The sequence below is a fragment of the Gossypium hirsutum genome, chromosome A10 (genome assembly GCF_007990345.1).
Source record: "Gossypium hirsutum isolate 1008001.06 chromosome A10, Gossypium_hirsutum_v2.1, whole genome shotgun sequence".
Classification (NCBI taxonomy): domain Eukaryota; kingdom Viridiplantae; phylum Streptophyta; class Magnoliopsida; order Malvales; family Malvaceae; genus Gossypium; species Gossypium hirsutum.
In genome coordinates, this window is record NC_053433.1 from 80383260 (window position 1) to 80455348 (window position 72089).

At 34.7% G+C, this 72089-nt stretch overlaps 1 non-coding gene and 1 pseudogene across 1 annotated transcript; both read left to right on the plus strand.

Annotated features, from left to right (window-relative positions):
- Positions 1-29452: 29452 nt before the first annotated feature.
- LOC107896011 (uncharacterized) lies at positions 29453-45896 on the plus strand (annotated as a pseudogene).
- Positions 45897-55966: 10070 nt separating this feature from the next.
- LOC121208637 (small nucleolar RNA R71) lies at positions 55967-56073 on the plus strand. The gene has a single exon (XR_005903769.1). It is a non-coding gene; the product is annotated as a small nucleolar RNA R71 (small nucleolar RNA).
- Positions 56074-72089: the final 16016 nt, after the last annotated feature.

Consider the following 72089-nt stretch of genomic DNA (forward strand, 5'->3'; position numbering starts at 1 on the left):
CTGTGTAGCTACGTCTTGACTGACAGCTTGTGTGAGCAGGCCCGTGGATAGCTCGAGAGCAAGCCTATATGTGTTATGAGATTTGTGGTAGCATTGGCTACATATTTGGCACTTATGTGCAAATTTTTCCATGTATCTGATAGTATTCCAAGTGGTTTAACGGGTATGTCAAAGATTAGAAAGTATGTGAATATGTTACAAGTTGGTACAGGTATGTACGAAAAACTCAAAGGAAATGGATTCGGTATATGATGAACTATTGGTAAGAATGTGATTGAGTAAGTTATGCTCATGAAGTTTTAATGAAATTTATGTTGATATATGTTATGTTATTCATATGACAAATGTATAATTAGTGTTGTTTATTATTTGCATATGAACTTCCTAAACTATATATCTTACTCACCTTTCTTTTTCTTGTCTTATAGTGTCACAAAGCTAGCTCGAGATCGGAGGTCGTTGGAGATCCATTCACACTAGCAACCATTATTTTGAGTACCATTGAAAGTTAATATTTTGATTTATGGCATGTATAGGGACTTGGTAATTTTGTTATATGTGTCATTATGATTTGGCCAAAAGTATTGGTTTGTAATTGATAAGTGTTTTATTTTGTACAAGGCCTTGAAATATGGCCTATCTTTGTTAAATTGGATGTGCTTGTGGTATGTTTGTGTTTGGTAAATTATGATGTTAAAGCGTGTTAGGTTAGTATGTGGATGTGACGTTAATACCTTGGTTGTGATTGTTTTGGTTGCTTGTATATGTTTGAATTGGTGTTATATAAAGTTGTGTAGGTATGTGCATGGAATGGTGGCAAATGGCTTGGTAAATAGCCTTATTTTTTTCAACACGGGTAGACACATTGGCCTGTGTCTAGCCCGTGTGTGACACGTGGCTTGCCCCATGGGCGTGTGTGATGGCCATGTGTCCCCTGCACCTTAATTTTGAGAAACAGAATGTCCAGAATATAACACACGGGCGTGTGTCTCATCCGTGTGTGCTACACGGCCAAGAACACAGGCGTGTGTCTTGGTCGTGTAAAACCTATTCAAATTAAATTAATTAACCACACGGCCTAGCACATGGGTGTGTGGCACGGCCGTGTGGCACAAGTCAGATAGCACCCTAAATTGAACACGGCCTGTAGCACGGGCGTGTGAGCCCTACTTTTGGAAAAAAAATTCTAAGTTTTATAAAAACTCATTGAGTTCTCAGTTTAGTCTCGAACCACTTCCAAAGTATGTTTTGGGCCTCGCAGGCTCGTATTACGGACTTTATGATTAAATAAAAATCGTTTTAATTTGGACGCAAATTTATGACTAGGAATTGTATGAGTGGTTGTGTTATAAGTCCGGTAATGCCTCGTACCCTGTTCCGGTGTTGAATACGGGTAAGGGTGTTACACTTCAAGCCTTATTCTAATTAAAAATGTATAGTGATTAAATTTTACAATTCAGTTCCTAGACTTTAATTAGTCACATTTTCAGCTAAATCACTTAACAATATTTCAATTCAACAATATACTAACTCCGTAAATATCCCTATTTAATATTTATGGGCTTGATCTATAGAAAAGAGGTCCCAAAACTATATTTTTTGGCACCACTAAAAATCGGGTCATTACATAAATAATTCTATAAGTTTCTATATATATTTTTATTACTTTTTAAAATTTTAAAAAATTGATGATGGTGTAACGGGGTTTTTGTGCAAGTGTACACCATCGTTCAAGTAATAAGTAAGTAAAATGAGTTATCGTCTCCACAGGGACTGTGTAGGTTAATCAGTTATTTGCAAAATTATAGTTAATAATTTGATCTAAAAAACACAATAAATTGAATGGTGATGATTAAATTATCTAGATGCAAAATTGATCCCTAATGCAATAAAAACAATCAACATAAAATAGGCTAGAGTAATTATATTAATCAACTTATTTCATTTTCATCATGTTTAATAGTGTTTAGGAAACATTCTATGGCAACTCGATCTTTCATGAGTTTGGAAACCAAATTAAGTCCTCTCAAATCTTTTACTTAGTGAAATATGCATTTTACTGATCATATTAAACTATCTTCTTAGTATTTATGCGAGGTCACAGGGACATTTACGTTTGCAACAATTTAATCACATGAACCTAAAAACTATGCAAGATAATAGAGCTAACTAAAGATATTATGAACCTCTAATTTAGTCGGGTTTAATGATCTAAACTGAGCACTGCACTTTTCAATTATGCATCTACTAGCCATCGCTCTTTAGGAGTGCTCAACTAATCTGAATGCACTCAATCACGTATGAGTTAAATACATCTTGATTTTAATTGAAAACATAATCGAATGAGGCACAAGCATGTTAAACATGAATCAATGAATATTATTGAATTAGCATAATCATCCCAGCAAATGGAGTAAAACTAACATTGTTGATGTCAAGAAAAATAAATAGATAGAAAACGTAATTAAATTAAATAACAAGAAGGAAAGTGTAAACTCTAATTCAATTCAATATCCTTTCGGATCTTTCTAATTGATGTGTTCCTTCGTTCTGTTCGTTGCTCCTCTGCTAAAGGTTCCTCAAGCTGGCCAGCTAAGAGATGATCTTGACAAGAGTTTTGTTGGCTAAAATGGAAAGGGAGATGGACGACTGTGCAAGGAAAAAGAAAACAAGAGAAGAAGTGAGAGAATGTTAGTGAATGAATGAATTAAGGGATGATTTGAAATGTGAAAGGTGTGTGGTATTTATAAGTGAAGTTGGTGGCTGATTTTGCCAAAAATATCATCACATCTCCCTTGATTCTCTCCCTTCTATGGCCGACCATGATGTGTGGAAAGGTGGGTGATTTAGTTGCTTGATTTGAGCATAAGATCATGCTATATTTAGCCAGGGTTGGACGGTTTCAAAGGTAAAACTTGTGTGTTGATTTCTGATATTTTTCCAACTGTAGGGACCTCCAAGAAAATATCCCAAAACTGATTTTTGGGCAGCCATTTACTTATGCCGAAATTGGGCTTGACTCCTCCTTGTTGGATAGTTTCTTAGTCCAATAGTTAATCAGACATGTCCATCATGTAGTGACACTTTTACTGGGTCAAATTAATATCCTTATGACCCAGTTTTGTATGGTCTTGCCATCCAAATAGATTGGATGTGTACATGCCTAGGCAACATTTATATTAATCTCATGTTCCATGGTCCCACTGCATAGTGAAAATCAACATATTAATAATTAACATGAAAATAATATAAATTATGCATAAAAATAATGTAATAAAGCATAATTTCACATACTTTATAAATTCACGTCTAATATCAATATTTAAGTAAAATTTACTTAATTCAATAACAAATACTCAAGATTAACATATTTATTAAGTAAAAAGGTGGTAAATATATATATATAAATCCTATATAATTTCGAGTTTACAGATGTCCATTTCAGTAAAATTTGTTAACTTTTCCATCCATTTTGGGATGCTTTGACAAATGACGTTAGTTCAAGAGCTAAAAGAGAAGAAAATTTATCATTTTGTAAATGTTAAGCGTTAAATTTTTTTTTTATTTTTTTAGATTTTTAACTAAATGACAATTTTTGTAAATATTGAAGGCTAAATTTGTTATTGAACCAATAAAAAATCTCTCATAAGCACTTTCGTGAATATTCAGGCAACTCATAACGTTTGATGACAGAAATATTTGATTTTCTATAGTTTAGTGAAAAAAAAAATAGAAAAATTAAATGTTCAACGACCAAAATAGAACACAAGTAATACTTTAGTGACCTTTTCTATACTTTATCTTAAAATTTATATGGAATTTCAAAGTAAAACTTAAAAAAAATTCAAATTCTTCCTTAAAATTCAAAGTAACTTTTTTAAAATTTATCAAAGTCTTCTTTATTTAGTTTTCATGTTCTACCTATAAGAAAAACTTTGTGGGAGAATGTCTCTTATTTTGACCAAAATTTATTTTGGCTTTTCCTCTCCTAGTTAAACTCTATTTTTAGTTTCCCACTTAAAATTTAACTAACCTAGAGTTGTTGTAGTCATATATGCTACGAGTTTTAACCTATAAATGGCCTTAGTTACTCTAGGTTTTACACAACAAAAAAAATATTTAGTTTGAGCGAATTTTATTCTTTATTTCGAAGGGTTTTTTCTTGTCGGGCTTTGTGGTTTTCTTTTAATTCTCTCAATCTTTTATACTCTCCTTTATTATAGTGAAATCCCATTTTGCCCATAGTTTTTTATCTTCTTTTGAGGAGTTTTTTCACGTAAAATTTGCATGTTCGATCTTTTATATTCTTATTTTCTTTACTTTGTTCATTGTTTAATCGGGTTTATCCCCTACAAACTAGTATCAAATATAATTTAATTTTCGCAGTCAACCTGTTTAGAGATGACTGCGTCAAGGTTCGATATTGAAAATTTTGACAAAATTGTAAATTTTAGTTTGTTGCAAGTTTGGATGACGACAATACTGGTTCAGACCGGTCTAAAAAAGGTCGTTACAGGAAAGAAGCCCGCAAATATAAATCAGTCAGAATAGGAAGAGCTCGATGAAAAGGCTCTATCCACTATTACATTATGCCTCACGAATAATGTGTTATAGGAGGTTTTCAAAGAGAAAACATCATATGCATTATGGAAGAAACTAGAAGCCTCATATATGAAAAAATCTCTGGCCAACAGTTTAGTATTAAAACATCTCTACATATTCAAAATGTTTGAATGTGAGTCTATGAGAACTCTTATTAGCGAGTTTGTTACCCTACTTAATGACTTAAAGAACCTCAAAGTAGAGATTACTAACGAGGATCAAGCTATGTTGTTGTTATGCTATTTGCCCTCATCTTGTAAAGCTTTCAGGGAAACTCTGATTTATGGGAGAGAGATCATCTCATGTTTGAGGATGTGAAGGGGAATCTGTTGAGCAAGGATAAACTTGACAATGAGTTAGACCCAAACAAAACTTCAGACGAGCAAGTTTCAGTTCTAGTTGCAAGAGGATGACTACAAAACAAAAAGACAAATCAAAACAGGTCTAAAGCAAGGTCCAAATACAGAATCGTGAAAAATATTGTGGCTATTGTAAAAAGGTGGTTCATGTTAAGGTAGAATGTTGGAAACTTCAAAATAAAATCCAAAAGGATGCCGAAAACAACGAGAAAGATAAGCAGAAAGCCGAAGTTGCTTATGCTAGTGTAGCCGAGGACAGAGGAGAAGATTTCTTGTTGGTGTCAACGAGCGAAAGCTCTCATCTTACTTCCAAATGGATCTTAGATTCAAGGTGCTCCTATCACATTTGTCCTAATAGGGACTAGTTCTCTACGTACATTTCAGTTGAAGGTGGAGTTGTGTTGATGGGGAATAACTCTCCATGTAAAATATTCGGAATCATAACAATACAAATTAGGATGCACGAAGAAATTATTCAGACACTATCAGATGTCAGGTATGTTCCTAATTTAAAGAAAAATCTTATGTCAGGTATGCATGATAGTCATTAAGTTAAATGGCTTAAAAGTTTCTCGCGGGGCTCCTGTTATGATGAGAGGACAAAAAAAGGGCAACCTATACGTTCTACAAGGTTCAATGGTTACTGGTGTGACTGAGATTACCAAAGAAAAGCTGAAATCACCACCACGTTGCGACGAGAATCAACCTGACATCACAACAACATAACGTGACTCTTTCTCCACCAATTCCGTTTCAACCAAACTTTGGCACATGCGACTGGGTCATATGAGTGAGAAAGGTATGATAGTCTTGTGCAATGAAGATCTTCTCAAAGGCACTGGAGTTGGCAAGTTAGGTTTCTGCGAGCATTACGTTTTCAATAAACAAATTCAAGTTAGTTTCGATGTAGTAGTGCACAAAAAAAAGGGATGTCACATCCCGAAAACTGGGTTAGGAGAATCGGGTAAGTTAATCGGGGGTTAGTGAATTGAAAATTGTAATTAGATTATATAATTAGATAATTTGTAATTAATTAAATAAAATATTATAATAATTAGAATTAATAATTTTAGGTTAGGAAATTAAAATTAGGTGTCCAAGAATTAATTTGATGAAAAATTATTTATAAAAACGAGGTTTGATTTGAAAATAATTTTGAAATTGGTTTTAATTGAAAAGTAAAGACCTATTTGAAAAAGCGAAGAAATTGAAGGTGGTTAAATGGGCAATGGCCCAATTTTTAAAAATGGGTTGCCTATTTAACAACCCTCACGTCTACTTCCCTCCCATTCTTCACCTTCTTCAAAATTTTTCCAAACACCAAATCAAAGATTTTCTCCCGAAATTAGTTCATCCTTTTTTATTCCTAAGCTCTCTAAACACAAAATCCCTTTTCAATTTTGAAGAACACTCATGTTTTCATCTTTAAAATCATCAAGAGATCTTCATACATTTTAGCTCGAATTAGCTTCATATCTCATCGATTTTGCAAAATTTAGGTAAGAGTCTAACTTTTTATGATTAAACTAAGTGAGTTGTTATTTCAATTTGAGATTTAAATGATTAATTCAAGATCTCAATATATCACTTGATTTTAAGTTGATTTTTGGCTTGAAAATGATAGATTTCGAATTTCTTGGCTGAGATTTGGTTTTAAAGTGATTTATAACTCATTTTGATTTAATTAAAAGGTATTTGATCTTAATTTAACAAATCCTTAATGAATTTAAGCAAATTAAATGTTGTCCCCTTTTTAAAAGATTGCATAACCTTGATTTTTCTAGACAAATTAAATCGGTGAAATTGGGTAAAATTGATGGTTTAGATTTGTATTTAGATGATATTTAGGATGTATGAAGTTGAAATCTAAGCTTAGAAGTGAGATTTGAGTGGTTAAACACCTATTTCAACAAAACTAGTTAAGTTTTCGGTATAAAGGTTAATAGGCTTTGATCTATGATTTTGGAATGATTTAAGGGTGTTTGTTGATTTTATTAATGTCTTTGCAATGTGTTTGATGTGTATGAAAAATTTCAATTCATTTGGGAGTATCTACAACCATGGACAAAGGCAAATAGAAGTTTACTTGAACATGGTAGTTGAGGTGATGGTTGCTAAGGTGAGTGGTTTGATATACTACATTTAAACTCCAGTACATAGGCTAAGGCAACATATGCGAACCCCCACTAATGGTATGCGAACCTTGACTTCTTCATTGTGCAAATCCTTACAATTTTAGTTTAATCATTAAGTATATGCACTGTGTGATTTTAATGGTGAAAAAAAATGCATGAACTTATTATATATAAAAATGAGTTTTTATTTTATATATAGTATATATATTAATGGGTTTTGGTAATAGATACATATATAAGTGTGTGAGGTTGTATATATATTATTTGCATGGGTTTTATTATATAATACATATAGGGTTATAGGTTTTGTTTTATCTAGTATATATAAATGTATATGAGACTTTTAATGTATGCTAAAATTTGACGTGACAATGGTCACTAAATAGGCATGTATATGTAATATATATTCGTTTATGGTTATATAATGCTTGTGAACGAATATAAAAATAAATATTATAATATGGATTTTTATAACATATGAATTTTATTGATAATGCACATTTATGCATGCACGAAACCGTAAGTGAATTATGAGTTTTACGATATTGCAAGCTTTAATTAGTGCAAAATTATATTATTGTGAAATGCTAAATGCGAGCTCAACTGTAGTGCGAGCCAATTATATTTGTGTACTGTGTTATATTGTGAACCATGTTAACTTGGTGAATTATATTATTATAGCGAACTGTGTTAATTTGCTGATCTGTATTAATATGGCGAACTGTATTAATTTGCCAAACTGTATATTGTGAGATTTTCAGTTGTATTTACGTAAGCTAAGTTATTGCGTGCCGTATGCTAAATAAAATATGTGAACAATGATTTATGTGAGCTATGGTCATTAATGATATGTGAACTCTAATTATGAGTGCAATATATGTTACATAGAAGTGATATTATTTACAAACCATACTTTATTGCAAATTGAGAATTGCGAACTATGTTATAATGTGTGAGCTCTGCTTAATTACGAGCCCTATTATACTGAATATTATGAATGTGTTAAAGAGATATTTTGGCATTGTGGCCTTATGGAACCACTAGATATAGTTGGCATGCCATAAGATTGTGAGTGCTCACCATTTTTATTGCAATGGGTATTGTGGCCCGGAGATACGTTGGAAAGACAAGGGAATGTTGAACATAGCTCCATTCACTGTAGATAGCGTGGTGTGTTTGGAGAGTGTAGGCATACGTACTATACTTATATGGAGATAGCGTACGACTTTATGAGTCATGTGGTGTGTTTTGGAGATCCATTTATCCAATGTGTGGTGATAAAGTCCCCTATATGTTTCATAATCACAAAAATGTCAATTTATCATTATTTGAAATATATGAGTTATGATGGAGTATGAACTATTATTTTGCATGAACTGTTATACGTTATGAACTGTGAATTGGAATGAACTGTCATTTCGTATGTATTGTTATTTCATACGAACATCTATTTTATGCAAATTAATAATTTATGTGATCCACTTATTTTATGCGAATTACTTATTATATGTGCACTGCTTATTTTATGAGAACTGCTATGTCGTGTGAGTTGCTATTTTGTGTAGATTGCAATAATATGTGAACCGTTATTGTTTGTCACCTTTTAACCTAACTGATTTGTTTATTTGTAGTATGTTTGATCACTCACTGAGCTTTCATAATCTCACACACTCTTTTATAATATTACAATGAGTTAGCTTGTGAAGAGGTGTGAGAGTGAGTCATCCAAGTGATCCAAATCGAGGCTATACCTGGGAATGTTGTTGTGTTCCCAAACTCAGTGAGGAAGGCAATGTGGGACCAAATTATGGGATTTAGTATTAGACTTATATTTTTTGGGTTATAATTGGACACTATGGATTATTTAATTGTTTGGTTTAAAACTTTTATTATTGCTTTAGATAGATGTTTGAATGATTCATTATGATTGTTTGACAATTGGTTTGAATAATTATTTGACTAACTTATAACTGTAGGTTGAAGAGTCACTGGTTATCGAGGTAAACCTTAAATATTTTATGTGTGATTTGGATACAAACATGTGCTTCGTATGCATGAGATGTAACACAGAATTTGGTCAAGTCATGTAAACTGTTAAATGTTTGGTAACTAATTAATTAATAATGTTATGAGGTTGTGTGAGATACTTTATTAAATTTTCCAAAATTAGGCTTATACATTAAATCCTACAATACTATTGTTAAACTTTATGAAATGGAGTTTTTCCCAATATATTACTATATATTACATTTTAAATCTAATTATATGTTTTTAGACTAAACGATTTTCCAAGTCTTTACAAATATAGCCTTTAAAAAATACCCTACTACAAGCATGTATGTTTAACTAAAGTTTTCAAGGTAATTATTGTTAAATATTAAACTGTGAATTAGTCTTGTTGTTGATTTTTTATCAGATTAGTGCAACAAAAGCATGATATTGAGTTTTTATTAAATATTCTATGATTAATTGTATGGTGTGATTTGTCGGTTGGTGTGTTCTGTGCCGGACCGTCCCGGCCGAGAACGGGGTGCCACAAGGGACTCTAGATTTCATTGATTCCGATTTATGGAGTTCATCTTCTGACATCTCAAAAGGAGGTAATAAATATTTCCTAACTTTTATTGATGGTCACCCTAGAAAAGTTTAGGTTTATTTCTTGAAATAGAAAAGTGAATTCTTTGGAATTTTTAAACAGTGGAAGACACTGTTAGAAAAACAAACCAGAAAATCCGTAAATCGGTTGAGAATAGATAATTGTCTTGAGTTCTGTTCGTCAAATTTTAATGATTTTTCCAAATAAGAAAGAATTGAAAGACATCAAATTATTGTTGGAACTCCGCAACAGAATGGAGTTGCAGAAAGAATAAAAAGAACCTTGCTAGAAAAGGCTTGATGCATGCTTTCTGATGTAGGCTTAGGGAAGGAATTTTGGGCTGAAGCCATAAACCTAACAAGTTATTTGGTAATTCGATCTCTTCATCAAGCATTGAACGATAAAGTTCTAGAGGAGATATGGTCAAGTAATTTTTTCGATTATTCTAATCTTAGAATTTTCTTAGCTAGGGAAAGCTTGAACCAAAGGCATTTGAATGCATCTTTTTGGGATACTCTACCGGTACGAAAGATTTTAAGTTATGGTGTTCGAAATCTGACAAAATAATTGTTAGCAGAGATGTTACGTTTAATGAAGCAGCCATGTTTCGATAAAAAAAAGGGGACTTTTACTTTCAAAGACACAACAAATCAAAGTGTCCCGAGTAAGGTAGAGTCAAAAGCCAAAACAAGTCCAATGTTGCAACGATGCGTCAAAAAGAGGTCTCATCCAGAAGAAGAGTCATACGACATCACTACAACAAGAAAAAATTTTAATTCTTGCAAGTTTGAAGCAATTTTGGATCTATTTGGGGATCCATCCGACCCTTAGATACCCTCACCATCTCAGTTAACTAATTATAAGTTGGCTCGTGATAGGAAAATGCGAGAAATTCGACCACCACATAAATATTGTCAAGGAAACCTAGTGGCTTATGCTCTAAGTCTTGCCAAGAGTATTAATTCAGCTGATCCTTCATGTTATTATGAGGTAGTTCAACTCTCTGATTCTAGCAAACGGCAATGTTGCAATGGAAGAAGAGATGGAATCGCTTCAAAAGAATGAGACTTGGAGGCTAGTTAAACCCCCTATCGATAAAAGAATCATTGGTTGCAAAGTGGGTGTCTAAAAAGAAGGAAGGTTTGGGTCTTAACGACACTAGGTACAATACAAGACTGGTTGCAAAGGGCTATAGTCAAGTGGAGGGAGTTGATTTTCATGATGTTTTCTCTCCCATTGTGAAACATACGTCCATTCGGGCATTTTTTGCCCCTATTATATCAAATAATCTTGAGTTGGAGTAGTTAAATGTAAAGACTCATTTCCTTCATGGTGACCTTGATGAGGACATCTACATACAACAACTAAGGCTTCAAATTCGAAGGCAAAGAAGATTATGTTTGTCTCTTACAAAAGTCCTTTTACGGTTTGAAGTAGTCTCCTCGGTAATGGTATAAAAAGTTTTACTTATTCATGTTGAGTATTGGTTTTTCTCGAAGTAAGTATGATAGTTGTGCTTATATAGAATATCTTAATGATGGTTCTTTTATATATTTGCTTCTTTATGTTGATGATATGTTAATTGTGGCTAAGAATCCATCTAAAGTTGATCACCTTAAAACCATGCTTAACTCTAAGTTTGAGATGAAAGATTTAGGTGCAGCAAAGAAAATTTTGAGGATGGAAAATTTGACAGATAGACATTCTGGGAAATTTTTTTTATCGCAACAAAGGTACATCAAGAAGATTCTTAAGCTATTTGAGCTATAAGATGCAAAATTGGTAAGTACTCCTTTAGCTGTACACTTTAAATTCTCAATTTTAGATTCACCACAGAATGAAGAAGATTAAAGGTATATGTCAAAAGTACCTTATTCAAGCATAGTTGGAAGGTTGATGTATACAATGGTATGCATTTGTCTCGATATTTCACATGTTGTTAGTGTTGTTAGCTGATACATAACAAATCCTAGTAAGTTACACTAGCATGCAATTAAGTGGATTTTCATATATTTATGGGGTACTTCTAACGTGTGCTTAGAGTTTGGAAGAACTCAATAGGGTCTAGTTGGATATGTTGGTTCTGATTATGCATGAGACTTAGATCGAAGAAGGTCTCTCACAGGTTACTTATTTTCTTTCGGGAATTGTGCCATTAGTTGGAAAGACACACTTCAAGCTACAGTGACTTTGTCGACTACTGAAGCAAAATACATGGCAATTAAAAAAGCAGTAAAAGAAGCAATTTGGTTAAGGGGCCTATTCAGTGAACTAGTAAGTGAAAAGAGGGCAAATGTTGTATATTGTGATAGTCAAAGAGCTATATATCTCACCAAAGATCAAATGCATTATAAGAGAACGAAGCACATAGACATTCATTATCATTTTGTTTGAAAGGTGATCATTCAAGGGGATATTCAGATTTTTAAAATTGGCACAAAACACAATCCGACCGACATGTTGACAAAGAGCCTTCTAGTTTCAAAGTTTGAGCATTGCTTGGACTTGGTTAGTATCTGATGAAGAATCAGTTAAGCCCATAACAGGGCTCCACAAGGGAGTTGGTACAAATATGAGTCAAGGTGGAGATTTGTAGGAGAATGCCTCTTATTTTGACCAAAATTTATTTTGGTTTTTCTTCTCCTAATTAAACTCTATTTTTTGTTTTCCACTTAAACTTTAATTAACCTAAAGTTGTTGTAGTCGTATATGCTATGAATTTCAGCCTTTAAATGGGCCCTAATTACTCTAGGTTTTACACACCAAAAAATATTTAGATTGAGAGAATTTTATTCTTTGTTTCAAAGGGATTTTTCTTGTGGGGCTTCGGGTTTTTCTTTTAATTATCTCCATCTTTTGTACTTTCCTTTATTATAGTGAAACCTCCTTCCGCCCGTGGTTTTTATCCCCTTTTGAGGAGTTTTTCCACGTAAAATTTGTATGTTCGATCTTTTCGATTCTTATTTTCTTCACTTTATTTGTTGTTTAATCGAGTTTTTCCCCTACAAACTTAAACCACTTATTATCATTTTATTTAACTTTAATGTACATTATATGTATATTAATATTATATTTTTTTATAAATCTAACCACACCCATATTTCATATTCTTCAAACATATATTTATTTATTTTCTTTTTAATATAATTATTTTAGTTCATAATAAATTTTATTTCATGAAATAATTTCAATAATTTAAATGTTTCTTAAAAATATTTATCTAAACAAAGTTACTAAAAGTAACATTAATGATGCAATTTAAAATACTCCATTTCAAATTTCTTCAAAATTTTAAAATTCTCCTACGGTATCTTTGGACATATCAATTTTATGGCGGCATGATTATGCACTAAGATTAGTATTTGTATCTATATATTTCAGTGTACTATTTCAAATATCTAATACGTATATGAAAAATATTTATTATTATCAAATTAATGAAATTAAATCTAGTTTAAATATAAAATGCTTATAAATTATATACAAGACTCATATATAAACTTTACAAATACAATCTATTATTCAAAAAATTCAAAAATAAATAATAATAAAATTATGACATACTTTAAACAATAAAATTGTCTCATTTTCTTTTTCATTTTTTTCTCTAAACAAAGACCTTTAAGAATGAAGATCGTCTCATGCTAAGCATATACATTTGTGACATTTTGGTTTTTTTCTTAAGATAGTTCTTTACATTTATTATTATTTTACTTTTCCTATGTAAATTTTAGAGTTAGAATTTTACCTTTTTAATTATTTAGTCTTATTCAAATTTCTTTAGATATGTATCGACCAGTATAGGTAGAATGGGATGAAATACACCGGTACGATTGATGCAAGAAGAAATTTTCACCAAAAAGAAAAAAAAAATTAGTTTGGGGTTTCAGTATGAAATTTACTACATTGATCCAAATTCTCTGTAAGGATACGTTTGAATAAGAGATTTTATATCAAGTAAAATTCTAAAAATAAATTTTTTTGTTTGTGTAAAAATGGTGAAGAGTTTTAAAAGTCCTACGGAATTTCAAAAAGAAATTTGATCAACTCAAATTCTTCATTTACATTTCCACCTAAAGTATAATTTCTCAAAATCTTATTTATTTAATGTGCATGGTCTCACTACATCATAGAAACTTTAACAACAAATATCATTGTATTCAACTTTACTATGTATTTTTATATATTTTATATTTGTTATACCATCATTGGGATCAGACACGTGGCATGCTCAGAGAGTTCCAAGTGGATACTTGAAGACAATCCCTCACCTCCATCTATTGTGTCATCCTCAGCTGATCCGGATCGACTAGTCATTGTAAGCTACTCGTTTATAGAAAAGACATCTCCAATTACCTTGCCAGGTCATCAGGGGTGAAACCAAAAAAAAATTTTAGGGAATAAAATTAAATTGTAATTTTTACGATAGTAAAAATGTAATTTCACTATTTTAATAAACTATATATTTATAACTTTTAAAGGATTAAATCAAAATTTTATATTTTTAGGGGGGCCAAATTGTAATTTTACTTTTAATAATTTAAAATTTTAAAAATTTTAAAGGGCCTCAATGAAAAAAAATTCATTTTAGGGGAGAGACAAGGCCCTTGCCAGCCCCCCTCGTTTTGCCCCTGTTGGTCACCCACTTTTCAATGTAGACACTCCTTCAAGTGTAAACTCTCTTTTCAGCGACCACTAAGACCCACTTGAGCATAACAACCTTATAATTCCAAAATAAATAATAAAATGGGTCTCATTGTGCATGCCCGTCATGTACTCCATGATGATAAATGTCTTGCCATATCATACAAACAGATAAGAGGATCTCTCCTTTAAATGCCCTCCCAAACGATGAGAATGGGATGTTTTTTTTCTCTTGAGCAATCCTTAAGTCTTTACTCTCTGCAAACCAGCCTCCTTAGCTCTCATAATCTTTTCCCTATTCTCTTGTCTTACTCCGACTCTCCATCAATTTAGGTGAACCGGCTTCCTTTAGACCATCGAATCCTCTTCCTTATATTCTCCTTCTTGTACTATGCATCAACAATATTATTAATAACGTTGATATATTTTACAAATCTAATGATATAAATATTGTATACTTTTCATAATATACATGGATTTTTTTCTTTCTTTTATGTTTTTACTTTTGTAAACGCTTAATTTTGTCTAGGTCTTTTTTAATTCGGGATAATGCAATATTTAATCCTTAACTTGATAGCTTTTCTTAACTTGATCTTTGAATTATTTTCTTGTCTATATTAGTTTTGAAAGTTGACAACTTTTCTCAATTTTAGCCCATATAATAATGTGACATTCTTAGATTTAGCCACATCATCACCTATTTTTTTATAAATTATAAAATTTATGTGATTACATGACATAATATTAGAGTGTCAAATCAATTAGATGGATCAAAACTAGAGAAGTTGCCAAGTTCCGGGACTAGTGTGAACAAAAATAATTCAAAGACTAAGTTGGAAAAAGTTATTAAGTTCAAGGACTAAATATTGTTTTATCCTTTTTAGTTATGATTTTATAGTTATTGGACTTGGATTCACTAAAAATGGATTTTGGTACAAGATTTTTGACCAAATTGATTTTTCAATTACATTATAAAGTTGGATAGAATTTTTGTTGAGTTTTAAGGAGTAAATTGAATTTCATTTTAATTGAGTGACCAAATAGAATTGTTGAAATTTGAACTAAGTTAATTTCCATTTAATTGTTTGTTTTTACAAAAATCTGGTATGAGGGGTGAGCATTTGAACACCCACGACTTTTTTACTCATATAATATCAAATAAATAAATAAAAATATCTAGAATGGTATCCCACCACCATTAATTATCGAAATGGTATGTTCAAGGTGGTGGAGAGGCGGCACCACCCCTCTTTTTCGACACATGTTAGTAAGTTGTTAACAATTTTTTAATTTTTTAATGGTGGAGGTTGGGTGATAGGCGGCACCAAAATATACATCACATACAGGTTAAAATACGGGTGTAGGTAAAAAATGCAAAACAGTTACGGGTGTAGGTCAAAAAATGCAAAACAGCAAGGTGGTGTCTTCCTAACAGACGGCACTGGTGGACAACACGTTAGAGGCAACACCAGTGGTGGGTTTCTTAGTGGCGGCACTAGTGGTGGGTACGTCCTAGACGGCACCTAGTGTATTTAACCAGTGTTTTAAGTGGTTTAGAAGATAAAGAAAAGAAGAACAAAAAAAAATTATAGAAGAAGAGAGAAAACAGAGAAGAAATCACGAGGTTAGTAGATATGAATTGTATTTTTTTACAATATATTTTTTTTGACATTGTATTGAGAATTTTAAATTTTTTAAAGAAATTTTTAGTATTGAAGATGGAAAATCAATTTTTCGTATGCGTTTATTTCGATGGAGTAATTTTGACAACAACAATTGAATGTAAATTTAGATGTTGCCAACAAATAGCAATGATATTTAATAGAAATGTCTCGATTGATGATATGAAGGAAATGATTAGTGCAAAAATTGTTAGATGTTGTAGGAGAAAGGATCTCGAAACTATTCTATAAATTTCCAATTTCAATAGATCTCATCAAATTCACTGAGATAGAACTTGTAGACAATGAAGATATAAAGACAATGGTCGCTCTTTATTGCAATAATTAGAGTGACCAAATTGTACTGATTCAGTTGTTTGTTGAGGTAACTGATGTGAAGTCAGCTGAAGATTCCACTCCATTAGGTGAAGAATATAGAGTTCAAGATCCATGTACAGTGGTTCCGATAGCTTACATTGATAGTCAATCAACTGTACGTGGGATCGACATCGATCTTAATGTTACAGTTGCCTCTGAGAACCTTAACCCGGGCCCTCATTTACAACTACATTCGGTGGTGTTTGAGACTGATGTGAATGATGATGATAAATATGATAATAATGATCCTTTTGATCATGAGGTCGAAGATTATAGTTATTTCGATTTAGATGAATTCTTGGATGATATTGATGACAAAGACGCGAATAACGATGAAATGTTAACGCGTCTTTAGTCGTGGACCCAATTCGAGGCATTGTGATACGTAATGATCCTGGTGTACATATGTCACTTATAGATCCCGATCCGGTGCATGCAACCGAGTTTTCAGAGTACCCTGATATGCTATCTGCTCACTGGCTGGCCACAGATTCCGAACTTGAGGAGTTGTTCGTGGGCCAAAAATTCACAACCAATGAAGAGTGCATATTTTCCAATAAGTGGTATAGCATGAATGTGTCAATAGACTAGAAAGTCGTCGTGTCTAAACTGACATTGTATATTAGGGAGTATTGGAGGTCTACAGAAAGCTACAATTGGCGGCTACGAGCTACATTTATCCAGAAGTCACAAACGTGATAGATCCAAAAATTTGTTGAGCCTCATACATGCACTTCAACACATATGACGCAAGATCATCGGAAACTTGATTTCAAAACTATTTGCACCTGCACCATGCCAATGGTGAAGGACATGCCAAGTATTCCTATTCCAGTACTGATTATTGAAATGCAAGCATGATTCTAGTATCGAGTATCATATTAGAAAGCATAGATAGCTAAACAGATGTCAATAGAGCAATTTTTTGGAGATTGAGATACATCGTACAATGAGTTATAGGAGTGGATAGCCGTTATGCAGGGGTATGTGCCAGGGACTATCATTGAGTTGGAGACACGATCGTATTACGGCCAAACGACCAATTATAATCGGGAAAAAGAATCTTCCACAAGATGTTTTGGATGTTTGATCCATGCGTGTGGAAATTTCCCCACTACAAGCTACTTATGCAGGTTGATAATACCTGGTTATACGGAAAATATACACAAATCCTACTTATTACAGTTGCTCAAGATGAGAACCAGAACTTACTCTTGATAGCATTTGCCATTGTGGACAAGGAGAACATGGAATCATGAGAATTCTTCCTCATGAACCTGTGCACGCATGTTGTTAGGGACAATAATATTTTCATCATATCCGATAGTAGGAAGGGAATAATTCCTGCCATTAAGCATTTCGATGTTCTGTGGAGATCTATTTATTGCATCTGACACATTGCTACTAACTTACACTGAGATTACAAGAATGCAGACTGGCGGAGATAAATTATGAAAATGGGTAAACTTTAGTTCCAACATATATTTTAATGTTCTTAATACTAGAACAAATTAATTTGAGAGTGTAAGTTGTCTTTTCTTAATACATATACAGCGTATGAGCTAGAGTTATACCTTTTCCTAAAAAGGATGATCAGACTTGAGGTTGACATGCAAGGTGAAATAAATACTCCTTCCTGAGAGTGGTTGGGTACCATTGAGCCGTGGCAATGGGCTCAAAGTTTCAATAACAGGTATCGATATGTCATATGACCACCAACCTCGTAGAGGTGGTTAACTCTATGTTGAGGCGAATACGACATCTTCCGATTTCATTTATTTACTCAACTACATTCTATAGGTTAGCTATCTTGATGCCAAGAATGGGGCTAAAACAAGTCAACCACATGGAGGCGAGACACGTATTTTTCGAACATGTTAGCTAGGCAATGGTTGCGAACCGTCGGATAGCGAGGTCGATGAATGTAGAAATATATTCTCGACAGTTAGAAACTTTGTCAAGTTACAGAGTTTATTGGTTGTCAACCTAATATCCCACATAGGTCCTACGAAGTTGATTTTTGAAATAGACGGTGCAATTACGAGAGGTTCCAATCACTTCATTATCCCTATGGTATGTCGTTGCAGCTTGTGCTCCTGCCTCGACCAATGCTGAAAAATTTATCACTAAGGTGTACACTCTCGAGCATACGTTGCATGTATGGGGAAATGAGTTCCCTATCCTAAGTGATTTGTCTACATGGGATGTGCCTTCACCAAATTTCAAGCCTATCCTGGACAAGGGGTTACATAATAATTCGAAAGGTTTCTTGCAAGTCACCAAGATCCGTAATGAAATGGACATAAGGGAGAAAATGGATGGCAAGCTTTATGACATGTGCAGAGTAACTGGTCATAACCAGAGTAAATGCTCGCATCGAACCTACAATATTGAACAATCATTGCAATTGAGTGGGAATTGAGCTAATGTACTCCATGTTGAAGCTTCCAATAAAAATTTTATTATGGAATTTTCATTATCGAACCCACCATGATGGAATTTTCATAGTTATATTTTGACATGTATATGGTTCTCAACAAAAGCAAAAGTTCACTAAAAAATTAACACTATTTTAAACTAATTCCTTTGGAGGGTCTAGAACTACAAATCAATAACAACAAAATTTGGGAGACACTAATGTAAGTTGATAATTTATATTTTAGAAACCATCTCATTTAAATTTATAAGCAAAATATCTAAACTTAACGTGAAGAGAATTAAGTAAGATATAAACTTGAAAGTTAAGTAAATAAAAATTGAGTTAAAATGCACAAATTTTACTATAATTAAATAAATACAAACTTGACCATTTAAATTAAAAAAACCCGTAAAATTGATAGCTCGATGGTGTGGTCTTAGGGGTATATTGTTGTTTTGTCCAACATTGATGTTGCGGGTGCTTATAACGGTCATATTTATCCTCATCTGGAACATCGTTCACTACATCCATCGCAGGATTTGGGGGTGTGCTAAACATAGTAAAAAATCGTATGCCCTAAATGTTTGCCTGGGAGGAATGAAATACTATGGTGGTAATCGGCTAAAGATATCAAACATCATCGATGATCTTAGATCCGATTGATCAGAACTGTATCTGGGATTCTCCGACTAATATCCATGGCTTGGTGAGCCCAGGAAATAATTATCAACCCCAATTTTAGATGATAAGAACTACCCCTAGATTGTGTATAAGACCACTCAGGGTCGAGTGTTGCTTGGGTTTAAGCGAGGGCTCCAACTCGGGTGCTAGAGGAGAATGTGAAAGAGGATAAGCATGTTGTTCAATTCGTGGCATGTGCAGAGGGACTAACTTCGATTTCCCACCAAATAAATAATGCTTCCCCTTCTTGAAGCATCATCGTAGGTACTCTAATGAGGGCTACAAATCGAAAGAACAATCCATATGAGGTCTCTGCCTCATCTGTTTGTTCCACATTACAACATATTGTTAATGCTCTATTGTCTAGTTCCTTCCTTATTTCCCTCTCTTGTTAATTTCGTGGACCTCCCCCAATTCCACTGGCGGTGTCGAAATGTATTGTATACACCCGAACTGTCACAGTACTCAATCCCCTTTATACCACTCCATTGTCTAGAAATTTAGTAAGGATCCGTTAATGCACCATAGGTGTGAGTGGATGTGAGTAGAAGTGGGAATAATAATGGTAATGTCCGAGAAGGAATAGGACATCTAGATGAACTATAAAATTAGTAATATGGTTATACTACCACGAGTCAAATAAGATAAATAAAGTAATTACATGTCACGAATATTAGAATAACTTACCCCCTTCCAAGCGTGTGTCTCAATCATCTGAAAGTATATCCAAATCGTGTATGACCTCCCGATACTCAGAGAAATACTCCATCTACGATAAAATAAAACTTGTTAGAACAAATTTACACAAAAAATGTCAAATAATTGCTATAATGCATAAATTGTATCACCTATTCACAAGTGGGAATACATATGCTTGGTGACTAACTGATGCCAAGAATGGGATCCAGTAAAGGGCCTAGGACTGCAGCAATATGAGACACCCGCCTGTGTCCACGGCATAACGCTTTGTCGTTCGACAAAGCTCGCGATACAACATAGCTAGTACTATTGAACCCCAACTATACGAACTGATGGTATGCAAATCAAATAACAGGGGCAGGTACATCAAGTGCACCTTGTTGTTGTTTGCATTTGGCATGAGTACACCCCCTATAATGTGCATAATGTATGCTCGAATGGCACAAGTAACCTCCCGCTCAATGGCAATACTCGGTAAATGCTCGATATTAGCCTTCAGCCATGAAAATCTTAAACCCGTAAAATTCTCCTCAGCATCACCTGGCGAGCGTCCCAATAAGTCATAGTAAAGTGTCGCCGACTCAAAGATCGTATTTACACTTGTGATCGAACTCCTGTTGATTGGGAGCCCGAGTTGCAGTGCAATATCCTCCAAAGTGATTGTGCACTCCCCACATAACAAATGAAAAGTGTGAGTCTCTGGGCACCACCGTTCAACCAAAGCAGATATTAAGTCGTACCACAGATGAAACATACGGATCAATGTCGTTGATCCGAACCGATTGCCTCTAAGCATGGCATAAGGTGTGGATCTAGGTGATAGCCTACACCATTCACATGACCCTTCAATATGCGGTACGGGTCCTTACAATATTAAATTACCAAAATAGTTAATATAACTCAATTTAATTTCGTAAATGACGTGGAATTCTTTCTAAGAGGACTCGTGAGTAACAAATAACTATTTTATTACCAACAAATTAACCGTTTTTTATATGTGAATATCATTGTTAATCAACGAAGCCATTTAGATATCTACAATATTTTTTTAAAAAAGTTGAGTTTAATTAGTTTGTTGCAAAAAACACATTTCAGTAATTAATTTGTATTTGGGCCTTTTTATCCCAATAATAGAAGAAGCATTATTAAAATACAGAAATGGAACACCCTAACAATGTGTTGCGAATAACATATTTCGGTAATTAATTTTTAAGGTGGTCCATTTTAAATAATTATCAAAACACATAAATATAATACAATAAATATAGTACAATAATATCATTACAAAAATACTAAATAGTTTCGTCCACATCATATTTTTTGTCATATTATTTCAATAAATAATAAACTTATTTATACTGGTTTAGTAAAAAGTAAAAAAATATCTCATAAATCCCAACTCAAATGTTTCATCTTTTACCTTCTCTTCTCTATTTTGCCTTCTTTTTTTCACAATGGGGAACTATGATTATAAGGTCCCCTAAACCCCAAATTCACAAGAACTTTAAGGGTCAAGTCCCATCACCCAGCAACGTCCCATCATCCAACAACATCAGGAGTTGACACTGGTATTGCCTGTCAGGCAAGCACCATCCCTTTTTGCGTTTTTGTATTCAAGTCTGTATTTAAACCCGTATTTAAGATCAGTGTTGCCTATCACCCAACCTTCACCATTAAAAGTTCATTTTTTTACTAGCTTATTGGCATGTGTCAGAAAAGAGAGGTGATGCTATCTCTCCATCACCTTAAACATACCATTTCGATAATTAATGGTGGTGGGATACCATTCTGAATATTTTTTATTTATTTTATATTATATGAGTAAAAAAGCCTCCAAAATTGATAAACATATTAATTTGCATATTTTTGGTGTTTAATTTGGCTGAATTAATCCCTGCTTAATTGGTGTTTTTATGAATTAATCTTGTCAGGAATGCAATTGGTCAAAAACGAGCAAAAAAGGGGGGTCAAATTGAAAGACAAATCGTTGAGTTGGGGCCAAATCATAAAGATGGGAATGCCAAGGATTTAACATCAATTTTGACTTTGTAAAAATCTAAAAATAGAAGATATTATTTTATTTTATTTAGTTTTATTATTTATTTTTATTATTTATTTTATTAATTTAGCTTTGGCCTATTTTTAGTAAACCCTATGAATATAAATAGGGGCTTTTAGTTCTTAGGAAAATCATCTCTTAATTTGTATTCCTTCTTCTACTTGGAATAGAATTACTCTCTCTTGTATTTTCTTTTTCAATTTGGAGTTGGAATACCATTTCTTTTCTCTTCAATTTGATGTTGCATTTTGTAGCTTTGTTTCCAATTTTTGTTTCTTTTCCAAAATTGGTTCAATTGCTATCCAAATCCCCTTTCCTTTCAAAAATTCCATCATCCTTCACACAAAGCCAAAACACAGTCCACAACCTTCAAGCATGATTAAATTCATGCCACACTAAACCCCTTTCAATTTTAAGCCGGTATTAACCCCGTCAAAAACCCGTGAGTTACGAACCCTAGCTGTTTAACTCCCAACTTTCGTTATTTATTATTTCTCCAGATTAAGAGTATGACTTCGTCAACTCACAAATTCAAGTCAATACTAAGTCAAAAAAAGACGTCGTTTGAGTTAGTGTGGCTAGACGTACAGTTGGAATTCCGAAAGGATCGATTGTCTAATTGGTCTTCCGTGAACACATTGGCGTGCCAAGTGGGGATTGCTGTTTGGTTCCGTCAAGGGAAGTAGTAACCGAATTTAAATGTCCCAACGTTTGGGGGCATTGGTTCGAGCTAGGCTCTTCTAGAACGCAAAGCTGCCGAAGTTCTAAATCACGAACGTTTCGTAGGTTGTTCGATCAGTAAGGGTTAGTTATAGGACATTCCATAACTAATTTACACAAGGAAGGGTTGGTGTCCGAGGCGTCCTTGGTAGCTATAACTAGCTTATTGGAAAAGAGGAGTTCACCTAATTTCGAGGATCGGGTCAAAGACAGAAAAACCCGTGCTTAAGGCTGAGCTAAGTTTAATTGATTTTTCTTCATATTACTTTGTTGTTTTTTTTCTTATTTCATCTTTTACTTTTTACGTTTTTTTTGTGTTTATTTCAGGTTTCATATTTTATCCCCCCTAAACATCATGGGCACGACAACTGCCCAGACATAAATCTGGTCGAGAGATAAATAATTTTCAGTAAACAAGTCTCTGTGGGATCGACCCTACTCCCTATACTACTTTAATTTGCAAATTAGGTGTAGGTTTATATTGGTGGAATTGACAGCCATCAGTTTTGATAATCCCCCTTACTTAGTTCATGCTTGCCCTCAAGCATGTTGTTCTTTCAAACATTAGAATCCACTCTATAATTTATTAAGAATCGAGCCTCTTTTCCTCATACAAAATCAATGCAAACAACATGACAAAGATAAAGTAATAAATGCCAAGCATGAGCTAAGTAGGGGGGATTTGATAAACATGTTAATTTGCATATTTTTGGTGTTTAATTTGGCTTATTTCTAAATTAATCCCTGCTTAATTGGTGTTTTTATGATTTAATCTTGTCAGGGATGCAATTGGTTAAAACGAGTAAAAATGGGGCCAAATTGAAAGACAAATCGTTGAGTTGGGGCCAAATCATAAAGATGGGAAAGCCAAGGATTTAACATCAATTTTGACTTTGTAAAAATATAAAAATAGAAGATATTATTTTATTTTATTTAGTTTTATTATTTATTTTTATTTTTATTTTTATTTTATTAATTTAGCTTTAGCCTATTTTTAGTAAACCCTATGAATATAAATAGGGGCTTTTAGTTCTTAGGAAAATCATCTCTTAATTTGTATTCCTTCTTCTACTTGGAATAGAATTACTCTCTCTCTTGTATTTCCTTTTTCAATTTGGAGTTGGAATACCATTTCTTTTCTCTTCAATTTGACGTTGCATTTTGTAGCTTTGTTTTCAATTTTTGTTTCTTTTCCAAAATTGGTTCAATTGCTATCCAAGTCCCCTTTCCTTTCAAAAATTCCATCATCCTTCGTACAAAGCCAAAACACAGTCCACAACCTTCAAGCATGATTAAATTCATGCCACACTAAACCCCTTTCAGTTTTAAGCCGGTGTTAACCTCGTCAAAAACCCGTGAGTTACGAACCCGAGCTGTTTAACTCTCAACTTTCGATATTTATTATTTCTCCGGATTAAGAGTATGACTTCGTCGACTCACAAAGTCAAGTCAATACTAAGTCAAAAAAGACGTCGTTTGAGTTAGTGTGGCTAGACGTACAGTTGGAATTCTGAAAGGATCGATTGTCTAATTGGTCTTCCGTGAACACATTGACGTGCCAAGTGGGGATTTTTGTTTGGTTCTGTTAAGGGAAGTAGTAACTGAATTTAAATGTCCCAACGTTTGAGGGCATTGGTTCGAGCTAGGCTCTTCTAGAACGCAAAGCTGCTGAAGTTCTAAATCACGAACGTTTCGTAGGTTGTTCGATCGGTAAGGGTTAGTTATAGGACATTCCATAACTAATTTACACAAGGAAGGGTTGGTGTCCGAGGCGTCCTTGGTAGCTATAACTAGCTTATTGGAAAAGAGGAGTTCACTTAATTTCGAGGATCGGGTCAAAGACGGAAAAACCCATGCTTAAGGCTGAGCTAAGTTTAATTGATTTTTCTTCATATTACTTCGTTGTTTTTTTCTTATTTCATCTTTTACTTTTTACGTTTTTTTTTTGTGTTTATTTCAGGTTTCATATTTTATCCCCCCTAAACATCGCAGGCACGACAACTGCCTAGACATAAATCTGGTCGAGAGATAAACAATTTTCAGTAAACCAGTCTCTGTGGGATCGACCCTACTCCCTATACTGCTTTAATTTGCAAATTAGGTGTAGGTTTATATTGGTGGAATCGACAGCCATCAGTTTTGGCACCGTTGCCGGGGACTAGCAACACTTACAATTGTTTAAATCGTCTTCATGACTAGATCTTCATTAGGAGATCTCGAATACGACCCAGAGATCGAGAAATCAGCGCGAGCACGATGAAAAGAGACAGAAGCTCTTAAACGTGCAAGTAAAGCAGGAGTTGAGCTAGGACAAGGGATCCTAGAATCTGACGTTGAAAAGTTGAGCGAAAGTAATTCGTGCAGAGGCAATTTGACGTGGGAAACTAGTCGAAGAGGTTGAACCTGAGACCGAACCACTCTTTGAAACAAAAGGCAACCTCGATGAACCAGAAAGGATGGCAAACCGAACCATTCGTCAACTAGCCGCTGCTCCCAACGAGCAAACACCGTTATGCATCAATTATCCAACCGGAGGAACCCCTTTCGAATTGAAGTCGGGCTTGATTCACCTTTTGCCCACTTTTCGAGGCCTGAAGAACGAAAATCCACATACTCACTTGAGAGAATTCAACATGGTCTGCTCAAACATGAAACCCCAGGGAGTACCCGAAGATGAAATCAAACTTCTGGCCTTTCCTTTTTCTTTAGTTGATATAGTAAAAGAATGGTTATTTTACTTACCTTCCGGTTCTATCACAACGCGGGATGACTTATCTCGTGTATTTCTTGACAAATTCTTCCCAGCGTCACGAGCAGCTGAGCTTAGGAGGGACATAGTGGGAATTTGCCAAATGGAGAGTGAATCGCTCTACGACTATTGGGAGCGGTACAAAAAACTGTGTGCAAGTTGTCCTCAACATGGGTTGACCGAATAATCACTTCTTCAATATTTCTACGAGGGTTTGCTCCCTATGGAAATGAAGATGATTGACGCTGCTAGTGGAGGAGCGCTTGTCAATATGACCCCTCAAAGGGCAAGAGAACTAATATCTACCATGGCGGCAAATTCTCAACAGTATCGGCCAAATTCGGAACCAAAAAGACGGGTTAATGGGGTAAACGTTTCATCTTTAGAAGATAAATTGGATAAGCTTACTAATGTTGTTCAATATTTGCTTACAGAAAAGAAGAGTCTGACCCGACTGTGTGGAATTTGTACTACGTCTGAACACCCGACGGATTTGTGTAAAATCCTTAACGACAATTCAACGGCACATGTTGATGCTGTCAGAGGTTTTCTGGGACCTCCGCAAAGACACTATGATCCTTTCTCCAACACCTACAATCCCGGGTGGAAGGATCATCCCAACCTGAATTACGGAGCTAATCCCCGATATAATCCATCATACCAACCGAGACCTCTACAACCACCACAATAACAACACAAGCCGAGCACATCACTAGAAGCTGTTGTGGAAAGACTTGCCGCCAATGCTGCAAAATATCAACAGAGGACAGACGTATCAATACAAGAGTTAACTAATCAAGTTAGTAAACTCTCGATGGCAATTAATCGCTTGGAGTCTCAAGGTAAATTACCGTCCCAAACTGAGCCAAATCCTCGACACAATGTAAGCGCTATAACGTTGAGGAGCGGGAAGGTTTTGGAGGCCATACCTGGCATTAGTCGCGCCCACGACGCTGGTCGAGATAAGAAGAAACTTGACACAAAGGCTCCAGCAGAGTTAGCACCACAAAAGTTGTTTGCAGTACCACCTCTGTTTCCCGGACGACTTGTCCAATGTAAGAAGAAGCGAGACGAGAAGGAGATCCTTGACACCTTTCGAAAGGTTGAAATCAACATACCTTTTCTCGATGCGATTAAGCAGATCCCACGATACGCAAAATTCCTAAAAGAGTTATGCACGAGCAAAAGGAAACTCCTGGACAATGAAAAGATAAGTGTCAAAGAAAATGTCTCTGCCATTCTGCAAAGGAAAATACTGCCCAAATGTAAAGACCAATGTATGTTTTTCATAACTTGTAAAATAGGTAGTGTTGGTATTAAAAAAACAATGTGTGACTTAGGCGCATCAATTAATGTTATGCCTTTGTCAGTTTATAAACTACTTAACGCGGGTCCTTTGAAGAAAACAAGTATGGTTATTCAGCTTGCAGATAGATCCATAGTGCATCCGGAAGGAGTGCTGAAGGATGTTCTTGTTAAGGTAAATGAGCTGATATTTCCTGCAGACTTCTACATCATTAACATGAAGGATGACAACTCGGTCAATTCGTCTGAGATACTTCTTGGGAGACCATTCTTAAGTACCGCACGAACAAAAATTGATGTTTGGAGTGGAACACTTACCATGGAATTTGACAATAAAGTGGTTAGGTTTAATGTTTATGATGATATGGGACATCCCAATAATAAGTTACAAATTGTGCCTTGCAGGAATGTAGATCTCGATGTTAAGCAGGAGGAATTATCGATGATAAAAAAACCAATACGTGAAGCTGTCATGAAAGCCTCGAAATTAAAGCTGAAACCGTTTCCAGAACATACAATGATTTCGACAGAGAAAAATACAAACTTGGACGGAGAAGCTCAAAGACACCTCAATCCCCCTAATGATAGGGGAATCCAGGAAGGGCTTCAAAGATAATGGGCAAAGGTTGAAACTTTTCTGCAAGAACATTCAAGTGCACAAGATGGAAAAATTAAGTCTCAATGAGCCAAACGGATAACATTCATGGTCGTCGAGCTAACGACGTTAAACAAAAGCGCTTTTTGGGAGGCAACCCAAATTTATTTTCATTTATTTAATTTTGAGTTTTAGTAAGATTTAAGTTGTAAATATATAAATTTCTATTTAATCTAGTGAATTTGCTATTTTTAGGAACGTAATGAAGGTTTTGCAGAAGTCAGATAATGATGGTAGCGTGGGCACATAGTGCTAAATGCTGACAATTATTTCCCAATGCCGACAACATCAGCTGAAACACATGGGGAGAATTCTTAACTTTTCTCTTTGCTCATTGTTTGAGTTACTAAACTTTATTGCATATAACACATGCTTGAGGACAAGCATAGATTAAGTAGGGGGTTGAGTTGGTAAGTAAATATGCATGACTTTTGCTGCATCTTTTTTTTTTGCATGTGTTCAATCTTACGTTGAATTCATTCAATAGTTTATTTGACATTGAGCTTTTAATCTCATACTTAGTCAATTTGGACAATGGGGCAAATTTTTAATTTTAAATGTTCAAGTATATAGATTAGTCGATATTTGTGTATTAAAGTTGATATATATAGCTAGATTTTTTTGAATAAATTGATTGTTTGAAAAATATATTTGCTTGTGCATGAATAAATAAGTAAATTAATAACGGTTCAAGTTATGATTGAAGTTTCGAAAATGTGACCGGATTGAGTAACTGGGGTAAAGTACTTGGGTTGTCATCTTATCTCGCGTAAAAAGGTCCGACTGACAAGTCGATAACTTATAAACATTCCGTTAACTGAGCCTTCACACACACAAAAAAATAAAAATAAAATAATAAGACTGTTTGAACTGAGTAACCGGGCTAGGGTGCTTGGGTTGTCATCCTAGTTCGCCTAAAAAGGTTTAACCAGGTCAATAATTTTATTTTTTCTAATGCGTAATTAATTAATAATGCCTTGCAAATTATTAGATTTAAACTCAATTTAATGAAATGATCTGGTTTACATATTTCAGTTTTATGATACTTGTCGATCGAACTTTATATTAAAAATATAAGCCAAATTGCAAGTGTCCAATTTCAAAGTCCAAGTTTTGGTTCAATGGCTCCAGTAAAAAATCAAACAGGTCAACAAAGCCCAACAGTTCAAATCCAAATGTGGTTGAAACAAGTCGAAGCTCGAGAATATAAGCCCATGTTCGGAGCCCAAAACAGTGCAATGTTACAGTGTAAGATTGTTGAAACCCTTTTCTTTTTCATACAATATGGAGAAGTGAGGAGAAAAGGTCTAAGTACCAAAAATAACTGCAATTACTGTTCTAATTAAATCTAGAGCGCTGCCACATTCGCAAATTAAGAAAAGTAATTTAGTATTTTTTTAAAAAATGTGATACAAAAATATTTTTTTTAAAATTTGGTTTAAGATTTAAACATTAAATAATACTTTTAAAAAATTACTTTTTGAATGTTTCTATTTTTAAAATTAAAAAATTTATTAATAATTAAATGGCTTTAAATATAATGTAGTGATATTTTGTAATTTTTAAAAATAAAGTGATGATTTACCATATTGTTTTTGCAATCTATAAAAAACAAAGAAACGCCACGAAAAAGCATACGCGTGTAATCGCGGCATGACAGATTTTGTAAAAGGAAAAACACGTCGCGAGTCCGACATGAAAAAAGAGGTACATTCTAGACAGTACGTTCAACTCTCTAGATGCTACTGCATGCGACATATTAGGCGAAGTAAAAATAATCAGGTGCCGCTGCACCACACCCTACGTCTTCCCTATGCTTTCTCTCTACTCTACGCCATCGCCTCATTTGTATCAATGTTAGTAAAAAATCTAAACGCTTCACGCTCTCCCCCTTCTCGCCTGTTATTTCCATTTTCCCTTTCTCTTATATAATCCAACGCTTCCTCAGTCGCATCCAGAAACTAGAAAACAAAGTAAAACTATCATTATCAATGGCCAGTTCAGGACAGGTATCGTGGAAGTTGGAGGACCACCCAAAGCTTCCAAAGGGTAAGACCATCGCCGTTGTCGTTCTGGATGGGTGGGGCGAAAACAAGCCCGATGACTACAACTGCATCCATGTTGCTGAAACTCTCACCATGGATTCTCTCAAACAGGTTCACTTTTGGATATCTATATTTACCTTTTAAGAATTCAGTGTAAAAGATTGTGCTTTGATCTGGGATTTTCTCAAAATTTATTTGATTCGGGTAATCGTTGCTGACACTATTAGTTGGTATCGATCCCATTTCTTTCATGAAATAAAGCTTTCATCTTGTTTTCGAAGTATGTTTCTTTAGTTTTGTGATTGAGCTTCCTGCCTCTTTCTATGTTGTATATATGGATTATTGAACCTTAGGTTGTCACTTGTATAAATTTTTTTTTTGTTTAGAACTCAACTTTTATGAATTTATAATTTTAAGGATGTCTGAACTTCCTAGTTTATACTTTGATAAGTGCGTTTTTGTTGACTGAATGTACACGCAATATAACTATATATATTATTCTTTCTGGCTGGAGATGCTATGTCTAGACGTGATTATGGTGTGTCCGCCTGAAGATTCACTCCAAAGGTTTAAGTAAAAATATAGATTTCAAAATTAGGTTTAGATAAAAAGTAAAATTTATTTTTTAAATAGATTAGATTTCAGGTAAGATTTGTTGTTCGGTTCGAATTAAGTCGAATTTGTTTAAAATAATTTTTTCTGCTGTTCTTTGGTATTCTTTTGCTGCTATTTTATTATTATATTGCTATCATTTTATTATTTAGATATTATATAACTTTATTATTATTATTAATTTTGTTACTATTTTAAAGGTATTTAATGTATTATATTTTTTAAGTTTGTTTTTAGATAAAAAATATTAATATTGGCTGGTTAAGCTAGGTCGAGCTTAGGTTTAATATTTTCTATTTGGGGTGGGCTTAGATAAAATTTTAGGCTTATTTTTTGAGTTTGACTGAGCTCAAGCCTTGAAAACTTGCTTAAAATTTTGTATCAATCTGACCCGACTCATGATCAAGTCTAATCATATTTTAACCAAGCATAATATTAACATATTTTATATCTTTACAAGTTTTGCTTAACTTCAAATATGAAGTTAAAATTTTGTCTAAACTCATTCATATTTTTAAATGGCTAATCTAAATTTACTCATGTTATGTCATTTTTAAATTTAAAAAATAAATTTATATTATTTTAATTTAATATTTAATAATATTTTTTATATATTAAAATTTTATATATAGTTATCTTAACATTTTTAATGTTTACACTATAGTAGTAATATATATTATTATGAAATTAATTTTTACGGTTACAAACTACACAATATATAAAAATAACATAACATAAAAGTAAACTTTGAAAAATCGGTTGAGCCGAGTTTAGGTTTGAACATTCAAGGATTGAGTTCGGTTCATATTTTAGAGAGAGTTATTTTCTTACACTAATTCATTTTTTGCGCTTAATATTTCTATCTAAATCCTCTCAAATTTCTAATAGAAATGCTAGATAATCCAATTCATAAACAAATTAATTTATTGCGGCTACTTGTACATAGTTTTTATCCATTTGACTTTAGAATTTACACTTTCTAATTATCTGTGATTGATTCTATCAATATGTGGGAAAGATTAATATATGTTAATTTAAAGTTTAAACTATAGGGATTATATATGATTTGAACGTTATTACATTGCTTTTAGTTCATAAAGGAATCCCATAAAATATAATGCAACGAGACCCAACTTAAGTGGAATTCATGTTGTTGATAGGGTGCCCCTGAAAAATGGAGATTAATCAGAGCTCATGGAACTGCTGTAGGACTTCCAACAGAGGAAGACATGGGAAATAGTGAAGTTGGTCACAATGCTCTTGGTGCAGGACGCATTTTTGCTCAAGGGTAGGCTTCCTTTCCTGATTTTAGTTGCCTTTTTGTGTGCATGTATGCCTTTTTGTTGTCTTTTTTAAACATTTCCTATTTCATGGTATTCTGCATTATCTTCCGCTTTTCGAACAAACCACCTCTTTCCCTTCTTTCCTCTTCGCATGGACTTTTGCAAAGCTAACTTTGTTGTAAGGTTCTAAAATATTAATTCATTTGTGACTGTAGGGCTAAGCTTGTTGATCTTGCTCTTGCTTCTGGGAAAATTTACGAGGGAGAAGGATTTAAGTATATAAGTGAATCTTTTGAAAAGGGAACTCTGCACCTCATTGGATTGCTTAGTGATGGTGGTGTGCACTCCCGGCTTGATCAATTGCAGGTAATTTTGGTGATTGAGGACAGGCTCCTACCTTTTTGAGTTTTGAGTTCTCTAATGATAATTCATCTTTTAATTCAGTAGTTGCTTAAGGGAGCTAGTGACCATGGTGCTAAAAGAATTCGTGTTCACTTTCTCACTGATGGTCGTGATGTTTCGGATGGTTCAAGTGTAGGCTTTGTGGAGACAATTGAGAATGACCTTGAAAATTTACGTGAGAAAGGTGTTGATGCTCGGATTGCATCCGGTGGAGGTCGCATGTATGTTACAATGGACCGTTATGAGGTGAGAAATAATATTTACAAGTTCCAAAACCATGCAGACCCATTAGGTGATTGTATTATTTTGTACGAACAATTTGCAGTCTGTTATTTTCTGCTGCTTTGAAAAGTGTATAAGACTGAAGACTTTGATTTTTGGTTAAATTTTGCTAAAACTCAATGAATCAATTTAACGAAGAGACCCTACGTTGTCAAAACAGTTCGATCGGGATGTTTCTCCTTTATTGAATGGATTTATAAGCTGAATTTTGTAAGTGGATTTGCAGAATGACTGGGATGTTGTAAAAAGAGGATGGGATGCTCAGGTTCTGGGTGAAGCCCCACACAAGTTTACTATTAGAATATATCCCATACCTTGCCCATACCTTTCCCATACCTACCCATACCTTGGAAAGGTCAAAGTTATGGGCACCAAATATTTATTTAGTGTTGGGCATGGGATAATAGCAATTTTTGGTCCCTAAGTGAATAGGGACTTTGCAAGGTGGCCCTTGAATCTCAACTATAAATAGGCCAACCATTGCTCATTCTCATCATCCCACACTTGCCATTCTCTACTTAAGGCAATTGTTCTTTCTCCCTATTTGTAAACTTTCACTTGTATTTTTGGAGTGAAATATATTTGGTAGTGCCCGAGGACGTAGGCAAGATTTGCCGAACCTCGTTAAAATTCTGGTGTTCTTTACTATTTATTGTTCATATTTTGTGAATTTGATTGTAGTGATTTATTGTGCTATTAAATTACAATAGAGGGATATTCTGGCTAGGAAAGACTTGGTACTTAAGTGATCCTCGTGATCCACCTCTCTTTCCTGGGAATTGAACTTAGTGTGATTTTTTAGTACAATAATTTTACTCTTTCACACGCTTCCGCGCAACAATTGGTATCAGAGCCAGATTCGTACTTGGGAAATACGACCGTTTACGGTACTATTCACGTATACGGCACTATTCACGTATACGGTACTATTCACGTATACGGAACTATTCACGTATACGGTACTGTTCACGTATACAGTAGTTGGGATTGAGGAGAAAAATGGCAGCAGCATCGTCATCAGCAAGGACTACTGTGACAAATGCAAAATTTGAAGTAGAGAAATTTGACGGTACCAATAATTTTGGTATGTGGCAATGTGAGATCCTGGATGTCTTATGTCAGCAAGAGCTAGATATAGCCCTTGAAGAAAAACCTGACAAGATGGATGACAAGGAGTGGGCCAAGATCAATAGACAGGCGTGTGGTACAATCCGCCTATGTTTGGCCAAAGAGCAGAAGTACTCTGTCATGAGGGAGACACCAGCGAAGAAGTTATGGGATACACTGGAAGAAAAGTTTCTAACGAAAAGTCTTGAAAATAGGCTTTATATGAAAAAGAAACTTTATCGATTCACGTATGCACCCGGTATGTCGATGAATGACCATGTGAACTCATTCAATAAAATTTTAGCAGACTTGCTAAATTTGGATGAGAAATTTGAAGATGAAGACAAGGCATTATTGTTGTTGAATTCCCTTCCTGATGAATATGATCATCTTACCACCACATTGCTTCATGGGAAGGACACGATCACATTTGATGCAGTCTGTAGTGCGTTGTATAGATCTGAGACTCGAAAGAAAGATAAAAGAGATCACAGAGATACAACCGCAGAAGTCTTAACAGTAAGAGGTCGTTCACACAGCAGCAAATCTGGTAGAAGGGGAAAGTCCAAAGGGAGACCCGCCAAAGATGAATGTGCCTTTTGCCGTGAAAAAGGGCATTGGAAAAAGAATTGTCCTAAGCTACAAAAGGGCAAGGCTATTTCTAATGCATGTGTAGCGGAGCATGATGAGGAGTCAGACTTTAGCTTGGTTGGCATGGCAATGGCATGTCAAACGGATGAGTGGATTTTGGATTCAGGATGTACTTACCATATGTGTCCTAATAAGGACTGGTTTTCTAGTCTTAAAGAGCTAGAAGGTGGAATTGTTCTTATGGGCAATGATAGTGCTTGTAAGACAATGGGAGTGGGTACAGTCCAATTGAAGAATCACGACGACTCAATCCAAGTCTTGACAGATGTTCGCTACGTACCTAGCCTGAAGAAAAATCTCATCTCATTAGGTGCCCTAGAATCTAAAGGGCTCACAATCACTTTGAGAGATGGATTACTAAAAGTAGTAGCTGGGCAACTGACGGTGATGAAAGGCACAAGAAGAAATAACTTGTATTTTTTAAATGGAAGTACAGTTATTGGATCAACATCAACAGTTTCTACAAAAGATGTAGATTCAGAGGCTACCAGATTATGGCATATGCGATTGGGACATGCTGGTGAAAAAGCTTTGCAGACATTGGTGAAGCAAGGCTTATTGAAAGGTGCAAATTCTTGCAAAATGGAATTCTGTGAACATTGTGTTCTGGGCAAGCAGAAGAGGGTAAAATTTGGTCCAGCAATTCACAATACGAAAGGAATTCTGGACTACGTTCACAGTGATGTGTGGGGACCTACCAAAGTAGCTTCTTTGGGAGGTATGCACTATTTTGTTACTTTTGTTGATGATTATTCAAGAAAAGTATGGGTGTATCTAATGAAAAGAAAAAGTGAAGTTTTGGATGCATTTCTGAAATGGAAGAAGATGGTGGAGACTCAGACTGGTCGAAAGGTCAAACGACTTCGATCAGATAATGGTACTGAGTACAAAAACGATCCATTTTTACAAGTATGCCAAGATGAGGGCATTGTGCGACACTTCACTGTTCGGGATACACCACAGCAGAATGGGGTGGCAGAACGCATGAATCGGACTATACTGGAGAAAGTTCGATGTATGTTGTCCAATGCTGGATTGGGCAAGGAATTTTGGGCTGAGACAGTTACATATGCGTGCCATCTAATTAACCGACTGCCATCAACTGCAATAAATGGAAAAACTCCTATGGAGATGTGGACTGGTAAACCTGCTACTGATTATGATTCTTTACATGTTTTTGGTTCCACTGCATATTATCATGTAAAAGAATCTAAGTTAGACCCAAGAGCAAAGAAAGCATTATTCATGGGTATAACTGGTGGTGTAAAAGGATACCGTCTCTGGTGTCCTGATACAAGGAAGATTGTTTTCAGTAGAGATGTGACTTTTGATGAATCAACCATGATGAAGAACGAGGATTCACAAAAGGATGACAAAACCAGTAGTACTTTGCAGCAGGTGGAGTTTGAAAAGGTTAATGATGATCCAGCTAATATTGAAAGAACAAATGATGAAGAAGTTTCGACCCAAGAACTTCTACAGCAACAAGATTCAATTGCATATAGAAGGCCAAGAAGAGAGATTCGTAAGCCTGCTCGCTTTGACGATATGGTGGCCTATGCACTTCCAATTGCAGATGATGATGTTCCTTCCACTTACACAGAAGCAATAAGTAACTCTGATGGTGTAAAGTGGAAGCAAGCTATGAATGAAGAAATGCAGTCTCTTCATAAAAATAGGACTTGGGAGTTGGTGAGACTGCCCAAGGGAAAGAAGGCAATTGGATGCAAATGGGTATATGCAAAGAAGGAAGGATTTCCTGGTAAAAATGAAATTCGATACAAGGCTAGATTGGTAGCAAAGGGTTACGCTCAGAAAGAAGGAATAGACTACAATGAAGTGTTTTCTCCAGTTGTGAAGCATTCGTCTATTCGGATTTTGCTAGCCTTGGTTGCGCAATATGATCTTGAACTAGTTCAGCTTGATGTGAAGACCGCGTTTTTACACGGTGATTTGGAAGAGGAAATCTATATGACTCAGCCAGATGGATTCAAGGTTGCTGGAAAAGAAAATTGGATTTGCAAACTGACAAAGTCGCTTTATGGATTGAAGCAATCTCCGAGGCAGTGGTACAAGCGATTTGATCAGTTCATGAAAGGGCAAAGGTACACAAGAAGTAAATTTGATCATTGCGTATATTTTCAGAAGCTACAAGAAGGAACTTTCATATACTTGCTCTTATATGTTGATGATATGCTGATAGCATCTAAGAGCAAAGTTGAGATTGAGAGATTGAAGACTCAACTCAATCTCGAGTTTGAGATGAAAGATCTAGGTGAAGCTAAGAAGATTCTTGGCATGGAAATATGTAGAGATAGAGCTCATGGCAGAGTTAGCTTGTCTCAGAAGCAGTATTTGAAGAAAGTACTACAGCAGTTTGGCATGAACGAGCAGACCAAACCTGTAAGTACCCCGTTGGCTTCTCATTTCAAGCTTTCTGCACAACTATCTCCTTCGACGAATACGGAACGAGAATACATGTTGCAAGTTCCGTATTCTAATGCAGTGGGTAGCTTGATGTATGCAATGGTGTGTACAAGACCCGACATTTCACAGGCAGTTAGTATAGTGAGCAGGTATATGCATAATCCTGGAAAAGGACATTGGCAAGCTGTGAAATGGATTCTACGGTATATTCAGAAGACCATAGATGTTGGATTACTGTTCAAGCAGGATAATACACTTGGTAAAGGTGTTATAGGGTACGTTGATTCTGACTATGCCGGTGATTTGGACAAGCGAAGATCAACCACCGGTTATGTGTTTACACTTGCTGGAGGACCAATAAGTTGGAAGTCTACACTACAGTCTACAGTTGCGTTGTCAACCACAGAAGCCGAGCACATGGCTGTAACAGAGGCTGTAAAGGAGGCTATTTGGTTACAAGGTATGGCTAAAACCTTGGGGTTGGTTCAGGAGCATATTAACGTGTATTGTGATAGTCAAAGTGCTATTCATTTAGCAAAGAATCAAGTCTATCATGCACGTACAAAACATATCAACGTACGATTCCATTTTGTGCGGGAAATTATTGAAGAGGGGAAAATTTGTCTTCAGAAGATCAAGACTGCAGATAATCCCGCAGATATGATGACCAAGGTGGTAACAGCAACCAAGTTCGAACATTGTTTGAACTTGATCAATATCCTGCAAGTTTAACAGTCGAAGAAGGCACTATCAAGTATTGTTGTCAAAGGCAAAAAGAATTGTGTGAAGATAAGATTATCCTAATCAAATCTTCAAGGTGGAGATTATTAGAATATATCCATACCTTGCCCATACCTTTCCCATACCTACCCATACCTTGGAAAGGTCAAAGTTATGGGCACCAAATATTTATTTAGTGTTGGGCATGGGATAATAGCAATTTTTGGTCCCTAAGTGAATAGGGACTTTGCAAGGTGGCCCTTGAATCTCAACTATAAATAGGCCAACCATTGCTCATTCTCATCATCCCACACTTGCCATTCTCTACTTAAGGCAATTGTTCTCTCTCCCTATTTGTAAACTTTCACTTGTATTTTTGGAGTGAAATATATTTGGTAGTGCCGAGGACGTAGGCAAGATTTGCCGAACCTCGTTAAAATTCTGGTGTTCTTTACTATTTATTGTTCATATTTTGTGAATTTGATTGTAGTGATTTATTGTGCTATTAAATTACAATAGAGGGATATTCTGGCTAGGAAAGACTTGGTACTTAAGTGATCCTCGTGATCCACCTCTCTTTCCTGGGAATTGAACTTAGTGTGATTTTTTAGTACAATAATTTTACTCTTTCACACGCTTCCGCGCAACATTTACAAATGCCGTCGAAGCTGTAAAGAAATTGAGGGAAAATGCAAACGACCAGTACTTACCTCCCTTTGTCATTGTTGATGAGCACAATAAGGCTGTGGGTCCGATAGTGGATGGTGATGCTGTTGTTACTTTCAACTTCCGTGCTGATCGAATGGTTATGCTTGCCAAGGCACTTGAATATCAAGATTTTGACAAATTTGGTCGTGTGCGGTTCCCTAAAATTCGTTATGCTGGAATGCTTCAGTACGATGGAGAGTTGAAGCTTCCGAGCCACTACCTTGTTTCTCCACCTGAGATTGATAGAACATCTGGTGAATATTTGGTGTATAATGGTATCCGTACTTTTGCCTGCAGGTATGTTTAGAATTAGCAAGAGTCACTATAATCCGTACTTTTGCCTATACATGTTCTAGTGTTTGTTATCAAGCATCATTCAAGTTACATGTTCCCTTAGATTTAGTTTTTATCTTGAAATTCCTAGTTTTTATACATGCCCCTCAATGTTAAAGTTAATCCATTCTCCTAGTTGTGATCAGAAGGAGAAGGGAAGGTTCATAAGACTTGTTTCGCACCATATTCATCTATATTGTGTGAAAAGAGTTAAAGGACTATATTTATCTTGGAATTATCGATTCAGTGAAATGTAGATTTTTAACTATTTTATGTCTGTCTATTCACTTTGTTGTTTGTTAATTATCCCCTTGCTGTATCAACAGTGAGACTGTCAAATTTGGACATGTCACTTTCTTTTGGAATGGAAATCGTTCTGGCTATTTCAACCCTGAATTGGAAAAATACGTGGAAATTCCAAGTGATATTGGAATTTCTTTCAATCTTCAACCTAAGATGAAGGCATTGGAGATTGGTGAGAGGGCTAGAGATGCAATTTTGAGCCTCAAATTTGACCAGGTGAGATGACTAATGGACTAGTACTGAACAGGCATTCAAAAATCGAAGAAAGACTGAACATCTCTTTTTATTATTTGTTTAGGTACGAGTGAACATAGCAAATGGTGATATGGTAGGTCATACAGGAGATATCCAGGCTACAATTGTGGCTTGCAAGGCTGCTGATGAAGCTGTCAAGATGATCCTTGATGCTATAGAACAAGTTGGTGGAATATATGTTGTGACCGCAGATCATGGCAATGCTGAAGACATGGTGAAGAGGGATAAGTGTGGGCAACCTCTATATGACAAGAACGGACAGCTCCAAATACTCACCTCCCATACTTGTCATCCTGTAAGTTTCCCAAGTCTCTCCTCGAAAGAAAATTCGACCCTAGGTGTGAGTCTAGTTTTATTTGACATATTTTGGGGCGGCTATGTTGGATTGTCAAAATTCGTTTTTCTTCATTTAGTCTCGTTTTTTTATCTTGTTGTTGAGTGATTGGAAAGATTATTTCAATTTCCTGATATATATTTGGGAATTTTGAATTAGGTGCCTATCGCGATTGGAGGTCCAGGATTAGCACCTGGTGTTAGACTTCGCAATGATGTTCCGGATGGTGGACTTGCCAATGTAGCTGCAACCATCATGAACCTCCATGGTTTTGTAGCTCCTAACGATTATGAACCAACACTCATACAAGTAGTTGACAACTAGACTAAGCGAGAACATGGCATAAATTATATTTTGACTATTTTCACAAGGCCGATGCCCAAAACAATTTAGAATTAAGATTATTTTGGTTGAAAAAACAGAAGTTTTAGATTTTTTAATTTGCTATATATTTGTGGTTTGAGTTTATTGCCCGAATGAGTACGGAAAATTTTAGGCCATTGCCTTCAATTTTACCCAAACTAGATTTTTTCTTTTAATTTAGGTTCTTTTAATTTTGTAATTTCGATGGCAGCTTTTTTTTAATTTATATAATAGTGCATTTAATTTTAAATACTTATATATTTTATCAATTTAATTTTTATTTTATATAATTTAATAAATATAACTCTTCAAATTATGTGGTATTCGTTTCTTTTTTCTTTCCTTCAATAAAATTTTACAAACGAAATCAACAACCAATCATTTATTTGCATTGGCTTAAGATTAAAATTTTAGCACTTCACATAAAAACTGCACGAATTAGTTTCTAATATTTTTATACGAACGTAAATTTATTGATTTTGGTTTTAAAAATAATCTATTTCATTTAGAAAATTTAATTCAATTGATTTACAAATTTGACGTCAATTTAGAGATATAAATATAATAAAAAATTAATTTTTGTTATAAATATTTTATTAAGTGGATGTCTATCAAAATAAAAATAAGTTTTGAAGTACTTTAAATTCTAATAGTCATTAAAAGTAGATCTCTATTTCATTTATACTTTTTATACCTATAAATAGAAACTTTGAAGAAGTTTTGTAAATATCCCGATTGATCAATAAAAATACGCTCTCTCTTTGTTTTCACATTCTTTTTGTTCTTTATTCTTTATCTTTTATTTTATAACATGTTATCAGCATGATTCTCTTTTAATTATCTTAGTTATGGATTAAATTAGCGGCAACTTTGCTAAGCCTCATCCATAATACCAAAATTTAGCCTTCGACCATTAAAATTACTCTTATTTTTCTGTTATGTTGGCTCCTTTGCTTCTTCAAATAACTATTTATTGCTGCTAGTTGCTATTCAAATTGAGCACATACTTCTTGATTCTCCATTACTTGTTGCCTTTCGCCTGCTGCTGTGTGCAACTCTTTGTAGGAAGTTTTTATTTATTTAGTGTTTTACATCTAGTTTAGTTTTCAATTGAGTTAAATTAAATTGAGATTATTTTAATTTATTTATTTTACTTTTTATTAAAGTTGGTAAAAGAGTATTACTCCGAATGGAAGGTTTGAGTATACACTAAGAGGCTCACCACTAAGATGGAAACTGCAATCCGTTGCTTTGGATGGTGAAAAACTTTTTTGATCCCAGCATGGATTTTGGATTTATAGAGCATAATTTAAATTGGTAAGGAGTTTCAATTTTTTTTGAGGTATGATTATTATTTATTTGTTTTAAGTTTGATCATATTATTAAGTTATATTATTGAATATCATTGGGTTCATAAGTTTTACTAATAAAACTTTATAATATATTATTTTTAAATGATTGTTTAAATATATATATTAACTTAGGTGAGCATTTGGGAGCAAAATGAGCGAAAAATGCGCAAAAATAGACAAAAGAGCAGATTTCAGAGGCCACACGAGCTGGGCCTTCCCACACGGGCTGGGCACACGGTCGTGTGAGCCGCATGGGCTAGACACATGGCCATATGCCAGATTGTGTGATTATGTAACTTACTTCCCAAACACGCGGAAAAACACAAATTTTAGGCTTTCTGAGCATTCTAAAGTCTATAAATATCAAATAAAAGAAGAGATATCGGGATCATCAGAGAACATTGAAGAAAACAACTCAAAGAACACCATTGGAGTCAACTCTAAAGCAGATTTCCATTAAGATCAAAGACCTCATTTTAATTTCTTTTGAATTTGTTATTAGTTTCTTTATTTCTTATGGTTATTCTAACTTTGAGATGTTTTTATTCACAATTATGAACTAGTTCCCTAGATACTTAGGGAAGATGAACACTATGATGAATTCTATTATTTGATTTTTGTTTTACGCGATAAATATTTGATTCTTGTTCTCAGTTATGTGTGCTTATTTCTTGTTTTAATATTTTTGGGATATTAATTCATGTTTAATGTGCTTAAATCAGAGGAGGTAAAGTCCCTATTTAAGAGTAGATCTAGCATAATTGAGTGGAGTTGCATGCAATCCTAGAAATATGACGACATAAATCTACGAGATTAGATTCAAATCTAATAAGGGAATCCACAGATCAAGTTATGCGAATTAGGGGTTTTAATTAGAAAGAAATTTCAATTAATCAACCTAAAGTTAGTTGCTCTCACTCTTGAAAGAGGTATTAGCATAATTTAGAGATTTCTACGGATCAAGATACCAAGTGAATAAATCGTTTAATTCAGATTCATAATAATAGATGAAGTTTATGTGGATTCTTTCTTGGGTATTACTTTTCTCATTGGTTATTATTCTATTATTTGTCTAATTTATTTTCTGTTTAGTTTTTAGTTAAATTAATTTAGTAATTTTGGTTTAAAACTCATCACTCCGTATTGTTGGCTAAATAATAAGAAAACGATAATTACTAATACTTTTAGTCATTGTGGATATGATATCTCTACTCACCATAGTTATACTATTTGTCGATAGGTGCACTTGCCTTTGTTGTATTTTTAGTTAGTTTCATGAGCACACATCTAGTTTTTGGCGCCGTTGTCGAGGACTAAAATATTTGGAACACTTAATTTTTATTAATTTAGCCATTGTTTATTTTATATTTTTGTTTTAATTTAATTTTTACATTCTAATTTAGCTTTTTGGTTGCTTTTGTTAGGTTCTTTTAGTTTATGACTAGAGGAAACTCGTCGGGACCATTGTTTTTCGATAGTAAGATTGAAAGTACTACTCATAAAAATCGTAGAGAGATTAGAGAAGTAAGAAAGAGTCGACAGAACATAGTAGATTAATAAGAGGACAACATTATTACTGAGGAGATGGGTGATAATTAGAATATTCAGCTACCTACTACAGCTCCTGTTCCTCGTACTATGTATGATTATGCCAAGGTTACTCTGATTGGGGATAAATCGAGTATTGTGAGACCCACCATTGCTGCAAATACTTTTGAACTGAAGCCGAACACAATTCAGATGGTACAACAGTATGTTCAGTTTGACGGTTTCCAAGATGAAGACCATAATACTCATTTGGCCAATTTCCTAGAAATTTGTGACACTTTCAAGATTAATGGCACCATTGATGATGCCATATGTTTACGGTTGTTCCCTTTCTTATTGAGGAACAAAGAAAAATAGTGGTTAAACTTTTTACTTCGAGGTTCCATCACTACATGGGCTCAAATGACTGAGAAGTTTCTTCTGAAGTACTTCTCACCGAATAAAACAGCTAAGTTGAGGAATGACATCTCTTCTTTTGTTTAGATTGACTTAGAGATGTTATACAGTTACTGAACGACTCTGGTCAAATGCCAAATTATTCAGTGGCGTCTTACGAGTCGCTCCCACTGTTGCTGAGTATTGGCTAAAGGCTACCGAGCGTATTATGACAGATCTTAATTGTACTCCTACTCAAAAATTGAGGGTACTGTATCCCTACTTTGGGATAAAGCCTATTAGTGGTGGTTAACCGTTGAGCAAGGTGCTCAACCTGACTAAGTGAACTTGGACTATTTCAAGAATGCCTTCCAGGGTAAATATGTGGGGGCGAGTTATGTCGAGGCTCACTAACACCAATTTATAAGCCTAGTTTAGGGTGATCGGTCTGTGGCTGAATATGAGGCTGAGTTTTTTACGACTGAGTAGGTATGCACGGACTCTGGTAGCGTTTGATTATGACAAGTGCGTGAGATTTGAAGAAGGAATGAGATACGATCTGCGGGTCTTGATAGCTCCTCAGAGGGAGCGGGTTTGTGCTGTTTTAGTCGACAATACTAAGACAGTGGAAGAAGTGAAATGCATTCCGCACGAGCGACGGGACCGTGAGAAGGATCAGAATAAGGTTAAGAGGGATTCGGGTCCCTCTGGTTTTGTTCAGTACCTTAAGAAGCGGGCAAGGTTTGATAGGCCTCCAAGGGCCGAGGCATCAACTGTAGTAACTGAGATTCAACAGTGTAGTAATTGTGGGAAGTGCCACCCGAGTGAGTGCTGGAGGAAATTAAGAGCGTGCATTCGTTGTGGTTTGATAGAGCATCGAGTTAGGGATTGCCCCCGTCAACCTGATTCAGTGCCAGCTGCGGCACAAACTCCAGCTTCGAATTCTGTTCGGCCTCCGAGAGAGGTTCAGTAACCATTCTGAGATCGTGGTACTGGTAGGGGTGGTAATGGATTTGAGAGAGGACAGAGAGCACCGACTAGAGGTGCAGGTCAGGCTGAGGCTCGTCAATCGACACTGATTTATGTGGCGAGACGCCGTGAGGAGAGTAATGATGCTGATGTTATTGCATGTATCTTATTTATTCATTCTGTTCCGTATTATGCTCTCATTGATATTGGCTCTACTCACTCGTATATAGCTAGTATTGTTTTTGTAAATCTGGGTTTAACTGCTGAAAATACTGCTAGAGAGTTTTCTGTGATTAGTCGATTGGGACAGTCAATCCGAGTTGATAGAGTATATAACCGGGTACCCCTGGAACTTCAGGGCATGAAATTTCAAGCTGATTTAATGGAGTTTCTGTTTAATGAGTTTGACTTGATTTTGGAAATTGGTTGGCTTGTTGAGTATAAGGTTAGTCTAGACTGTACAACCAAGAGGGTTACTCTGAGACCGACTGAGAATGACAAGGTAGTTATGGTTGGTGAGCGTCGAGATTACCTCTCTAATGTAATCTCCGCTCTTGTGGTAGATAAGTTAGTCTGAAAGGAGTGCAAGACATACCTTGCTTACATATCCAATTCTACTTTCGAAAAACTTTCAGTAGGAGATATCCGCACTGTGAGGGAATTTCCGGATGTCTTTTCTGATGAATTGCCCGGAGTACCCTCGAAGAGAGAGGTGGAATTTGGAATTGACCTATTACCAGGTACTGCTCCAGTGTCCATTGTGCCCTATCGCATGGAATCGAAGGAATTGACCAAATTAAATCACAACTTCAGGAACTCCTTGATAGAGGATTTATTCGACCGAATGTGTCTCCGTGAGGGGCATTGGTATTGTTTGGTAAGAAAAGGATGGGTCGTTGAGAATGTGCATTGACTATAGGTAGTTGAACAAGTTGACAATCAAGAATAAGTATCTGTTACCGAGGATTGATGACTTGTTCGACTAGTTTCGGAGAGCGTCCATATTTTCAAAAATTGATTTACGCTCAGGTTACCATCAGCTCAAGGTCAAAGAGACTGATGTGTACAAAACTACATTCAGGACTCGTTATGCACATTACGAGCTTTTGGTAATGCCTTTTGGATTAACGAATGCCCTGGCGGCGTTTATGGATTTAATGAATCGGGTGTTTCAACCGTACTTAGATCAATTTGTAGTGGTTTTCATCGATGATATCTTGATCTACTCTAAAACAGAAACTGAGCATGATGATCATCTTTGTATTGTACTTCAGATACCCCAGGAAAAACAGTTGTATGCCAAGTTTAGTAAGTGTGAGTTCTGGTTTCAAGAAGTCGCCTTTCTCTGTTGAGTGGAAACAGCCGAAAAATGTATCTGAGCTTCGTAGCTTCCTGGGTTTAGTCGGGTACTACCGAAGGTTCGTCAAAGGGTTTTCCCTGATTGCGTCACCTTTGACGAAGTTGTTACGTAAGAATGCTCCATTCGTGTGGTCTAAGGCCCAACAGTCTAGTTTCGACAAACTCAAGTCTATTCTGACACAAGCTCTTGTCTTAGTCCAACTGGAATCGAGTCGGGAGTTTGTGGTTTATAGTGATGCTTCACATGTCGGGTTAGGATGTGTGCTTATGCAAGACGGTACAGTAGTCACTTATACATCACAACAGCTTAAGACACACGAGGGTAACTACCCTACGCACGATTTAGAGCTAGCTGCAGTTGTGTTTGCTTTAAAAATCTGGAGACACTATCGTATGGTGAAAGATGTGTTATTTACATCGATCACAAGAGTCTCAAATATTTGTTAGCCCAGAAAGAGTTAAATCTTCGTCAGCACTAATGGGTTGAGTTAAATAGAGCGATGACTGATCTGAGAGCGATGTTCGCTCATTTAAGTTTGATTGAGGATGGAGGACTGTTGGCAGAATCACAGGTTAGACCGAGTTGGGTAGATACAAACATGGAATTTTTCTCTATTTTTCTTGAAATAATTTCAAGAACCTTTCCCTGCATATTTTGAACCTGTTTTCGGTGATAAAAGAAAGTTAGGCTAAAGTTCGTTGACCACTGTAGCCGTGCTATGGTTGTGCTCATCTTGTTGTTGTATCCTGGGAGGCAGTCTACCAACATTTCTCTAACATCAAAGGAGCGGCCGAATTTGTCTTAAGGAAACTATGAAAACAAGCCTCAACTACTAGTCGGAATTTCTGCCTACCTACGAGTATAAAATTTTGATCCAGTTTTTTTTTATTTCTAATTTCTATTTTCCAGATTTATATATATCTATATTGTTATGATTTGGTCTTGTGATTTAAATAAATATTTTACATTATTGTTTATTTCACTAACGTGTGTGCAACACATTCATCCACCATGTGGATGATTTTGATATTATATGATTTTGGTATATGCATATACAAAATAATCACGTATGTGTTATCGACTGGTAACCTGTCGTTTGCAAGATTGCTTGTTTAAATAATTAATTTCAGATCATGCAATGAAGACAATTCATATTGCTAAAGTTGATGAGTTTATATCTCAGTCTTGTATCGATTGAGTTTGAAAAACTTTTGTAAAAGTTTATTATTTATGCGCATAATGGTTTAGAGAAATTATTGTTTGAACGCATTTGATTAATATCTAAAACATTACTTATGAGGACTAAACTTCCTATTTCAACATGAGATTATGTTGATTTACGTGTTGTACGCATCAAGCCAATAAGTTATAAATGCTCCCCATTACAATTGATTTTTGGTCAAGAGCTAAATATTTCTCATCTTTGAATTATTGTATGTGTGTATATGCTCGATGCTCCACCACAACAAAGATGAGTGAATACTCAAATAAAGTTGGGAATATATATTAATTACGAGTCTCCTTGTATTATTATATGTTTTAAATGTATTGAATATTCAATTATGACATGATTTGTGATTACTATTTTGGTTTGATAGTTTTCCTGACATTAGGGGGAGAGAAATAATAACTTGTAATGAGTTAGGGGGGAGATTAATTTGAACCAGAAGTTCAACAAGGATAACTCATTACAAGTTCCAAATATGAAAATTCTCATAAAAAAAATAATAAATCTAGATGGTCATATAGTGAAGCCGGGTGCTCCAGAAGAGACCCAAGACATAATTAATAAGTAAAAATCCAAAAGAGATTCAAGTACCTGAAACTGAAGATTAAAATAGTGGAAATAAGATATCTCAATAAGTTATGTCAATTTGAGAAAATGTCGAACCGATAATAAAATTAGTCGACAATGGTTTTGCATTCAATTTTATTGTTGAAATAATGAAATAAAAGGAGGATCTTGAATAAATCTATTGAGAAATATAGATATGGAATAAATTGGTCAAAATAAAATGACGCAAGTCAAGTACATTAAATTTGTGGAGTTTTTGGACCAATAGTCCAAATATCTAAAGGTATAAAGCTAGCGAGGGTGTAAGTGAATTTTTTTTGCAAAAGAATAAAATTTGAAGTTTTTGCTAAGTCCTGACATTGATTATGAAAATATATAATAATATTTTGTGGTGGATGTAATAACCTTTAGATATATTATTAAAGTAACAATTCATAAAAGATTTAACTTGCGTCTAATGGTTGTCGTTACAACCTTTTATGAATCACTATATAATAAAGTTTATATTAAAATCCTTGAAGGATTTAGAATGCCAGAGCATATTGAAATTATCGAGAAATTATTCATTTTTATGAATTGAAATAATTAGACATATGAGGTAAATTTGACTTAGTCAATAGTAGTTGAAAGAGGATTTGATCCAAAATACCTATTTGTATTTTTATAGAGAGATCATGATTAAAGTTTGTTATGATTATTATTGAAACTCCTAAAGAGATAAAAATATATTTCCACCAAAATTTTCCCTCAATCATGACTTTCAAAAGAATACTGATATAAATGCGTAGCAAATATGTTCAAATGGTCATTTGAAAAGCTAGTATTCAAGATTGAATACATAGAATATGAGATATTATGTGATGTTTTCATGAGAGAGAGTAAATACACACTCTAGTCTTTTTCCCTTAACCGAGATTTTGTCCTATTGGGTTTTCCTGGTAAGATTTTTAATGAGGTAGCATATTATGTGTATTATAGATATGTGTACTCTTTTTCCTTCATTAGGAATTTTTTTTCCCACAGGGTTTTCATCTAAGTAAGGTTTTAATGAGACATATTATCTACTAATAGACATCCAAGGGGGAGTGTTATGAATATCTTATTAAGTGGATGTCCATCAAGATCAAGATAAGTTTTGATGTACTTTAAATTCTAATAGTAATTAGAAGTAGATCTCTACTTCATTTATACTTTTTATGCCTATAAATAAAGACTTTGGAGAAGCTTTGTAAATATTCCAATTGAGTCAATAAAAATACGCTCTCTGTTTGCTCTCTCATTCTTTTTGTTCTTTATTCTCTGTCTTTTATTTTATAACAATTTTGATATTTTTATTATAATAAATTTCTAGTTGAGTTGGTGTCTTTCATTAACTAGATCCTAATTTAGTTGGAAATTATCAAAAAAAATCATTTTTTATAAGGTAAATCATAATATTACAAGAATGTTTTCATCATTTTATATTTTTATAAATTAATAAAAATTTACACATAAGAGTTAAATGAAGGAACTATTCCTCAATTAAGGATTTTCCAACATCATAAATATTACATTTTAAGAAAAAGATATAACATTTATAATTCCTTTTTTTTTATAGAAGTTAAAATAGAACATTCCCCTTAATTGATAATACTCTAAAATGACATACTTTTATGTGTTAATCACATATGTATTTTGAGTACGATCCTATTAATTTGGTTTGTTTATGGTTTTTTATCTTTTAGGGACTAAATTAAAGGTAAAAGGAACTTTGGGGGAAAAAGCGTAAATTTAAAGGCAAAATGAGTCAGCATGCGAAATAGGGAAGAAGTGGTGCTAAAAATACAAAATTTACAAGACTTGGGGCAACATTTCAAAGAAGAGATTTATGAACATAAGACTTTGTTTAAATTTGAAATTTATTTTTAGGATTATTGTTAGGATTATTATATTGTTTAGATTTAATTTCAAATTATATCTCTTAAATGTTGTCATCTAGAGTTTAAATAGGAACCAACTAGGGTTTTTCATGTACTATAAATAGGGGATGGAGTGACATGAATACGAACTCATCATTTCTGTAAAACACTCCTTCCCTCTAAGGCTCTTAGCCTTTTTGTTTCTTTTCTTTTCCAATAAAATTCTATTCCATTAAACTTGTGTTTTTTCCCCGAAAAGCACGAGTAACTAAACTCATCTAGCCAAAGGTTATCAAGACTCCTCTAAAAGAGTTCATGAGGCTTAGAACTCGCACTTAACCCATCTCAACGAGTATTCATCACTTCTCTGCATTACGGACTGACGCTTCCGTCCATGTCCTTTCAAAAGTAATCTTTTCATCTTGTACAAAGGCATCTGCTTTGTATGTTTTGGGAAGGTTGCACAGTCGGTTTGCTAACTTAGTATGTCAGAGGTTGTCGAGCCTAAGAGATGAAATAGCGTGGCATTCACCATTGAGAAATGATGATGTAGTGTAAGACGGTCCCATAAAAGTGACGGCTGGCTAGAGTTAGGTTCCTCTAGATCACAAGGCTAATCTAAAGTGGAGATAGTGGTCATTGGCATCCTTTTCCACTGTAACTGACTTATTCATTCATGAGAAGAAGCATCTAAAAGTGAATGATTGAGCCAAAGGAGGATCGAGATAACTGGAGGTTGGAATCCCTCAAATCGAAAAACCCATTTTTTTCTCAACTATGCTTCTTTTTACAATTTCAATTTTGATCTATTTAATTTCAACTCATCCACATTATAAGTTCTATTTTTTTCCCAGGTCAGCTATTTTTCTTAGGCATGACTGCCCCTAAGATTTCGAGGAACAAAAAGTTGTAGCAATCCAGTCCCTGAAGATTTGACCCTACTCCCCTTATACTATTTCTTTTCATTATTTAGGGATTGGATATATTTGGTGCTTTCAATGACACACCACTAATTTTCCAAGAATAGACTAAAAGCTCTCTATCTTTTCAAGGTCAACTAGAAACCTTTTTAGTTCATGTGACTAAATTATTAACCCTCCCAATTTACATCGATAACAAGTTTGCCATTGCCCTAGCCAAGAACATGATCCATCATGAATATTTAAAACATATTGACACTCGTTTTCACTTCATAAGGGAGTACATGAAGGCAAAAGAAGTGGAGTTGCAACATGTGAATTCGAGTGATCAAGTTGCTGATGTGTTTACAAAGGCCTTGAAGATTGAAACTTTTCAGCACCTGAGGAAGCTGCTCAAAATTAAAATTCATTGTGGAACAAGTTTGAGGGGGTCAAATGTTGACAACTAAATTTGCTCTAGAATTCACAGAGTCTACGATAATTAAAAATAGGAGAAGTAATTAATAAATTGTCTAGATGCTTCCATTGAGTTAATATATGTAATCAAATGAGTTATCAAATTGAAAATATGATTGAATGAAAAAAGTACAAGAAAAGAAATCTCCCTCTTTTTGTTACTTTTTCCTTTTCCCTGTTCTGATTTATACGTTCCATTTTTTGTGTGTCTGAACAATTGAGGCCAACAACTACAAATTGATAGGCTATCCTGTTGATTTTAAGTTTACAAAAATGAGGTCTGACTAGTCCAATATGATCAACAATGTTACAACAAATGGTGGTGATGACAGGGCCTCATCAGCTAATGCACCTGCTGCAATTATTAGTTTAGCTTTTTTTTCACCTATGTTCACTCTGAAACTGAAAACTTCACATGATATATTTGCACCAGAAAACATGTCCCACACTATCTGTTATGTCTCTCACATGATATTCTTTTCTATGATCTATATATAATTATAGGATCCAAACTTAAATGAACTATATAATTTAGATTTTAAAAATTTTAAATTACCTATGCTTGTGTATTAAATAAGTTTTGGGATTATTATGAGTACGGTGACATCTACTTTGATAGCTGCTAGTGTTGAATCTAATAGCTTTTTCCTTCTCCTACATGATTCATCTTTTTATTTCTCCATTATTTAATATGTAATAAAAGCATATATGTAGATATCTCAAGAGAGCAAAAATCCTGTTGGAATTTCGATACTAAGAAAGAAATAATTGTATAGAAGAAACGAGAAATTTAATAACAAAATTGTTTGCTAAGGTTTTTATTATTTTTCTCTCAACTATTTTGAACAATATAACATGGGTATTTATCACAAGAAAAGACTCCTAAATATGGAAAGAAATAAAAAAGATTTTTATACTAATAAATTTCAAATATATTTTGCTAATAAATCTAAATATATTATACTAAAAAATACTAAATCTTCTAGAAAGAAATTATATTTTGTAAATATAACTTGCAAGCAAGCTCTTCATGCTGCGAACACCAATTTTATCCCTCAACTCTTCAAACCTCGACTTTCCAAGTGGTTTGGTCAAGATGTCTACAAGTTGATCTTTAGTACTGCAGTTGACTAGAGTCACGTTTTTTTTTCTGTTCTACTTCTCTTACAAAGTAATACTTGAGTTTAAAATACTTTGTTTTTCCATGAAAAACTAGGTTCTTCGCAAATGCTATGGTAGATTGGTTGTCACAAAAAATTTTAGTTGCTGCAACCTGCATATGATTCAAATCAAACAAAATTTTTCTCAACCAAATTGCTTGATTAACTACTATTGCAGCTACATACTTGGCCTCAGTTGTGGATTGAGCAACTATTAATTGCTTCTTCAAACTCCAAGAGAGTACCCTGGATCCTAGTGAGAAGAAATATCTGGAGGTATGATGGGTCACGAAACTAACTAATATTTCAACAAAGGCAAGCACACCTATCGAATAGTAGTATAACTATGGTGAGTCCGGAATATTTTATCCACAAGGACTAAAAGTACTAGTAATAACTATCTTTCTATTATTTAGCCTAAAAATTAAAAGAGGTGTTTTAATCTAAAATTAAACTAATTAACTATGAACGTGACAGATATCGAATTGGGAAAATACTTAAGAAAACCAATGAGAGAGACAATACCAGAAAAGAATCCACCGAGACTTCACTTATTATTCCGAATCTGAATTAAACAATTTATTCATTTCACTTGATCTGTAGAAATCCCTAAATTATATTAATATCTCTTTCAAGAGTAAAAATAACTAACTCTAGGTTGATTAATTGAAATCTCTTTCTAATTAAAACACCTATTGTCGCATTAACTCGATCTATGGATTTCCCTATTAGATTTGACTTTAATCCGGTAGATTTATGTCATCCTATTTCTAGGATTGCATGCAACTGCACTCAATTATGCCAGATCTACTCTTAAACATGGACTTTTGCTCCACTGAATAAGCACATCAACCATGAATTAATATAATGAAAACATTAAAACATGAAGTAAGAACACATAATTGAGATCAAGAACAAATATTTATCATGTAATTAAGAAAAATCAAATAACAAGATCCATCTTAGGTTTCATCCTCCCTAGGTATCTAGGGAATTCAGTTCATACTTTTGGAGGAAAACATTTCAAAAATAGGAAAACAACAAAACCTAAAGAAACCCAAAAACCTAAAGAAACCTTAGATGCGCTCGAGGAGAAGGTCCATCCAAGACCCTTCCTCTTTTTTGAAGCGAAGATAGCGACCTTGGACCTGCCACGAGTGTTCGTCATGATGTACCTGCAAAAGTAAACGAATATATCAATAAATAAAGTAGCACCCAATTAAAAGTTCAAGTAGGCCTAAAAACAATGTACTCCTAAACAATAAAGAAGCATGAAAATCTAAAAATAGAATGACAAAAGGACAAATAAATAATTCTAAGCTAAGAATAAAGAATAGTAGAAAAAAAAACAATGGACACACAACCAATGAGCAAGGAATTGAAAATAGCAATCTAAAGTAAACCAAAACAGTGGCATAAACAATATGGTTTTAATCAAAAACTAAACATGAGAATGAAGGCTAATGTATTTGTACTGTAACAAATAGAAGAGAATGACATTATCAAGAACAAGAATAAATAATGGAAAACTAATTATCAACAACTGAAAATCACATAATGAGTAAGCTGAAAATAAAATAATAAATAAGAAAGAAGAAATAAAGAAATAAAATAAAGAAATAAAGAATGAAAATGAAAATGAAAATATAATAAAGAAAAAGTTAGGAAATAATAAGAAACCGACGAGGCGGTAGTCGGAGGTATGAATGGTCGACGGGGAGTGATGGCCAAACAAAGGAGGGTTGGGTTTGCTCGGGTTGGTGTGTGCGCAGGGGGGCCAAGGTTGGTGGACGAGGGGAGAGATGAGGTCGGTGTGCGCGTGCAAGGGAGAGGGGAAGGAGTGGTGTGGTGATTTGGGGGAAGAAGGGAAGGGAAGCGAGTAGGTTGAAAGAGGACTACGGCGCGGGGCTGAGGAGGTGAACAGTGGTCGAAAAGAGGGGTGGGGCAAGTGGTCAAGGCGGCTAGGTTAGAGGTTAGGTGAGGAAGAAGACAAAAGATGAAAAGAATTTAGGGTTTGGGGGTTGAAAGGGGACATGGTCGTGTGAGCCCCATGTTAGGCCACACGGCCATGTGGTATCGTCCTAGCCCGTGTGCATTTAAAATTTGTACCCTAGTCATCACATGGCCGTGTCGCACGATCGTGTGCAATGTTGTTCGCTTCTCCCACGCCCGTGTGGCCTCCCACATGCCTGTGTGTCTAAACACACAGCCGTGTGTCTCACCCGTGTAGCTCTCTAACTTGTTTAAAAATTGAAAATTTAGCTCCAGTTTTCACACGGCCTAGGACACGCCCGTGTGTCCAGGTCGTGTGGATCACACGACCGTGTCACACGCTTGTGTGGACTCTGTTAGGCCGTGTCTCTGTCTATTTTTAGAAGAATTAAGTCCCAAGATCCACACGACCAGGGACATGCCCGTGTGTCCCGGTCATGTGGGTCATACGATTATATCGCACGGCCATGTAACTCATTATAGCCCCCATGTTAAGTCACACGGCCTAGGGCACGACCGTGTGTCCAGGCCGTGTGGATTAAAAACCTGCATTTTAATGTTTAGTTAATTTTAAAGAAATAATATGAAATAAATAAATAAACAATGAGGAAATTAGCAATGTTAGTACTCGGGTTGCCTCCTGAGAAGCTTTTATTTAAAGTCTAAGCTTGACTTACCTCGTATTCGCATGGTCAAGGTGGATCGATGAGTCGAGACTCCTCTTTCTTGCTGTCATTTCTTTTATTTAAATAAGGTTTAAGTCAAGTATTTACCTTAAGAATGCCAAAATGGGAATAGTTTACCTCGACTATATCATATAGGAAGACATTGAGTACCGTAAAAGGATTCGCTCTGTTTGCGTTAATCTCTGAAGTGATTATTCGAGGGTCAGTTCCATCTAATAACACCTAGTCCCTAACCTTGAAGTGGTTCATTCCATCCTTAAGCTCGTCAAGGAGTTGCTTCGGTTTTACATCGTATATTCTCGATTTCTCCTTGACATGTGACTGCCATTCGTCTAATTCATCAGTTTGAAGCCTTCATTCTTCATGAATTGTTCCATCTTTGACGCTTGAGCTGGACCGTGGCTCTATAATGGTTTTCTGAGGTGTTTCCTGCAAAGAATGTTGAGCCACAAGGTTATTAACATAAACAAAACTTGTAATATCATCTTGATCGCTAGATATTTTAGCAGAATCACGAGCTTGAAAAGTGATCGTGTCATCTTCTACACGAAGTATGAGTTTACCTGTACCAACATCAATAATCGTTCTAGCAATTGCTAAAAAGGGCCAACCTAGAATTAAGGGTACGTTACTATACTCATCCATGTCTAAAACAACAAAGTCAACTGGGAATATAAATTTATCAATCTTTATAAGCATATCCTCAACAATACCCCTAGGAAATCTAATAGTTTTATCTGCCAATTGGATACTCATCCTAGTTTGTTTGGGTTTCCTAAGACCTAATTGTTTAAACATTTTATAGGGCATGACATTAATACTTGCCTCTAAATCAGCCAAAGCATTGTTCACATTTAAGCTACCAATTAATCAAGGAATAATAAAACTTCGTGGATCTTTCAATTTGTTGGGTAGTTTATTCTGTAGAATGGTTGAGTAGACTGAATTTAGCTCCACGTGCGACGCATCTTCTAACTTTCGTTTGTTTGCTAAAAGCTCCTTTAAAAATCTTGTCAAATTGGGCATCTACGAAAGAGCTTCAATAAATGGTAAGTTGATATGTAACTTTTTAAGAAGTTTAAGAAATTTACCAAATTGTTCATTGGTATGGTCTTTCTTCGTCGTGTTGGGGTATGGCACACGAGGTTTAAATTCTTTACTTATCGGTTTCTGTTCACTGCGGCCCATATCAACCTTACCTTTATTTACCACAATTTCTTGCCTCGGTTATGGTTCAGGTTCAACTAACCCTTATTCATCTTTTACAGTAATTCCATGCAGTTTTTCTCTTGGGTTAGTTTCGGTATTACTTGGCAAGCTACCTTGTGGTCTTTCTGAAATCATCTTATCCAGCTGGCCTATTTGATTCTCGAGCCCTTAAATCGATGCTTGCTAATTTTTAAGTGCTGTTTCGGTGTTTTAGAAGCAAGTTTCTGACATCGAAATAAACTTCGTCAACATCTCCTCAAGGTTCGACTTTTTCTCTTGCTAGTAAGGTTGTTGTTGAATGCCTGGAAGGGTTGTGGTCTTTGGTTTCCTTGACCACCCCAAGAGAAGTTGGGATTATTCTAAGGTATAGAATTATTACCCATATAGTTGACTTGTTCATTCGTTGTGCTAGGGTTGTAGGCTAGGCATTCTGGACTATTCATCCCTCCTCCACTTGTATCGCACTGCATCACCGAATGTACCTGTGTAGAACCATATAAACCATCAATCTTTTTATTTAAGAGTTCTACCTGGTTTGATAACATGGTGATTGCATCAACGTTAAAAACACTGGCTGCTTTCATCGGCTTTGTCCTCATGACTTGCCATTGATAATTATTCAGTGACATCTCCTCCATGAACTCATAAGCCTCCTTAGGTGTTTTATTATTTAGAGTCCCACCGGCAGATGCATCTATTAACTACCTAGTTGAGGGGTTCAAACTGTTGTAAAAAGTTTGAACTTGTAGCCATAAAGGTAACCCATGGTGAGGACACCTTCTCAAGAAGTCCTTATACCTCTCCCATGCATCATATAACATTTCAAGATCCATCTGTACAAAAGAAGAGATATCATTCCTCAATTTGGCCACCTTGGCCGGTGGAAAATATTTTAGCAAAAATTTTTCGGTCATTTTCTCCCATGTAGTGATAGAACCTCGTGGTAAAGAGTTCAACCACTGTTTAGCCTAATTCCTCAATGAAAAAGGGAAACAATCGAAGGTGAATGGCATCATCAGAAACACTATTTATTTTGAAAGTATCACAGTACTCCAGAAAGTTAGCCAAATGTGTATTTGGATCCTCATCTTGCAAACCATCAAACTGAATAAATTGTTGGATCATCTGAATGGTGTTCGGCTTCAGTTCGAAGTTATTTGCAGCAATAACAGGTCTCACAATACTCGATTCAGTCTCGTTAAATTAGACTTGGCATAGTCGTACATAGTACGAGGAGCAGGATTCTGATTTACAAGATTCGCGGCAACCACAAGAGGTAGCGGGTTATTCTGATTTTCAACCATCTCCTCGGTAATATTGGTATCGTCCTCTTGATCTTCCTCTATATACTGTAGACTCCACCTTATTTCTCTACGATTTCTGTAAGTTGTGCTTTCAATTTCACAATCAAATAATAGAGGTTCTGACGGGTTTCTTCTAATCATAAACTAAAGGAACCTGCCAGAAGCAAATAAAAGAAAAATTAGTAAACAAAAATAAAAATAAAAATAAAATACAATAAAAAATGACTAAAGTAATAAAAATTAAGTGCTCCTAATATTTTAGTCTCCAGTAACGGTACCAAAAACTTGATGGGTCATGAAACTAACAATATTTCAACGAAGGCAAGTGCACCTATCGAATAGTAATATAGCTATGGTGAGTCTGGAATATCGTATCCACAAGGACTAAAAGTACTAGTAATAACTATCTTTCTATTATTTAGCCTAATAATTAAAGGAGGTGTTTTATCCTAAAATTAAACTAATTAACTATGAACGCGATAGAGATCGAATTGGGAAAATACTTAAGAAAACCAATGAGAGAGACAATACCCAGGAAAGAATCCACCTAGACTTCACATATTATTTTGAATCTGAATTAAACGATTTATTCATTTGACTTGATCCGTAGAAATCCCTAAATTATATTAATATCTTTTTCGAGAGTAAAAATAACTAACTCTAGGTTGATTAATTGAAATCTCTTTCTAATTAAAACCCCTATTGTCGTATTAACTCAATCTATGGATTTCGCTATTAGATTTGACTCTAATCTGCTAGATTTATGTCGTCTTATTTCTAGGATTGCATGCAACTCCACTCAATTATGCCAGATCTGCTTTTAAATAGGGACTTTTGCTCCACTGAATAAGCTCATCAATCATGAATTAATATCCTGAAAACATTAAAACATGAAGTAAGAACACATAATAGAGATCAAGAACAAATATTTATCATGTAATTAAGAAAAATCAAATAATAAGATCCATCTTATGTTTCATCCTCCCTAGGTATCTAGGGAATTCAGTTCATACTTTTCGGGGAAAACATCTCAAAAATAGGAAAACAACAAAACATAAGGAAACTCAAAAACTTTTAAAGAAATTAAATGGAGATCTTCAGTCTTGAAGGAGATCCTGCTTCTGAGTTGAGTCTGGTGGCGTTCTTTGAGTCTTTTCTGCGTTCTACTCTGTGTGCCCCATTTAGGTCTTCTTCTAGTGTGTTTATATAGACTTTAGAATGCTCAGAAACCCTAAAAATTGGATTTTTTTGCGTGTTTGGAAAAAAGGGAGCGATATCAACATGGATTGCCACATGGGCGTGTGGCTAGCCCGTGTGGCTCACACGGGCGTGTGCTCAGCCTGTGTGTAAATGGTCTTGGTCGTTTGGATCTTTAAATCAGCCCGTTTTGTCTATTTTTGGCCCATTTTCTGCTCCTTTTGTTCCCCTATGCTCTCCTAAGTATATAACATGAAATTAAAGGATTAAGAGCATCAAATTCACTAAATTAAATAATAAATCATCCAAAAACATGCTAAGCATAGGATTAAAATGTGTTGCTTTTCTGGTTTATCAAGGTACTTCGTATATCATCCACTAATCTAGCCCAGCCACTATCAGTGTACCCAATAATTTTTAAGGAATTCACTATTGCGATGTTCACCATTGCAAACCAAACACCAAAATCAATTGTTCATTTGATGCATCTCAGCACCTACTTCGTCGTTTTGAAATAAGAAGTATCACAACAGTGCATAAATCTTGACAACAAGATAACTGCAAACATAATATCTGGTCGTGTTGTTATTAAGTACAACAAACAACCCACAAGACTTTGATAGTTCCTCTCATCAATTTTATGAAATTTTTCATTGCTATAGAGTTTCTCTCTAAGTGCAATCGACGTGTTGATTGGTTTACACTTCGCCATGCAGAACCTCTTTAAAATCTTCAGTGCAAAGCTCAATTGGTTGAGGAAAATTCTATTTTAAAGTTGTTGCACTTCCATCCCAAGGAAATATCTCATTTCCCCAAGTTCTGACATTTCAAACATGTTTTCCATTTGCCATTTATAGTCCTTTATTAAGGCTTTACATCTCCCAACCACAAGTAAATCATCAACATATAATGAACCAGTTAGTGAAATGAGTTCGCCAGTTTTCTTCATATATAGGGTAGGCTCACTAGGACTCTTTTCAAATCCTAAGCTCGTGAAGTGCTCATCTATCCTCGCATACTAAGCTCGTAGAGCCTGTTTCAAACCATATAAGGCTTTCTTAAGCCTATAAACCTTCTCCTATTTTCCTGTAACTGTGAACCTATTAGGTTGCTCCACATAGATTTCTTCCTGCAAATAGCCATTCAGAAAGGCTAATTTAACATCCAACTGATGAATTTTCCAACCCATCTGTGTTGCAAAGGCCAATAATAATCTAATCGTGTCCAACCTTGCTACTGGTGCAAAAGTCCCCCAATAATCAATGTCATATTGTTGACTGAAACCTTTCACAACCAACCTCACCTTTAGCTTGTTGAGTGAACCATCAGCATTTAATTTGGTTTTGAACATCCACTTGATGCCAATGACCTTTTTTTTGTGATGGTTTGTCAACGAGCTCTCAAGTTTTGTTCTTATGAATCATGCCTACCTCCTCTTGCATGGTTTCTTTCCAGCCTTATATAGTTTCAGCCCCTTCAAAGCTCGTAGGTTCAAGTAGTGCTACATTAGCTCTCTCACAGATCTCATCAATGGATTGTCTGCACTTTATTGGAGTGTCGTTGAAGTCTACTTCAGTTAGCTTATCGTCAGATTGTGACCTCAGCTCGACATCATATTGATTTTTTGAACCTAGTTTGCCTATTCTTTGCTTAGCCTCAGTAGTATCCCAATTGCATGTTCTATTTTCATCGAACACGGCATCCTTGTTTGGAAAATTTTTTTTGAGGAAGGATCATAATTCTATAACCCTTTCTATTGCTACTATACCCAAGGAAGATATCTGGCTATGACCTCCTTTCTAACTTGCTCCTTTTCACCTGTGGAACATGAACAAAACAAACGCATCTAAAAACTTTTAAGTGAGAAATAGAATGTTTGTTTCCAAACCACACTTTGAATGGAGTCAACTCTTTTACAGCCTTGGATGGTAGCCTATTCAACAAATAGACTAATGTGTTCACTACCTCAACCCAAAACTCATTTGGTAACTTGCTTTCAAACAATAGGCACCTTGTTATGTCTATTATTGTCTTATTCTTCCTCTCCTACACTCCATTCTATTGTGGAGTGTAGATATTGGTGAGTTGGTGATGGATTCTAGCTTTTTTACAATAGTTTTGGAATTTCTCTGAGGTGTACTCAGTTCCATTGTCAGACCTGATCTTCTTTAGTTTCCTATCAGTATGGTTTTTAACTTGTACTTTAAATTTCCAAAATACTTCAATTACATCAGTTTTTTATTTAAAAAGTACACCCAGCAATACCTGGTGTAGTCGTTAATGAACAAAACAAAGTATCTATACCCATTTAATGAAGGTGTTTTCATGGGTCTACCCACGTCAGAGTGCACCAACTATAGCTTTTCTTGAGCTCACTAAGCTTTGTTCGCTGGGAATGGTAACCTTGTTTGTTTTCCAAGTTGGTAAACTTCACAGATACCACTTTACTTCTCAACACTGATTGTTTCTTCAACTAAACATGCCTCACACATTCAACTAAAGGACTTATAGTTCGCATGTCCCAATCTTTTGTGCCAAAGGTTAGCATTATCAATAGAATTAGTATAGGCCCTTGAGTTCCCCAAATTCCAGTCCAACATAAAACTTCTATTCTTCATTGAGACTACTACAACCTCCTATCCCAATAAGTCTAATATAATGCAACCATAATTCTTAAAAATTACACTGTAATTTTTCTCAAGTAGTTGACCAATGCTAATGAGATTTTGATCTATTGCAGGTACTAAGAGAACACCTGAGATTACTTTAGTATCGGATGGCGATTTGATCACCACTTCACCTTTGCCCTTAGCTTCTAGGAGTTCACCATTACCAATCCTCACCTTAAGATCGCAACTTCTGTCTATCATTTTAAATACATTTTTGTTTGAGGTCATATGATTGGTGCATCCACTATCGATTAACCAACCTTTCATGACTCCATTTTTTGATGCAAAACATGTGGCTGTGAACACCTACTCCTCCTAAATGTGTTCTCCCTTAGCTACCTGAGCCTATACATTCTGTTGAGGGTTTCTCCCTTTGTTCTTGCATACGTTCTCCATGTGGCCTAATTGCTTGCATGATCTGCACTTAATATCTGGTCTGAACCAGTAGTATTTCTCAGGGTGTGTTTTTCTTACAATGTGAGTATGGTGAATATTTTTTCTTTCCACCATCTTGTATAGACTTTTCCTTCCTCTTTGACCAACCTTTCTTTCTCTTATGTTTTTGGGGATTTGCACATTCAATACTTAGGGTTCGCAATGCTTCTTTTGTGTACTCCTTTCATCTTGATGCCCTTCTTTGCTCTTGAGCATATACGACATAATCAACTCTAAAAGAGAGATCGCTGACAGATCCCTTGAGTCTTCATGTGAGGAAACCTTAGATTCATATCTCTTAGGAAATGTTTTTAGGACCTTCTCAACGAATCTACTATCTGTTAATTCTTCCCCAAGTAAGTTGATGCTATTTACAACTGCCATAATCCTGTCTGCATAATGTTTTACTGTTTCAACCTCATTCATCTTCAAATTCTCAAAATCTCTTCTAAGATTAATAATTTGTTGTTGTCTAGTCTTATCAGAACCTTGAAACTCCTCATTTAGCTTATCCCAAGCTACTTTTAGAGTCTCACAAGCCATTCTGTATACATGACATTGCCTTATATCTTTTAGCTCGTTCTTCACTAGTGTTTAATTTGTGCAACTATAGCATTGTCTCTCAATAGTGCTAGCTCGACATCAGTTTTCACAACCACCCACAAGTCATAAGCTTGTAGGTAGGTCTTCATCTTAACAACCCATATACGATAGTTTTCTCCACTGAAAACAAACGGTGAAGGTGGTGAGAAACTCGAGGAAGCCATGTCTAACTCAGAACGAACAGTAACGGCCCATAATAAGACAACTTTGATACCAATTGTTGGAATTTCAGTACTATGAAAGAAAGAATTATGGAGAAGAAACGAAAAATTTATCAACAAAATTGTCTGCTAAGGTTTTTATTGTTTTTCACTCAACTATTTTGAACAATATAACAGGGGTATTTATAACAAGATAAAACTTCTAAATATGGACAGAAATAATTAATACTTTTATGCTAATAAATGTCAAATATATTATGCTAATAAATGCTAAATCTTTTGGAAATAATACAACAAGCTCTTCAAATCCAGTTCGTATCGTTTTAATTCACCAAAGTTGAAGTTTTCGCCAACCTTGCATGAACGATCATCTCGCAACAAATCCAACTTAATTATTAGGGGTAAAAAACAAGGTGTAACCTAAAAAAAAGTTCACTTTCCAGCCATTTATAAGTGCTTTTAGTTTATCTTTAACCTAAAAATAGGGTATAGAGAGCTAGATGGGGTTGGAAATAATAGCTTGGAAGCCAATGATTCAGTGATTTTTCATAAATTATAATTTTTTATGATCTATATATAATTATAAGATTTATTTTTTGAAGCCTTGTATGATAATAATGCTTAATAACAACCATGGTAAAGCCCACTGCAAACCAAAAATAGCAACAAATAAGCAATGAGGAAAATGACGTAGTAGTAGGAACTAACAAAAAAAAGAAGCCATGAAGGAGAACAACGTAGTAGTAGGAAACAGCAGACAGAAGAAACCATTCCTAAATCCTATCTTTTAACAGTTGAATAAATTTCACACCCAACCAAATTTTATTATTTCACACAATCTCATATCATTTTTTCAACTTCAAATGAAACTAATATAGCTTGATTTTCTTCAATCATACTTTCATATAAAATCTAAATGTAAAAAAAGAAAGAAAAAAGTACTTGAGAAAATACTGAAATTGAAAATAGGGAGAAAAATATACTTGGGAAAATAAAAAAAAAGAAAAGTAAGGTTGAAATCTTTACACTAAAATCTTTAGAAAAAAATAGAAAGGAAACTACCTGAAAGCTTTGAAACAAAGACAGATAGTTGTAGCTGAAAAAGGGATTTCTTTTTCAATAACTTAAGATTAAACGTTGGGAGTTTGTATGGTGGTTGAAGTATTTAAAAGCTTTAATCAAAGGCATGGGTTCGAGTATTTTAGAAAGCAGATCAAATTTTGGGTAAATTACACCAACAGCCACTTAACTTTGAGGTAGTTGACAAAATAGTCACTTTGGTTTCAATTCAGTTACTCAACTTTCAAAAAATAACAAAATAGTCACTGACATTATCGAAAAGTGAAAAATATGTGACCCATTAATATTCTTCGTTATTATCATAATGGGATTGCTAAAATGGCCATTTAATTAGCTAATGTGGCCAGTTAACTTGCCATGTTGGAGAAGCAGTCGAAGGGTTAAACTTTACACGGGTTTAGGGAAAAAATCTGAATAGGTGGATTGGTTTAGGGTAAAAAACACATATTGATTGTGATTAAGGTGAGGAAAAGAAAATAGATTGAGAAATCGATTAATAGGGTGTTGGGTTGGAAATTAATTTTAAGGTTTAAGGTTTAAGGTTGGTTGAGGGTCAAAAAATTTATTTAGAAATCGATTAATAAGGTTAAAGGTTAGAAATAGATTGGTATTTTTCATATGCAATTTTCATTTCACTTTGTTGTGAGATTTATCATTTAAAGATTTCATCTTTTCTTGTAAAACCCAATCCTGAGATGGCATCTTTTTTGTGCTTAAACCCTTCTTCTCTATTTGGGATGCCAAAATCTATTAAACCTAAAGATGGATCTGAATCCGATACAGATTTATTCAAGATCCGTACTTTTTTCTTTTTGGGGCCATACCTAGCAAACCCCATTTATCGTCCCTACAATGTGGTTGTTCTCATGAAGAGGTCACCTAGACCCTTGATAAAAATTCTAATGCTTGTTGTATTGGCTAAAACCTTAAGCTGATGGATTGTCGGTCCCTGCCGCGGTGTCTTTATTGTTTCAGCTAAGTTGGAGTCAACCAGGGTCCTAATCCAACCCCTACAAACCCAAATTTTAACTCCACTTTGCTCAAGTTTGCATCTATTGATATAGGGGAAGGAAAATCCAAGCTTGATATAAAGCAGCTACTGGAAAAGGACTTTTCTAGTCAAGGAAGGCAAAGGAACTTTGCAACTTTAAGGGACTTCAGTCATCATATGCCCAATCCAAAAATTCTAATGGATTACCAGTATTACTTAGGTCCCCAAAATTTTATCGATATTGGTTAGATTTTAGGGGGAATTTATATCTTTGGGCAATAAAAAAGATAAAATCTTGAAGTGGGAAAACTCGCAACAAAGTGAAATGTAAATTGTAGATGAAAGCTAAAATAGGAATCATGATTGAAATTTCCAATTTTTTCTCTTTTTCTTCTCCTCTTCTTCATCTTTTTTTTTCTCTTCTTTTTCTACTACCTAAACCTTAAACTGGTGCTAAAAGAGGCTGTTTAAATTGGTGCTAACCATCCAGTTAGCCGGTTAATGACAATAAGTAATCCGTCAACTACTATGTCACTTTTTTGTTATGTTTGTAACAGAAAATGGTTAAAAGGGCTGTTTTATTCTTTTTTGAAAGTTGAGTGACTGAATTGAAACCGTCGTGATTGTTTTGTAGGCTACCTTAAAGTTGAGTAAAATGATGTTTAAGAATTTGGTTTATTTTCAAATGATCATGGTTCAAATCATTATCGGGTAAAATTAAAATTTTTTGTAATGTATCATTAGTTTTTTTCACTTTTTTTGATAAATTGAAAATTTTAAGTTATACTTTATTTATAATTTTTATAATTTTTATAATTTTTATAATTTTAATTTAAGTTTTCTAATAACTTTTATATGTTGTTAAAAGTTTATAATTTATATATATTTGAAATTTTTAGGTTTAAATATGTCATGAAAAGATCAAAAAATTTTTTCTAAATTGGTGTTCTTTAAAAAGTCACAAAAAGATATGCAAAAAGCATCACCAAAAATGTTTCATTTGGTGAGGTTTTAAAAACATCACAAAAGGTCTTAAAGCATCATTGAAAAGTCAATATTTCGTGAATGTCATGAAAAATACACTCTTTCTTGATATTTTCTATTAATTCTACCTTTTTGTAAAAAAAAGTAATATCTCTTGTGACGTTATGAAAACTAGTTTCTTTTGCGATGTTTTTGTAAACATCACAAAAGGTAATTACTTATTTATTCTAATACTTGTGAGAAATAACATAATTGGTGTAAGCTATATATGCAATTCTTCTTGTGTGAATATGCAATCTAGTCTAAATAAATCCTAATTGTATGTTTTTGTTGGCTAGAACTGGATCTTTCTATTTTTTATGCTATTAATAAATCAAATCTTAAACGCTTTGGTTTAAGGTTATTTGTTAAGGAGTGATAGGTGTTGAATCCACCAAAAATAAAATTCCTATGCCTAAACAATATATAAATAACAGTATAGGGAGTATGGTTGATTCCACAGAGATTGGATATTTAAAATTTTCATTCAAGTTAATCAATTTGTGCGGCAAGCAATTCCTATGCCTGTAACACCCTAACCCGTATCAATTGCCAGAACAGGTTTACAAAGCATTACTGGAGTTTACAGATCAAATAAACAAACATTTCATATCATATAACATTCATGTCAGAAACCAATCGAAATCAAACATATTGTCACTTATACGAGCCATCAGTGCCCAAAATACGCGTTAAAAACAAGTCGAGGCTAGATTAGGTACTCAAAGAATTTTATAGAAAACATTGAAATTTTTCAAAGCTGTAGGGGTCACACTGCTATGTGGCTAGACCGTGTGATTCATACGGCCAAGGGACACGCCCTTGTCTTTGGCCGTGCCCGTTTATTAAGCCGTGTGGACATTCGAAATAGGGGTACACGGCCATGTCCCAACCCGTGTCTGTACCCGTGTAACTCTCTAACTAGGGACACATGGCCAAGTCACACGCTTGTGTGCTAAGTCATGTAAGCATACTGACTTGCATTCTTAAGAAGATACAAGGGACACACGGCTGAGACACACGACCGTGTCTTTGCCCGTGTGGACAAAAATAGTCATTTCCAAGTCTTATTTCTCACCCAATTTGATGTCAACCAAAACTCAACATATTACACATCAACAAGGCATAACAATGTATTCAAACAAGCTAAAATCAAGTCTTAAACATTTATTATCACCACACGCAACCAATATGCCCTTAGGCACCTCAAATGGCAACTTAAAAATGTGTCAACCAAGTATCCAAACTTAACTAAATAACCAAATACATATATGCATAATCCCATATGGTATCAAATATACCATTCCAACAAACATCAATATGATAAGACCGCATATATACATCAAAATATACCGAACACAAGCCTTTTAAGTGACTAATCTCAACAAGACACTTATATGTCAACATTGGCCAAATTAACCTATAGTTGCCATTATAACCAAATTTAAGTATTCGAAAGTACCAAAAGAACCGATGGATAGTGTGATTTAGCTCCAACAAGCTTCCAAACTGAATGAGCTTCCAATCTCTAAGGTAGTGATCAAAGGAACCACATCTGAAACATCCTCTCCTATTCATTCGACACTCACAATAATGTGGCTTGTTACAGTGCTTGCACTTGGGTCTGGTGTTTCTAGCATTACCCACACTTGCTACAGATATAGCCTGAGATTTAGGACTGGAGCGTCGGATACCTTTGTCTCTACTGGAGTATCCCACAGAAGTAGTAGAAAGGTAGTGATGTTTTTTAGATTTCTTTGATGCCAACTGGTATGAATTACCCGTCAATCTCTTGCTTGAATCCTTGGCTTCAGTCTCAGAGTGTCTTTTCTCTTTGCTCAGCTCTTCAGCTTTATATGCTCGATCAACTAGTACAACAAATTCTTTCAACTTGAGGATCCCAACTAATAGTTTTATTTCTTCGTTTAAGCCATCTTTAAACCGCTTAAACATTGCAGTATCAGTCAAAATACATTCTCGAGCATATTTTCTCAATTGAACAAATTCCATTCATATTCGGACATTGTCATACAACCCTGTTTAAGCCCCAAAAATTATTTATGTTTCTGGTCGAGAAACCTCTAATTGATGTATTTTTTGCAAGACTTGATTTGAAAGAATTCCCAAGTAATCCTCTCTTTTGGCACTACAGAAGTCAATGTATTCCGCCACTGATAGGCTGAATCTTTTAATAGAGATACTCATACTTAAGACATTCAGCTGGTGAACAACATAATTCATCAAGAACTCTGATGGTATTCTCTAACCAGAATTTAGCTCTCTCAGGATCATCATCGGCAGTAGCTCAGAATTCATCATCGCCATACTTACGAATCTTATCAACAGAAGGCTTACCAACTCTGATAGGTTCTGTACTTTGAGGAATAACGGGAACCGGTTAAGGAACAGGAGGGGTTAGAGGTTGTTCCGTAACCGGGTTCGTTCATACAAACTCAGCGAACCACTCATTCATCATCTAGAAGAAGGCTTCTTTGGCCTCTCCTCTCTGGCCCTCAAACACGGGCCTCGTACCACTCGAAGCTACTCCTTGAACAGAAGCTTGAGCATTACTCTCTACTTCATCAAAATCAGCTCAGTTGGATGCCATTGCTATATGAAAACATGTTTTAAAACAGTCAGGAGATTCACACTATCATAGGTTATATAATGAAATGTATAGCTAGACTCATATACGCTATGTTCAGTCCAAGAATCGACTAAACCGTAGCTCTAATACCAGTAAATGTAACACCCCTAACCCGTATCCATCGCCGAAACAAGGTTACAAAGCATTACCACAGTTTACAGATCAAATAAATAGACATTTCATATCATATAACATTTATTTCAGAAACCAATCAAAATCAAACATATTGTCCTTTATACGGCCCCATGGGGCCCAAAATACGCATTAAAAACAAGTCGGGACTAGATCGGGTATTCAAAGAATTTTATAGAAAACATTGAAAATTTTCAAAGCTATAGGGGTCACACGGTCGTGTTTCCAGACCATGTCATTCACATGGCCAAGTGACACGCCCGTGCCCTATGCTGTGTGGACATTAAAAATAGGGACACATGGCCATGTCCCAACCCATATCTGTGCCTGTGTAACTCTCTGACTTGGGTCACACGGCCAAGTCACACGCTCGTGTGCTAGGCCGTGTGAGCATACTGACTTGCATTCTTAAGAAGATACAGGGGACACAAGGCTGAGACACACGTCCGTGTGAACAAAAATAAGTCATTTTCCAAGCCTCATTTCTCACCCAATTTGACACTAACCAAAACTCAACATATTGCACATCAACAGGCCATAACAAGGTATAAAAACAAGCTAAAATCAAGTCTTAAACATTTATTATCACCACATGCAACCAATATGCCCTTAGGCACCTCAAATGACAACATAAAAAAACATGTCAACCAAGTATCCAAACTTACCTAAATAACCAAATACATATATGCATAATCCCAAATGGTATCAAATATATCATTCTAACAAACATCAATATGATAAGACCACATATATATACATCAAAGTATACCAAACACAAGCCATTTAAGTGGCTAATCTCAACAAAACACTTATATGCCAACATTGGCCAATTAACCTATACATGTCATTATAACCAAATTTAGATATCTGAAAATACAAAAAGAGCCGATGGATAGTGTGATATAGCTCCAACAAGCTTCCAAACCGAATGAGCTTCTGAATTACTATAAAACACGTAAAATAACATAGAGTAAGCATTTAAGCTTAGTAAGTTCGTCTAACAAAGAAACTAACTTACCATTTAATCACATTTAAGGTAAGCATACAAAACATATCCAAATAATTTGGCCAAAAGCCTAAACACATATCCTCAACATGTTAGCCATGTAAAACACATATAATAGCCAATAAACATGGATGAACATAACTACTAAGCAATTTTCATATACATGTATCATCCATTTCATGTTTCAATATATCATGTAATATCATTTCCATGTATTTCATGTATTTACTTATAATAGTTTGTATCGAACTCATATTGTCTCATAACAGAACATTGTCCATTGAACCATTTAGAATATCGTTGGATACTCGGGTAGCACACACGAGGTGTACTAAATTGAAATCTGTCAATTCAAGTACATGTATGCTCATAAGAGGAATGAATCGATAAGCTCTCACGAGCTGCAAATCGGTAAGCTCATATGAGCTGTGGTGTGTCCGCAACACATGCAGGACCTCAACCAAATTGGTAACCCTAATGACATGTCATTTGCATCCTACGAATTCCTAAGGTTCAAATGGGACTCGGTAATTGTCGGATATGCGATCAATATTTATACATGGCAATTATACAAATCACACACATATAATTCTATTTAAAACATATAAATTTACAATTTAATTACACGAACTTACCTCGACGAGTGTACATAAATATGAAGGCGACTAATCCGATATTTTCTCTTTACCTCGATCTAACTCTGTACGAGGTCTGACAGGATCTATACGAATAAATTTATCTCATTTCAATATAATTTTCATTCAATTTAATCCAACATGGAATTTTGAAAAATTACCATTTTGCCCTATACTTTTAATTCATTTATAATTTAGTCCTTAGGCTCGAAAAATGAAATTCATGCAATTTAATCCTTACTCAAGCCTAGCCGATTTTTATACATATTAATAGCAGCCCATATATTTCACAAAATTCACAAATTTTACCATAAATTTATCACATTTTTCAATTTAGTCACTAATTGATGATTTCACCAAAAATCTATTTACAAAAGTTGTTTATCTAACAACAACCATTCATTTTCTATCATCAAAATTCAAAACTCAAGTATGTTCATCAATAGGAAACCCTAATACTTTAACAGTTTTGCAAATTAATCCCTAGGCTAGCTAGATTAAGCTACAACGACCCCGGAAACATAGAAATAATTAAAAACGAAACAAAAATACATACCTAATTGAGCAAAAAAAGCTTGCCTAAATTTCAAGCTTCCATGGCTAGTTTTTTTTTTTTAAATTTTGGTGGAAGATGATGATAATAGTTTATTTTATTTTATTTATCATAACTTTAATCAATAGTTTCCAAATTAACCTTAATAATTCATTCAAATTCCAATGATGACTACTCATGCTTATCCGCTAACAACCTTAATGGCTAATTACTATATAATGACCTCCAATTTAAAATTCTATAGCTATTTAATACCTTTAGCTATTAGAACTTAATTTTTGCACTTTACGGAATTTAGTCCCTTTTATCAAATTAAGAATGTAAAGGTAAGATTTCTTAACGAAATTTTTATATGGTATTTCTATCATACTGTAGACCATAAAATAATAATAAAATAATTTTTTTCGACTTTGGATTTGTGGTCCCTAAACCACTGTTTTGATTTCACTGAAAATGGGTTGTTATAATGCCCATGACGTGTGACAATCTGTGTGAATTTTTTTTAAAAAAGGAGAAATTAAATGTAATTAAAATAAAAACAATAGATATAATTAAAATTGAAATATTAGTAAAATAAACAGAAATGAAATAAGATTGAATAAAACGATGTAATGATGTTTTAGCTTCAAGCTCGATTTTGGTTCCAGTTTCAAATCGATCCCTGATAATAAGTCTTATCCCTCAACCGATAAATTGATTATAGTAATCAAGGATGCCTCAAACCACCAACCCTTCTATGTATAGATTAATTGCAAGAATCTCAAATAACTAAATAACACAATTAAGTTATACATAGAAGGGTTGGTGATTTGAGGCGTCCTCGATTACTATAGTCGACTGACCAATTGAAGAAGAAGATTTATTATCATGGATCAGTTTGAAACTAGAACCAAAATTGAGCCTGAAGCTAGAACATCATCATATCAGTTTATTCAGTCTTATTTCTTTTCTATTTATTTTACTGCTATTTATATTTTAATTATTTTCATTTTAATTACATTTAATTTCTCCTTTTTTTTCACACAGATTGTCACACGTCATGGTCACAACAATTGCTTGCCACACTGTAACAGCCCGATTTTGGGCCTAGTCGGAACAGTGGTTTCGCGACCACTATTCCGAGGCCAGAGAAAATTATTTTAGTATTATTTTATGTGTTATAATATAATTTTATAAGTGCATGTAAATTTTGGTAAGTTAATTTTAGCGATTTCTAGTCTAATTTCGAAAAAAGACTAAATCGCGTAAAAGGTAAAAGTTGTATTTTAGTGCCTAAAGGTGTTAATAGACTAGAGAACTAAAATTGGAGGCCTTTAAAGGGAAATTGGACCCTTTTTAAGTGTGTGGCCGGCCAAGGGGAGACAAAAATTTTAAAAAAGCCAAAATTTATGGGATATTAGGTGACTTTTGACCAAATAGGTAATAAAATAAAATAGGATGATATCATCCCTTTTCATCTTCTCTCCACCGATTTTTCCAGCCAAGAAATGGGTTTTGAAAGCTTCATATTTTCAGAAACTTTGAGGCTTAGCAAGTAAGTGATTTTAATGTCTTTCTTGAAGATTTTTACATTTTTGTAACCCCTAAAGCATGAGCTTTCATAAGAAGGGACTATTGTGCAAAATGATGAAGAGTCTAGGGTTTTGCCATGAGAGTAAATGTGTTGTTTGTTGTGTTTTTATGGAAGATTAGGAGTTCTAGTTGTCTAATAAACAACTTTTGTGAAAGAAATTGCATGAAAACACCTTAAAAAGGGCTAGATTGCTAAGTTGTAAAATGAGTTGTAAATGTGTGAAATAGTTGAAATTATGAGTTGCTATAGTTATGAAAATGGTTCATCTAGACTCACGGAGTAAAGAAATGTGATAAAAATTATTTTACGAGCCTAGGGGTAATTTGGTAATTTTGGTAAAATATAGGGGAAAAATTATAAAAATAGCCCAAGTGTGTCAATGGACTAATTTGATCAGTACATTGTTTTAATAAGTTGAATGTGATGTTTTAGATGATGAAAATTGGGATTTGGACCTAGAACGGAAAGAAATCGATTAAGGGATAATTACGTCTTTTTTTTTACCTTTGTGGTATTGAGGTAAGTTCGTATGTAAACAATACCATGTTATACATGTATTTAAATGTTATCATTACATGAATTGTACAAATATTAATGTGTATGTGATTAATAGAAATATGATAAGACAAAGCCTTAATAGACGAGGAAAAATCCCATTTGAACATTTGGAATAAAATAGGATACGAGTAACATGTCACTAGGAATTATGAGTCTAGATGACTAGCTCGAGAGTGAGCATTGAAATGTCATGAGATATGAGGTAGCTTTAGCTACAATTGAGGCACTTATGTGCAAAGGCTTTTCCGAGTATCCAGTTAGTATTCTAAGTGTTCAACGGGTAATCCAGGGAAAGAGTTGATGATGGCCCAATGA